This window comes from Pistacia vera, unplaced genomic scaffold (genome assembly GCF_008641045.1).
Source record: "Pistacia vera cultivar Batoury unplaced genomic scaffold, PisVer_v2 Contig671, whole genome shotgun sequence".
NCBI lineage: Eukaryota > Viridiplantae > Streptophyta > Magnoliopsida > Sapindales > Anacardiaceae > Pistacia > Pistacia vera.
Genome location: NW_022196525.1, coordinates 109169 through 167774, shown reverse-complemented (window position 1 = coordinate 167774; position 58606 = coordinate 109169). Strand labels below are relative to the sequence as shown.

General features: G+C 34.0%; 1 protein-coding gene and 1 pseudogene across 1 annotated transcript; both read left to right on the top strand.

The window, feature by feature from the left end:
• Positions 1-18852: 18852 nt before the first annotated feature.
• LOC116112959 (pentatricopeptide repeat-containing protein At4g17616-like) lies at positions 18853-31917 on the top strand. The gene is given in 3 exon segments (XM_031399082.1): positions 18853-19097; positions 29500-31273; positions 31275-31917. Coding segments are annotated over 2 exon segments (2088 nt in total). The 5' UTR covers positions 18853-19097; positions 29500-29699; the 3' UTR covers positions 31789-31917.
• Positions 19861-21998, top strand: LOC116112960 (annotated as a pseudogene).
• Positions 31918-58606: the final 26689 nt, after the last annotated feature.

Below are 58606 nucleotides of genomic sequence, written 5' to 3'. Positions count from 1 at the left end.
TTGGGCAAACGGGACCCATTGTTGGGCAGACAAGACCCATAATGAGTTGACTAATTACTGGTTATCACGTTAGGGTTGTGAGATTGGGTTGTAAGTATAGTATTGTCCTTCCACAAATTTCTTAACCTATTGAGTTGTAGTGTATTGTAACAAAATTAGAGAGTAAAATGAAAGTTTTGACATGATATTCACCACAGTAGGATCAAATTATGGTCCGAGTCCGTCTAATACAAAATTTAGCCAATATGGAGCTCAAGTTGACCCCAACTCAACACCATCTGCTTCTTCTTCTATTTCCTGACCCTATTGAATAAACAAAGAAGCAATAACAGATCGAAGGAAACGAAGACCTAATTGCCTCCATAGAGCATTACATATGATAATTATGAGAAAGGTAAAGAGAACCATTGATGAATGAAAGACCATTGCAGCCAATACTCCAACGGATATTGAGAATGAGAAGTGGTTGGACTTAAATTTTGGTAGATGAACCAAAAGACTGATAGATAGATAAATGAGAATAACAGAAAGGATGACGATAAAAATGAAAGAACTTCAATCCCACACACGGCATCTCCCCTCAATAGGCTATCAAAACACATTTATTTCCTAAGGGGAATATAACACTATATAGGAGTATCTTGTTCCCTTATTTGTCAAGATGTAAATATACGATATTAGTTGATTTGATAGGAGTCAATTGATGGTTTCTATTATTAAATTAATGGACTGTTTTATCCTTAGGACCAAAATATCCTTGAACTTAGAAAAAAATTACACAAGACTGGTGGTCGGATCTGACCAACATCGCCAACGATCAGGCGTCGGCCACCACCACCCGCTGTCGAACACCGATGTCAGAACGACACACGATCGACCGTATTTGGCCAGTCATATACCGATCTAACCGTTTCCGACTAAAACTAATCTGACTATTTTTGGCCAAATTCACGACCATCTGGCCATTTTTTACATAATATATCACTTCATACCAAATTGTCTTTTATACCTATAAACCAAATTCTTTATTTCACACAACTGTTTAAAATCATAGGTATTTTATTTCTATGTCATGCAATACAAGTACGATGCAACTTGGATTATGTTAATGTAAAGACAACTATTATTAAACTAATACAAAATAGACTCCTTTTGTTCAGGTCAAATGCCAAGGGTTGATTTCTAAAATATGATTTAAAAGAGTTGTTAATATTTTATTTCTTATGAATAAATATTTAAAATAACCTTCCATTTTTATTTTATTTTTAATAATAAATAATTAAAACAACAATTTTTTATTTATTTTGATCTTCATAAAAAAATTGTAAATAATAAATTCATTTTTATCTATTATTTTCTATAAATATATAATCAAACATTAATTCCTTTTTTATTCTGATTTTCATAAATAAATTATTAAAAAAATTATTCATTCCCTATTTTCATTTTATATTTATATAAAATTAAATAAGATAATTGATTTAATTATTCTTTTTTTGTTTTATAAATAAAATCAACAGTGATATATTTGTAACAACCAACTCATTATTTCAAGACTCCAATTTTTTAAGTGAAGTTAATTCATTTTCAATGATGAAGTAATATATTCGAACGCATTCTTACTTCTTACCCTCATTATTTGGAGTGGGTAAAAGCTCTGTTTTAAAAATTGGACCGGACCGGTCGGTCCTACTGGTCCGACTGGGACCCGACAGCTTTTCCAGTCCGATTCAGGTCTTAGGGGAATTTTGTAATATTTCAAAATTATAAGGGTTCATTGTAATTTTATAGGGGTGTTTTAGAGATATATCAAAAGTTTAAAGATTAATTGGTAATTTTTTGGGGTATCTTTGAAATCAATAAAAATTTTAGGGACTAATTAAACTCTTTTAGGAGAATTTTTGTAATATATTAAAATTTAAGAGATTAATATGTAATTGTTTAAAAATAAAATTGTTGCTGATGTCATCAGTCCAATCGGTTGGACCGGTTGACCCATGACCTGGGTAGCAAAACAGTTTAAAACAATGGGTAAAAGACAAAAATTCATAAATATCTTGAAAGTGAATTATTCTCAGTAAATTATCATTTCAACTCAATAAGTGAATCAAATGATTTTTTGTTCCTCTTTATATTCTTTGACATTTCCATGAGTTTTTTTTTTTTTTTCAAAAAAAAAAAAAAAGCAAGTTACCTTGAGCTTATTTGTCAAATTCATGGAGTTACATAAGTATTTTTGAACTAAAGTATAAATAATAAAAATTTTGCCAAAACTGAATATTGCCGAAGTAAATTAATTGAGATCATTGCCAAAACTGTTACTAGCATCAATCTACAACAACCGCCACAGCGGCCACTGAAAGAGGAGAAGAAGAAGATGGCGAAAACGTCATCGTACCTCTTCTGCTTCAAGAAGTATCAGACGCCTCTTCTGATATTGAGCTTAGGTTAGCTTGATCTACGTGAAGAGTCTCTATTTAAACTCTGTTTTTTAGATTTTAAGTATCCGTGATTATTATTATTTTTTTTTAATTTTCACTTACTTTCTTGAGAAAAATAATCTGTTGACATGAATTAATTGTGTGGTTTCTTGTAACGATAAATTTAATAGAACTTTTTTTTTAACTGTTTCTAAACATGAGGAGCACTTTGGTTATATTCTATTGGGACTTACATGTTGCTTATGAAATTAACTAGTCACATGATCAAAAGTTTATTATGATTTTTCATTTATCATGCAATGAGTTGCCGATCTTCTTGTGTGATCAGTGATGCATCAACAAAGAATAATAACTAATGAGTTAGCCATGATGTCCGGATAAACATAAGTTAGATCTTGAGTTTATAAAGACAAATAAACATCATTAACTAATTTTGCCATCGCGATTCGTGAGAGAGGCAACCTTAACACCAACGTATAGATCCCTTGTAGGATTGTTTTGTTGTTTAATGTTTTTGTTGCAATATTGGTAACTTGACGTGTGTATCCATGTTTTCAACTAGGGATGAACAAAAACAAGGGACCGGCCCGGGATTCGACTGGCCCAACTCTAGTCGGGACTATTTTTGTTACCTCCCAATTTTTAACCCTAGATTATCAGGTGGTTTATGTGAAATTTAAGAGGTTGCTTTTGTAACTCCAAAATCCACAGTAGTTTATGGAACTTCTAACAACCTGCCACCTGGAGCTTCTTTTTATCCCTTTAAAAATCATGGAGAATTGATGATTGTATTGGTTATAAAGACTTGATGTAAAGCCACTGCTTTTTACTGTAGTGTCCTGCTAGTACTACAATCCAGTCAAACTCCATTTTCTGAATAGTTTATGAAATAGAGGGTTAAAATCTATGAATTCTTTTTTTTTTTTAATTAATTTAAAACTCATCCAATCTTGCTTTACAACAATTTGAATGTAGGCTGGAATCTACAATTTGATTTCAACAAAAAACATTAAACAAAATAAAATGATAATCACTATCAAGAGCTCTGCTCATTGGCATATAAATTTTTAATTTCAAACTCCCTAATTTACAACAATGGTTATTCAGATCCAATTACAAGTCAAAAAGTCATTTTATGGTTAGCAACTAATTCACCGTCTAAATTTAAAAAAAAAATAATGAATTAAAGCATTTCAACCCTTCAACATTATTATTTTCGAAAAAAATAATACTAGGTTTACAGTCCAATCTCACAACCTCCGACGTGACAATTAGTAATTAGTTAACTCACAAACAGGTTCCGTCTACTTGCTATAGGCCCTGCATACCCATTTGTAAACTGATCAATTATGAACTGCACGTCAGAAGTTGTAAAAAAAGACTGTATTGATTGAGTTGTGGACCTGGTATTACTCTTTTCCAAAACTAATAATAACAATGATATCCAAAGAAACAAGTATATTCTTTTAGCAAATCTTTCCAAAACCAACACATGGACAGCTTATTTTGAATCACCATTTAACTCAAAAATAGATATCAAAAGGGCCATCCTCAAGTCATATTTTATTCCAATAACAGCAAAATGCCAAGTTCAATTATCAAATAAAATAGTGACATTTCGACGTTAAACATCAAGTTTTCCAATCGCCTTCAACTTACCCTAACCCTCATTGACTGTTAACAACTACGACAAAATGGTAAATATTTTTCATCACAGTTTCAACTTCACCTTTTACTTCTCTCTCTCTCTCTCTCTCTTGATGAGATCAAAAGAATGCTAGCATTTTTTTTGACAAACACTACAGAAAATATTCTACCTGGAGAGAGAAACCTAAAATCCAAAAGGCCTGTCGGCTGCACAAAAAGCATATACTATCCAAGCATATAATGCTTGAATTTGTATTTATTTTCAATGTTGTTAATTTTCACTTACACGAGAGAAAGGGATCACCCTTTTGCCTTCACAAGCTGGAGCACAAACCACTGCCAACAGTATCAACTAGGGGGCACCCGGTAACTATCTTCTCATTCCGAAGTTCACAATAAAACTTAAAACCCCTTCTGTTCAGTGGGTTTTAGAGTTTTGTGATCTTAATCTTACCCACAGAGCTAGTTATGAGTCGTTTTATCCAACTTCATCACCAAGAAATGATAGACCCATACATTACTTACATAATGGGAAAGTTCAAATTTCCAACAGTGAAACATAATATTCTGGAAATTCAAGGAAACTCTGAGACATAAAAGTAATACTAAAACAGTTGTAATGCATACCTCTCAAACATAATTCAACAAAATCTTCGAAGCAGTTGTTACGTCCATTATAACATTAGAACTGCCAAACTCACTAAAAGAATCAGAAAAATCACACAAGATCATCATACTTTGCCTAGATAAGTTCACTGACCTAGACCAGAACACGTCCATTTCCATCTGCTGCTCAAGCATGATAATCTAGTACTAGTCATGTTGTCTGGTAAAGATACTATGGACGAGAATCCATTGTTATTTTCATGGATGCTCGTCCATTCATAATGAACGGTTGTCCATTAAATATGGACGAATGTCCATAATTGTTGGACGGTCATTCATTCAAGGATGACGTTTGTTGTCTCCAACGTGGCCGCGTCTGAGTGGATGCTACATACATCGGTACAAAAATTCGATGCAAATTATCTGTGTCTATAACATTATTCTAACATTATTATTTTGTTTACCAATATTTAAACCTATACGATATTCATATTGCATAATGTACCCAAATTTTGATGTATACTGGGGATCTAGACACATAGAAGGTAGGTTTTCAAAGGTATTGTCCATACAGTTTTATCTTGAAAATGCGACTTTAGGTAGTGAGGACGTCTTTGTGCTATATAAGCGACCAAAATCCTTGTATTCTAATTAATGTGAGATTTTGACACTAACAAAACCTTTATCAAACCAAATCATAAAAGCATTACCAATAAAGTTTATTTTTAAATTGGTAACAAAAAAATATCAACAACACTAGTATGTACCAAACCCTTTATTTAGGGGAAGAAAAATCCAACTACTCAAGAGAGTTTCGAATGATTAATTAATTGCGAAATCAAAAGTGGCTCTAACCTACAATAATATCAACCAATCTTAGAAGCGTAGCTCCAAGAGTAATAATAATATTTAACTAATATTTTGTGTATAAAATTGAGAATTTAGATGATGAAACATGTGAAATAATTTGTCAAATGTGTCAAATAAATACTTAATATTTAAATTACCTTTTGAGAGTTATTTGTATTTTTGTCCTTGAGGTTTAAATTATATTCAGTTACCTAAAATATTATGGGATACAAACAGTTGAGTCTAGCCTATAAGACTATTTATTAAAAAGTCTATAATACCCATGTTGTCTTATACCATGTAATTAAAATGAATAAAATATTAAAAAAAAGTAAAAATTATTGTATATTTAAAAAAAATTATTTTTTTGTAACAATAATAATTGATATCCAAATATAATATGGACCATATATATATATATATATATATTATTTTTTCATCATTTTGAGTATGAATAAATAAGACCACCAGGGAAAAGTAGACTTTTTTTTTTTTTAAATCTTAACTTATTGGACTAAATCGTTGGTATCCCATAGTATTGGAGGTAAGTGATATGTTTCAAATCCTAAGGATGAAAGTGGAAATAAGCCACTTTTGATGCAAATAACCCACTTCAAAAATAATATTTAGAAGTGGGTATGGCTAAAATTTTCGATTTTTTAATAGTGGTAAAATTATTAAAATAAAATTTTAAAACTATTATACAGTGAAGCTGAGCTGAACTAAAAACTCCCACTTGAACTCGCGCCCAGCTTTTTCTCTTCTCTCAAAAATCGACCTCCGCCGAGTATGGCGGTCAGCCGCCGCTTGAGAAACCAAGGAATCTGTACACTGCTCAATCACGTACCTACGCATAGTGGCCATCGCTTTACTCCGAGCGGCCGTCAACGATGAAAAAATCGGCCACAAACTCAGCCTGGACGCCGGCAATTTTTTATTAGTCAACAGGTTTTATTTTTATATATGTATTTTTTAATTTTCAGTTTCGAATTTATTTATTGATTATAATAAGTAGATAAATAACATATATATTTTAGAGATTCTGGTTTATTTTCTGTAATTGTGCTAGTTCTTTTCAATTATTAAAGCTTCTATTTTGTTTTTTTTTTTTCTTTCCCTACTGCGTCGAAACAATTATTTTTCTTTATTGTTATTATTATTTTCATAATAATCACTCTATGATGTGTAAAAAAGGTAAAATTTTATCTGATTTAATTTGTCATTTTATTCATTATTTCTATAGTTTTTGAGAATATTTCATGTTAATTGTTCATATTAGCATTATCCTTAGCCGTACTCAGATTATGTTTTCTTTTTAACAGATTCTTTGCAGTTTGGACTTCAGAATTTTAGTTCTGGGTATTTTGTTTGATAAAGATATGGAATAATAAGCTTCTGGGTGCTTGATTTTGTCTTGAAAAAGCTAAAAATGAATAAAAATTATAAAATTTTCGTCAATTTTAGATTTGTGTTGGTGGGCTTGATGGGGCTCGTGTTATGATGTAATGATGGTGTGTCTCAATGGCATTAACATTGGCAAGAAAGAAATTGGTGCAAGCCTGCCTTGTTAACAGTAGTGTAATTCCCCCTTTATTACTGATTTTTATATAAATAAACTAAATTTAAAACACATTATTCAGTCTTATTTTGGTTTTATATTTATATAAAATGAAATAATATGATTGATTTATTATTCGTTTTCTTAATTCATAGACTAAAAATCAATGCTTCCAACCAATAATAATATATTTGTGAAAAAAAAAAAACAAAAAAAAAAAAAACAAAAAAAAAAAAAACCAAAAAAAAAAAAACATAAAAAAAAAAAACAAAAAAAAAAAAAAAAAAAAAAAAAAAATAAAAAAAAAAAAAAAAAAAAAAATAAACCAAAAAAAAAAAAAAAAAAAAAAAAACAAAAAAAAAAAAAAAAAAAAAAAAAAAAAAAAAAAAAAAAAAAAAAAACAAAAAAAAAAAGAAAAAAAAAAAAAAAAAAAAAAAACAAAAAAAAAAAAAAAACAAAAACAAAAAAAAAAAAAAAAAAAAAAAAAAAAAAAAAAAAAAAAAAAAAAAAAAAAAAAAGAAAAAAAAAAACAAAAAAAAAAAGAAAAAAAAAATCAAACAAACAATAAAACAAAAAAAAAAAACAATAGCACACAAAAAATTACAAAAGTATACGAAACACAAAAAAAAAAAAATGCAGCCTCGGCGGCTCGCGTGCTTGAAGACTTTATACTTTTAAATGAATGTAATGTCGTTCAAAAAATTCATAAATATCTTGACAATGGATATTCAACGAATATATAATTCCACTCAATGACAATCAAATTTTTTTTCTTCTTTGATATTTCCAGAGTTTTTTTTTTTTTTTTTCATAATTTTATTCTATTTAAAAAAAAAAAAAAAAAGAGCATGTTACCTTAAGATCATTTGTCAAATTCATGGAGTTACACAATAATATTTTGAAATAAAGTTTAAAGTTAGTCAAATTGAAAATTTTTACTAAACTTACTATTGCTAAATACATTTTTGATCGTAGTGATTATTTAATTATTAATATTAGAAATAATATTAACTGTAAAAGTTTAGCGCGTTGTGATTTGTTGCACGTCACGCGGTTACTTGTGGTTCAGGTCACTCACACTTTAGGAAACTTCCTCAGGGTCCTTCCCTTCCCACAGACGCTTCTAAATTCCATATCCATGAGAGTCGCACCCACCCAAAGACTTCTATAAAATTCTATATCACCGAGGGTAGAGGTGGGCAGGGACCTTGGATATAGAATATTAGAAGGCTTTGGGTGAGGGAGGACCTTGGGCTGATGGGACTGGTACCAAATGGGATCAGTCACTCATGGCTTGGGACCGATCCCGGCTTATGAAAAATCAGGACCCAGACAGGCCTTAAGCCTGATCGGGACTGGTCCATAAGCCCAAGACGCCTGGTCGGGACTGGTCCCATGGGCCACAAGATCGGTCCCATGGGGCGTGGATAATTTTATTTTTTTCCCTTCAATTTTTTTTATATTTGAGGCAAAACGAAATTTTTATAAGGGGTTTTTGTACTTTTAGGGGTAAATTTTATAAATTTTTTAGACCTGTAAGATTTTTTTTTTTTTATAATTTTGTAAATTTTTTTTAGCCTCATAATTTATATTATTTTAAAATAACAGGGTTTAGTAATTTGGTAGGGGACTATATGAAAAAAAATATAAAATTTTTTGGGCATAGCCTGGGACCGGTCCAGGCCGGGCCTTGGAGGAGGGCCCAGGCCTTGGAGGAGGGCCCTCCTCCTTAGGCTGGTCCCAAAGGTCGGTCTCTCAAGATCGGTCGTAGGACTGGGTTTTGGAGCTGGGCTTTTGGGCCAGTCCAAATGCCCAGCTTACCGAGGGTCTCACTCAGGGTTCTTCCTTCACCCAAAGACTTAAATAAATTTATAAAGGCCGAACGACATCTCCCACCCAAACTTTGCCTTAAAGACATTTTACTACCCAAAAATTTGAAAATGACCAACAATCCACACTTTAGGTCAGGTTTGTAGTAAATTCCGTCTCCCAACAGATATAGTAAATATGTTGGGGGGTTGAGTTGACACACAAACACGCTGGTTGGGGATTTTCAAACAGTTGGGGACAATGGTTGTGGTGGCGCGAACGGTTGAGGTGGAGGTTGCTCAAATCATTTTGCCACTAGGGCCTATCCTTATTGAGATGTCTTGTCTCAACCCAAACAAGGGATCTCCATTAGAAATTCGTCAGTGAGATTTCGTCGTACCGCTGTTACTTGTCTGAAAACATCAGGAGATGCAACAATACTGTGAACCTATCCCAAATGCAATTCCAATACTATGAACTGCCAACAAATTCTTTACTTAAAGTTGTGCTGAACATTCTACTTGCTGGAATTTGTTGTGCAATTATTTGTCAAAGAAGGGCATAAATCCTTCATTACCCCCGAAAGAATGTTGATGAAAAATAATTGGAGCTGAGTATCTGATGGTTATTTCCCACAAAGTGATTATTTGTGGGGGGCGGTTGTTCGCAGGCAGATGTTGAGAAAGGACGGGGAGAGTGGAAGGGATGGTTGACTAGGAGATGTCGGCTGTGGAAGGCAACGAAATTTTCGACGGAGATGCGGACGACAAGGATGGGGGAGATGAAGAAGAAGAAGGGGAGGAGGAGGGAGATGAGAAGGAGGCTTTTTTTTAAAGATTTTTGACTGATTGAAAATTACCATACTGTCCTTTATAGACAAATTCACTAGCAGAAACTAGGTGGGTCTTTGTCATTTCCAAACTGTTTGGGTAGTAAATGTTGTTGAGCAAGTTTGGGTTGCGAGCAGGTCTTCGGCCATTTATAAATGGTCAAATGCCATGCGTTGATTCCAAAGATGATTTAAGTAGAGACATTTTCAGTTTTTCACATTAAAAGGTTATGAGGTCCTATCACTGTCATTTGCAATTGGGATAATTTTTCAAACTTTATATAAAGGTAAGTGTAATTGAATAATTTAAATTATAATTAATATAAATAATAAAAATTAAAAATGATCAAATTAAACAGAAAAGATATTAGTTTCTTATTTTTTATTTATTCAATTTTCTTTTAATTTTTAATTTTTAATGTTGTTAAACTTTTTTGTTCTTCGATTTCCTTAAAAAATTAGTTTTGTTCTATTAGCCTTTAAAAAGTTTTAAATTGGATTTACAAACTAATTCATTCTGGAAAAAAAAAAAAAAAACCAAGGCATTCAAGTTTTGTATTTTCTATTAAAGTTAACCACAAATATAGTTAGATCTCCCTTAATTGAATAATTATAACTTTATTTTTTTGGGTATGGTAATGATAGGCTTCACTCCTTACCCCGGCAGTTTTCACTCTGCTAATGCATAGTAACTGAGTCCAATTGAAACAATCTGTATGAAATTAAATAATCCTACGTCGTACACCACAAGTTTGTCTCTATATTGTACTTTCCATTTTCAATTGAGTAAAATGTTTAAAGTATGACTCTTTCCTCTATGAGTGACTTAGAGTCTAACATGATATATTTATTGGGAGGCGTAATAAATTAATAATATATAAACAAAAGAAAAGTAGTGTAATGTACATTCAAAACATCAAAAAATATATGAAATGATAAGATTTGACATAAACTGAAATTGAGCGATATAATAAGATATAAAGACAATGTAGTTACAAAGTTTTAGTTATACGTATATTAATAAAATGTTAGGTTAATAACAAGATCCCCTTTATTTATAATGAATAACAAAATACCTCTTGGTTAGAAAAAATAAAAAAATCTCTCTTATTATATTATTTAGTGTAAAAAAAATGGTAAGGGGCATTAAGTAAATATTCATTCACTCATCACATCATAATTCTAAACGGAATTGATAGCTCAGTAATAATCTATTCAATTTTTTTTCATAAACAAATAATTAAAAATAATATTCATTTTTTTCGTATTTTTATGGAAAAATTAATTAAAGTAACCAACATTGTTCATTTTGATAATAAATAAACAATAAATAACCAATCTTTTTTAATAATGAATAATTAACTAGCATCCATTTTTTAATGAAGAATAAATAACCATTATACTTATGTTATTTTTTTTATAGGACATAATTAAAAGAGTTGTTAATTTTTTCTTATCAATAAATATTAAAAAACCTTCCTTTTTTTAATAATAATAATTAAAAAAACAATTTTTTTTTTATTAAAATAAATGTAAATAATAAATTCATTTTTATCTTTTTTTTCTATAAATATAAATTAATCCTTTTTTTCTTCGATTTTTATAAATAATAATTAAAAAATATTTATTCCTAATTTTCATTTATATAAATATAAATGAAAAAGATAATTGATTTAATAACTTTTTTTATAAATAAAATCAAGACAGTAATATATTTGTAACAACTGGCTTATGTTCAAGATTCCATTTTAAGTGAATTAATTCATTTCCAACATAAGTAATCTGACTGATTTTTTTCTCTTCATTATATATTTTGATATTTGATAGTTTTTTTTCTAATTTTTTTTCTATTAAAAAAAAAAAAAAGCAAGTTACCTTAAGTTATGTGCAAATTCATGGAGTTACACAAAAAAATTCATAAATATTTTGACAGTGCATATTCTCTATAAATATCATTTTGACCAATAAATGAATCAAATGGTTTTTTCTTCATTATATATTTGATATTGGATGGGTTTTTTTTTTTTCAAAAATTTCGAACTAAAGTATAAGTAGTAAAATTCTTGCTAAAACTGACTATTGCTAAAAAAATATATTAGTGATTAATTATAGAGTTATTACCTATAAAGCTTGGCACATTTTTCTTTATTATAGGGTTGCAAAACGGTTCCGTGTTGGTGACTTTGTCTTGTGGTTTTTGGCTTTTGGCTTTTGGCTTTGGCTTTTGGCTTTGGCTTTTGGCTTTTGCAAACCCCCATGACATCAGCAATTTCTGTTTTGAGCTTCACAAGAAACGCAAAGGAAACTTCAATTTTATTCTGGACAAATAACACGGCGGAGGGTGGTCTTCCCCAGGCTTCTATAAAACCATCTGCCCACCCATTCACTTCATACCACCATACTTCATTCACTTCCTAACACCAAACTTTTTGTTCTATAAAAGGTGAACCATAATCGCAACCCATAGCCATAACCATGAACTGGAAAATCGATTTACCGCTTTCTTCACTCTCCTCAACCTTCTCCTTATTACTCAGCAACAATTAGCTTACATGATCTATTTCACAAAGAGGCACGATGACGACTCGACTTCTTATTCCTTAGCTGGCCTGTCTCTTCCATCTTCTTTCTACTCACATCATCAAACTCCATATACATGTTGGAATACCCACTTGTTTTTAAGTTCGGGACTTCTCGGGCCACTGCTCTGGCATTACTTGCCTCCTCCTCCTTCGTCCCTTACTCTCTTCATTGCTTACTTAATTTGCATAGCCATTTCTCCTTGGTTTCAAAGCTGGTAGAGATTGTGAAGCGGTTATGGTATGTTTTATCATGATTCTTCAAGCCACTACCTTTGTTTAAATAGCTCACGGCCCTGGTAGGAGATTGTGAGAGCGGTTATGGCTGTTTTCGATGTTTTACTATGAAATAAATATATTTGATATAAATTTAAAAAATAATGTAGCAGAAAATCTCATATAACATTCCACAATGTGAACAAGCAAAAAATAATAATAATAATAATAAAAAGGCTGAACGACTTGCGCATACCCAAGGTTTGCCGAAACGATAAGTTGGTACCCAAAAGGTTTTGAAATAACAAACAGGTACCTTCCGTCATGTGTTGTTAGTGATTTCTGTTTGTTAACAGTGAAAAGACTAAAATGCCCTTGAAGTTTGATATTTTAGTTTTTTAAAAATTTCTAAAAAACTCCCTAGGTTTGCTAATTTAACGAAACACCCCCATATATAAAAAGTTTGTTAAATGACAAAAACACCCCCATCACCTGCGGCCAGATCCCAGCCACCACCGCCGGAATCTTGCCGAAAATTACGTTACGACATAGACCCCGTCGGATCTGTGTCGTAACGCGCCGATCTGGCCTTTTTCAGCCAGATCCGTGGCTGATCTGGTCGGAAAAGGCCAGATCTACGGCTAGATCTGGCCGTCGACGCCGCAGATGGAGTTTTGCAGCCACGACGGCCAGATCTAGCCGTAGATCTGGCATTTTCCGGCCAGATCACCCACGGATCTGGCCGGAAAAGGCCAGATTTGGCCGTCGAGGCCGCAAAACTCCATCTGCTGCCTTGACGGCCAGATCAGCCATGGATCTGGCCGGAAAAGGCCAGATCGGCGCGTTACGACACAGATCCGACGGGGTCTATGTCATAACGCAATTTTCGGCCAGATTCCGACGGTGGTGGCCGGGATCTGGCCGCAGGTGGTAGGGGTGTTTTTGTCATTTAACAAACTTTTTATATATGGGGGTGTTTAGTTAAATTAGCAAACCTAGGGGTTTTTTTATAAATTTTTAAAAAACTAAAATATCAAACTTCAAGGGCATTTTAGTCCTTTCACTGTTAACAAACAGAAATCACTAACAGCACATGACGGAAGGTACTTGTATGTCGTTTCAAAACCTTTTGGGTACCAACTTATCGTTTCGGTAAACCTTGGGTATGCGCAAATCGTTTGGCCTAATAAAAATAATAAATCAACTCTTATAGTAAAATAACCATTCTACTTTTTATTTTGATTTTAATAAATAAACAGCTTTTTCTCTTCTCTCAAAATAGACCTCCGCCGAGTACGGCGGCCAGCCGCCGCTTGAGAAACCAAGGAATTGTTCACTGCTCAATCACGTACCTACGCATAGTGGCCATCGCTTTACGCCGAGCGGCCGTCAACGCGGAAAAAATCTCCACAAAACTCAACCTCGACGCGGCGATTTCTGGCAGTTTTTTAAGGGTTCAACATGTTTATTTTTTATATATATTTTTTAATTCCAGTTTCGAATTTATTTATCGTATAATAGTAGATAAATAACATATATATTTAGAGTTCTGATTTATTTCGTAATTTTGTAGTTCTTTCATTTTAAAGTTCTATGTTGTTTTATTTTTTTTTTTTCCTACTGTGTCGAAACAAATTTTTCTTTATTGTTATTATATTTTCATATAATCACTGTTGATGTGTAAAAAAGGTAAAATTTATGTGATTTAATTTGACATTTTATTCATTATTTCTATGGTTTTGAGAATATTTCATGTTAATTGTTCATATTAGCAATATCCTTGGCCGTACTCAGATTATGTTTTCTTTTAACAGATTATTTGCAGTTGGGACTTCGAATTTTAGTTCTGGGTATGTTTGTTTGATAAGATATAGAAGAATAAGCTTCTGGGTGCTGTTTTGTCTTGAAAAAGCCAAAAATGAATAAAAAAAAATGAATTTCCGTCCATTTTAGATTCGTGTGGTGGGCTTGAGGGGGTCGTGTTATGATGTAATGATGGTGTGTGTCCTGGCATTAACTCTTGGCCAGAAAGAAATTGGTGCAAGCCTGCCTTGTTAACAGTAGGTTCTTAGGATTCATTTCGACATCAACATTCAGACACCGGTGCTTGTTAATAATGGTTTTGGAAGGTCTCTAGTTTGGATAGGATTGTGTAAATATTTTTGGTTTTCAAATCTCAGATGCTTTTGTGCTGGTAGTATGTGCCTGAAAAAATTATGTTGGGAAGGTACGTCTCGTGAAGGTTTACTGAGAAAACTTGAATAACACTGAAGAAACATAAAGTGGATGAAGCATGGGAAACTTTAATGATTTGAAGAGATTCATGGTTTTCCTGACTGTTCAATTGTGAACAAGGTTGTCACGAGTTGTCTTATCTCTGAGTCTCATTGGCTAAAAAAATGTATTTTGGTTCTTATAATCTTGAAAGAGAAACCGAATTTGCTTCAGCTTGACGTTCTAGCGAAGCTGTCCCTCTCTTTAGCAAGAGCTCAGATGCCTATCCCTGCTTCGATGATACTTAGACTGATGTTGGAAAAAAGAATCCTTCCAGCAATGAATGTATTGTGGTTGTTTTTCTGATGGGGAAGAACAACTGGGACGTGTGTTTGCATCAAATTTCTTGATTCAGATGTGTGATGTTCCTACTTTTAAGTGCAGAGGAAAGCAATTGCGCAAAGCTGATCAAACCTGATACAATGATCTTTACCTGTGCTGGATGCTTGTGTGAGATTGGATCACTCTTAAAGGCGAACATATAATGGAACTTATGTCACAGACTGGGGTCATTGCTGATGCTCACACAATTGTTGTTTGGGCGCAGATTCATGAAATGAACAGGAGATGGATGAGCTGAAGAAATTTAAAGATTACATTGTTCGAGTATCAGTTCCATTCTGCAGCCATTACCGGCAGTTTTATGATAGTCTTTTGAGCTTGTATTTTAAGTTTGATGATATTGATGCAGCTTCGAGCTGTATTGGATATGAATAGATATCGAGACTCTTTCCTGATCAAAAATTATGAAAGGCAGTCAAAAGCCTGCCTTGTTCCGATAGGTTCTCCCAATCTGAGGAATGGATGGATGAGATCAGATTATGCCTGAGCTACTAGAGAAGGATTCATCCTCAAATAGAAGGTAAACAGAGCTCATTCTCTTCAGAAATGGGAACACTTCTGCTCGGTAACAGGGCTTAGCCAAGCTTATTAATGGATACAGAGATATGGGAGATTAGTGGGCTGTCAAGCTCTATTAAGCATTCAGAAGGAAAATAATTCATTGGAGGGATTCGCTTTGTGTTCTGATGTGATTGATGCTTTTATTCAATCAGGTTTGCCGGAGACTGCTCACGACATCTTGGATGACAGGAATCAGTGGTTATCCCATGCGCTCTACTACATACATGTCGCTTCTAAGAGCTTTATACAATTAAAAATGTTAGGGAGGCCGAGGCACTGTTAAAAACAAATGAAGAAGGTTGGTTTGGCTGTAATTATCTGATGAGATGGGCATCTCAAGCACAAAACCATCAGTAGGTAGATCACGTCTAGCCAGTCTTAATTCGAGAAATGAAGAGAAGGAAAATGCAGTTCCTTCACAGTCTATGAGTTAAACTCTTCTATCTTCTTTTTGCAAAGGCAAAATGATAGACGATGCTTTGAAGATATACCGAAGAATGCAGGCAATGAAATATCCAACCAACAGTGCAACCTTTGTATTTTGGCATAAGGGTACTCTTCTTTGGAAATGTATCGCGATATTACAATCTTATGGGGCGAAATTAAACGGAACATGGCGACTGGCAATTTAGCGTGAACAGAGATCTGTTTGAGATCATGCTGCTGAACTTTCTTAAAGGTGGTTACTTGAGAGAGTGATGGAGGTCATCAATACATGAAAGAGCATAACATGTACATAGACAAATGATGTATAAGCGAGTTCTTAAAGCACCATAAGAATCTATATCAGAGCTTAAAAGCGGCAAATGTGCGAACTGAGGCTCAGAGCAAGAGGCTTGAACATGTCAAGGCATAGGAAAATTGGTTGACATCGATTGAAATTCAGCCTGATGTGATGGCAATCCGTGGAGATTATTTCTATTCTATTTAAGGGTGAGAAACTAATTAAACTTGAACAATGGTGAAAACCATTGGCACTGTGGCTATTGATTAGGAATTAACTAACATCCTGGTTTTGTACCAATTGTAATCAGAGTATCAAGTTTCATATGTATTGCAATTAACGAAGAACAGAAGACACAGTGGCCATTTATCTATTTATTTGAAAACAACATGTAATCTGTTTGGTCAAGATTTTGAAGAAATTGAGCTTCATTAAGATTTGTTTAGAGTGTAATGTGCAGTCAGCAGATGTCTAACCCAATTTCTGGGAATTTAATTTAATTTAATTTTTTTTTTTTTTTTTTTTTAATGTAATGAAAATTTCATTTAGATGTCAATTGAGAGAGGACGCCAATCATATAGTTGTCCTAACAACAACATCTTGTACCTTATGGCGGCGTTTTTGAAGTTTTTTGGAATGAGAGGTACAAGTGGGAGAAGAGGGTCAAATTAGGGTTTATGTAATTTGTGAAATGCTTTTGATTTTGTACAAATTTGAAGTTACTCAAATGTAATAACACTATTGAGGAATTCAATTTTTGTTGTTTTTAGTTTATTTTTCTAATTTTGTGATAAAATAATGTTAAGTATATGATTTATTTTGGGTAAACATTGTAATTTGCACATGAATAAAGGCTATTTTAATTTTTCTTGAAGATTGTAGGGTTTAGCGAGGTTTTAGTTAGGAATTTGATTTACAGAGCAAGTCTAGAAGATTTTTAAGTTATAAGAGAAAAGGTTCGGATAATCCAACGTACGGTTTGCTATCGAATTGCATAAATTTTGAAGTCATTGAATTATGAGAATCGTGTAATGAATTATAATTTTGTGGGTTTCTAAACTTTGTAAGTGGGAAAAATTATGAGAATCGTGTGATGAATTATGAGAATCCATTGTTATTTTTGTGGACACTCGTCCATCCGTGATGAACGGTTGTCTATCAATATGGACCTTAATTGTTGGACGGTCATTCATTCATGGAAGACTTGTTGTCTCCAACGTAGCTGCGTCTGAGTGGATGTCATGTATGTCGGTACAAAAATTCGATGTAAATTATTGGTGTCCATAGCATTATTCTAACGTTATTATTTTGTTTACCTATATTTAGACCTATACGATATTCATATTACATAATGTACCCAAATTTTGATGTATATTGGAGATCTAGACACATGCAAGGTAGGTTTTCAAAGGTATTGTCCGTACGGTTTTGTTTTGAAAATGCGCCTTTGAGTAGTGAGGGTGTCATACTAGTGTTTCCCTTAAATAAAGGGTTTGGTACATACTAGTGTTGTTGATATTTTTTGTTACCGGTTCAAAAATAAACTTCATTGGTAATGCTTTTATGATTTGGTTTGGTAAAGGTTTTGTTGGTGCCAAAGTCTTACATTGGTTAGAAGACGAGGGTTTTGGTTGCTTATATAGCACTATTCAAGAGAGTTTCGAATAATTAATTAATTGTGTGAAATCAAAAGTGGCTCTAACCTACAATAATATCAACCAATCTTAGGAGCTCCAAGAGTAATAATAATAATTAAATAATATTTTGTGCATAAAACTGAGATTTTAGATGATGAAATAAGTGAAATAATTTGTCAAATGTGTCAAATAATTACTTAATATTTAAATTACCTTTTGAGAGTTATTTGTGTTTTTGTCCTTGAGGTTTGAATTATATTCACTTACCTACAATATTATGGGACACAAAGAGTTGAGTCTAGCCTGAAAAGACTATTTTAATAAAAAAAGTCTAAAATACCGATGTTGTCTTATACCATGTAATTAAAATGAATAAAATATTAAAAAAAGTAAAAATTATTGTATATCTAAAAAAATTTAATTTTTTGTAAGAGTAATAATTGATATCCAAATATAATATGGACCATTTATATATATATTATTATTTTTTCATCATTTCTAGTATGTATAAATAAGACCACCAGGGAAAAATAGACTTTTTATTAAAAATCTTAACTTATTGGACTAAATATAAGTTTCCCATAGTATTGGAGGTAATTATTATGTTTCAAATCCTAAGGATGAAAGAAAAATAAGCCACTTTTGTCTTTTGATGCAAATAACCCACTTCAAAAATAATATTTAGAAGTTAACGTATGGTTAAAATTTTCGATTTTTTTATAGGTATAAAATTATTAAAATAAAATTTTAAAACTATTATACAGTGAAGCTGAACTGAACTGAAAAGGAAAAACAACCGCTTAAAATCGCGCCCAGCTTTTTCTCTTCTCTCAAAAATAGACCTCCGCCGAGTACGGCGGCCAGCCGCCGCTTGAGAAACCAAGGAATCTGTTCACTGCTCAATCACGTACCTACGCATAGTGGCCATCGCTTTACGCCGAGCGGCCGTCAACGCTGAAAAAATCCTCCACAAACTCAACCTCGACGCCGGCGATTTTTCCTGGCAGTTTTTTAAGGGTCAACAGGTTTTATTTTTATATATATTTTTTAATTTCCAGTTTCGAATTTATTTATCGATTATAATAAGTAGATAAATAACATATATATTTTAGAGATTCTGATTTTTTCTGTAATTTTGCTAGTTCTTTTCAATTATAAAGCTTCTATGTTGTTTTATTTTTTTTTTTTCCTACTGTGTCGAAACAATTTTTTTTCTTAGTGTTATTATTATTTTCATAATAATCACTGTATGTGTTAAAAAAGGTAAAATTTATGTGATTTATGACATTTATTCATTATTTCTATGGTTTTGAGAATATTTCATGTTAATTGTTCATATTAGCAATATCCTTGGCCGTACTCAGATTATGTTTTCTTTTTAACAGATTCTTGCAGTTTGGACTCAGAATTTTAGTTCTGGGTATGTTTGTTTGATAAAGATATAGAAGAATAAGCTTCTGGGTGCTTGATTTTGTCTTGAAAAAGCCAAAAATGAATAAAAAAAATGAATTTCCGTCAATTTTAGATTCGTGGTGGTGGGCTTGATGGGCTCGTGTTATGATGTAATGATGGTGTTGTCTCAATGGCATTAACTTGGCAAGAAAGAAATTGGTGCAAGCCTGCCTTGTTAACAGTAGTTCTTTCGGATTCATTTCGACATCAACTATTCAGACACCGGTGCTTGTTAAAATGGTTTTGGAAGGTCTCTAGTATTGGATGGATTGTGTAAATATTTTTGGTTTCAAATCTCAGATGCTTTTGTGCTGGTAGTATTGTGCCTGAAAAATATGTTGGGAAGGTACGTCTCGTGAAGTTTTACTGAGAAAACTTGAATTAACACTGAAGAAACATAAAGTGGATGAAGCATGGAAACTTTTATGATTTGAAGAGATTGCATGGTTTTCCTGACTGTTCAATTGTGAACAAGTTTGTCACGGAGTTGTCTTACTCATCTGAGTCTCATTGGCTAAAAAAAGCTGTATTTTGGTTCTTATATCTTGAAAGAGAAACCGAATTTGCTTCAGCTGACGTTCTAGCGAAGCTGTCCTCTCTTAGCAAGAGCTCAGATGCCTATCCCTGCTTCGATGATACTTAGACTGATGTTGGAGAAAAAGATCTTCCAGCATGAATGTATTGTGGTGTTTTTCTGCATATGGTGAAGACTGAAACTGGGACGTGTGTTGCATCAAATTTCTTGATCAGATGTGTGATTGTTTCCTACTTTTAAGTGGGGCAGAGAAGCAATTGCGCAAAGCTGATCAAACCTGATACAATGATCTTTAACCTGTGCTGGGATGCTTGTGTGAGATTCGGATCACCTCTTAAAGGCCAACATATATGGAACTTATGTCACAGACTGGGTCATTGCTGATGCTCACACAATTGTTGTATGGCTCAGATTCATGAAATGAACAGTCAGATGGATGAGCTGAAGAAATTTAAAGATTACATTGTTCGAGTATCAGTTCCATTTCTGCAGCATTACAGGCAGTTTTATGATAGTCTTTTGAGCTTGTATTTTAAGTTTGATGATATTGATGCAGCTTCTGAGCTTGTATTGGATATGAATAGATATCGAGACTCTCTTCCTGATCAAAAACTTATGAAAGGCAGTCAAAAGCCTTGCCTTGTTCCGATAGGTTCTCCCAATCTGAGGAATGGATTGAAGATACAGATTATGCCTAGCTACTAGAGAAGGATTCCATCCTCAAAATAGAAGGTAAACAGGAGCTCATTCTCTTCAGAAATGGGAAACTTCTGCTCGGTAACAGGGCTCTAGCCAAGCTTATTAATGGATACAAGAGATTGGGAAGATTAGTGGCTGTCAAAGCTCTTATTAAGCATTCAGAAGGAAAATAATTCATTGGAGGGATTCGCTTTGTGTTCTGATGTGATTGATGCTTTTTATCAATCAGGTTTGCCGGAGACTGCTCACGACATCTTGGATGACATGGAATCAGCTGGTTATCCCATGCGCTCTACTACATACATGTCGCTTCTAAGAGCTTATTACAAATTAAAAATGTCTAGGGAGGCCGAGGCCCTGTTAAAACAAATGAAGAAGGTTGGTTTGGCTGTAATATTTTCTGATGAGATGGCATCTCAAGCACAAAACCATCAGTAGGTAGATCACGTCTAGCCCAGTCTTTAATTCGAGAAATGAGAAGAGAAAAGCAGTTCCTTCTACAGTCTATGAGTTAAACTCTCTATCTTCTTTTTCTGCAAAGGCAAAATGATAGACGATGCTTTGAAGATATACCGAAGAATGCAGGCAATGAATATCCAACCAACCGTGCAACCTTTGCTTATTTGGCATACGGGTACTCTTCTTTGGAATGTATCGCGATATTACAATCTTATGGGGCGACATTAAACGGAACATGGCGACTGGCAATTTAGCGGTGAACAGAGATCTGTTTGAGATCATGCTGCTGAACTTTCTTAAAGGTGGTTACTTTGAGAGAGTGATGGAGGTCATCAATTACATGAAAGAGCATAACATGTACAAGACAAATGGATGTATAAAGCGAGTTCTTAAAGCACCATAAGAATCTATATCAGAGCTTAAAAGCGTCAAATGTGCGAACTAGGCTCAGAGCAAGAGGCTTGAACATGTCAAGGCATTTAGGAAATTGGTTGACATCGATTGAAAATTCAGCCTGAAGTTGATGGCAATCCTGGTGGAGATTATTTCTATTCTATTTAAGGGTGAGAAACTAATTAAACTTGAACAATGGTGAAAACCATTGAGCACTGTGGCTATTGATTAGGATTAACTAACATCCTGGTTTTGTACCAATTTGTAATCAGAGTATCAAGTTATCATATTGTATTGCAATTTAACGAAGAACAGAAGACACAGTGCCATTATCTATTAATTTGAAAACAACATGTAATCTGATTTGGGTCAAGATTTTGATAGAAATTGAGCTTCATTAAGATTTGTTTAGAGTGTATGTGCAGTCAGCAGATGTCTAACCCAATTCTGGGAATTTAATTTAATTAATTTTTTTTTTTTTTTTTTTTAATGTAATGAAAATTTCATTTAGATGTCAATTGAGAGAGACGCCAATCATATAGATTGTCCTAACAACAACATCAATAACATTCCACAATGTGAACAAGCAAAAATAATAATAATAATAATAAAAGGCTGAACGACTTGCGCATACCCAAGGTTTGCCGAAACGATAAGTTGGTACCCAAAAGGTTTTGAAATAACAAACAGGTACCTTCCGTCATGTGTTGTTAGTGATTCTGTTTGTTAACAGTGAAAAGACTAAAATGCCCTTGAAGTTTGATATTTTAGTTTTTTAAAATTTCTAAAAAACTCCCTAGGTTTGCTAATTTAACGAAACACCCCCATATATAAGTTTGTAAATGAAAAAAACCCCCATCACCTGCGGCCAGATCCCAGCCACCACCGCCGAATCTTGCCGAAAATTACGTTACGACATAGACCCCGTCGGATCTGTGTCGTAACGCGCCGATCTGGCCTTTTTCAGCCAGATCCGTGGCTGATCTGGTCGGAAAAGCCAGATCTACGGCTAGATCTGGCCGTCGACGCCCAGATGGAGTTTTGCAGCCACGACGGCCAGATCTAGCCGTAGATCTGGCATTTTCCGCCAGATCACCCACAGGATCTGGCCGGAAAAGGCCAGATTTGGCCGTCGAGGCCGCAAAACTCCATCTGCTGCCTTGACGGCCAGATCAGCCATGGATCTGGCCGAAAAGGCCAGATCGGCGCGTTACGACACAGATCCGACGGGGTCTATGTCATAACGCAATTTTCGGCCAGATTCCGACGGTGGTGGCCGGGATCTGCGCAGGTGGTAGGGGGTTTTTGTCATTTAACAAACTTTTATATATGGGGGTGTTTAGTTAAATTAGCAAACCTAGGGGTTTTTTTATAATTTTTAAAAACTAAAATATCAAACTTCAAGGGCATTTTAGTCCTTTCACTGTTAACAAACAAAATCACTAACAGCACATGACGGAAGTACTTGTATGTCGTTTCAAACCTTTTGGGTACCAACTTATCGTTTCGGTAAACCTTGGGTATGCGCAAATCGTTTGGCCTAATAAAAATAATAAATCAACTCTTATAGTAAAATAACCATTCTACTTTTTATTTTGATTTTAATAAATAAACAGTAAATAATAAATTCATTGTTATTTTTTATTTTCTATAAATTTATAATCACATTAATTTCCCCCTTTATTCTGATTTTTATAAATAAATAATTTAAACAATTATTCATTCATTATTTTGGTTTTATATTTATATAAAATGAAATAAGATGATTGATTTATTATTCTTTTTTTAATTCATAGATAAAATCAAATGCCTCCAACAATAATAATATATTTGTAACACCCGCCTCATTGTTCCAAGACTTTATACTTTTAAATGAATTTAATTCGTTTCAAAAAATTCATAAATATCTTGACAATGGATTATTCACTGTAAAATATCATTCCAACTCAATAAGACAATCAAATTATTTTTTTTTTCTTCTTTGATATTTCCATGAGTTTTTTTTTTCTTTTTTCAAATTTTATTTTCTATTAAAAAAAAAAAAAAAAAGAGCATGTTACCTTAAGATCATTTGTCAAATTCATGGAGTTACACAAATATTTTTGAAATAAAGTTTAAAGTAGTCAAATTTGAAATTTTTACTAAAACTTACTATTGCTAAATAAAATTATTTGATCTTAGTGATTATTTAATTATTAATATTAGAAATCTATTTCCATGAGTTTTTTTTTTCTTTTTTCAAATTTTATTTTCTATTAAAAAAAAAAAAAAAAAGAGCATGTTACCTTAAGATCATTTGTCAAATTCATGGAGTTACACAAATATTTTTGAAATAAAGTTTAAAGTAGTCAAATTTGAAATTTTTACTAAAACTTACTATTGCTAAATACAATTATTTGATCGTAGTGATTATTTAATTATTAATATTAGAAATCTATTACTTGTAAAAGTTTAGCCGCTTGTGATTTGTTGCCACGTCACGCGGTTACTTGTGGTTCGAGTCACTCACATTTTAGGAAACTTCCTCAGGGTCCTTCCCTTCCCCACAGACGCTTCTAAATTCCATATCCATGAGAGTCGCACCCACCCAAAGACTTCTATAAAATTCTATATCCACGAGGGTAGAGGTGGGCAGGGACCTTGGATATAGAATTTATAGAAGTCTTTGGGTGAGGGAAGAACCTTGGGCTGATTGGGACTGGTCCCAAATGGGATCAGTCACTCATGGCTTTGGGACCGATCCCAGGCTTATGAGAAAAATCAGGACCCAGACCAGGCCTTAAGCCTGATCGGGACTGGTCCCATAAGCCCAAGACGCCTGGTCGGGACTGGTCCCATGGGCCCAAGATCGGTCCCATGGGGCTTGGATAATTTTATTTTTTCCCTTCAATTTTTTTTATATTTTGAGGCAAAACGAAATTTTATAAGGGGTTTTTAGTACTTTCTAGGGGTAAATTTTATAAATTTTTTAGACCTGTAAGATTTTTTTTTTTTTTATAAATTTTGTAAAATTTTTTTTAGCCCTCATAATTTATATTTATTTTAAAATTAACAGGGGGTTTTAGTAATTTGGTAGGGGACTATATTGAAAAAATATAAAATTTTTTGGGCATAGGCCTGGGACCGGTCCCAGGCCCGGGCCTTGGAGGAGGGCCCAGGCCTTGGAGGAGGGCCCTCCTCCTTAGGCCTGGTCCCAAAAGGTCCGGTCCTCTCAAGGATCGGTCGTAGGACTGGGTTTTGGAGCTGGGCTTTTGGGCCCAGTCCCAAATGCCCAGCTCTACACGAGGGTCTCACTCAGGGTTCTTCCTTCACCCAAAGACTTAAATAAATTTATAAAGGCCGAACGACATCCTCCCACCCAAACTTTGCCTTAAAGACATTTTACTACCCAAAAAGTTTGAAAATGACAAACACCTACCTTCCGTCAGGTTCTGTTAGTAAATTCCGTCTCCCAACAAGATATAGTAAATTACTAGTTTGAGTGGGTTGAGTTGACACAACACAAAACGCTGGTTGGGGCATTTTATCAAACAGTTGGGGACAAGTGGTTGTGGTGGGCGAACGGTGAGGTTGGAGGTTGCTACAAATCATTTTGCCACTATGGCCTATCTTTGATGAGATGTCTTGTACATCAACCCAAACAATGGGATCTCCATTAGAAATTCGTCGATGATATTATCGTCGTACCACTGGTTTACTTTGTCTGAAAACATCAGGGATGCAACAATTACTGCTGAACCTATCCCAAATGCAATTCCAATAACTATGAACTGCCAACAAATTCTTTACTTAAAGTTGGTGCTGAACATTCTAACTTGCTGGAATTTGTTGTGCAATTATTTGTCAAAGAAGGGCCATATAATCCTTCATTACCCACGAAAGATGTTGATGAAAATAATTTGGAGCTGAGTATCTGATGGTATCTTTCCCACAAAGTGATTATTTGGGGGGCGGTTGTTCGCAGGCAGATGGTTAGAAAGGACGGGGAGAGTGGAAGGGCTGTTGACTAGGAGATGTCGGCTGTCGGAAAGGCAACGAAATTTTCGACGGAGATGCGGACGACAAAGGATGGGGGGATGAAGAAGAAGAAGATGGGAGGAGGACGGGAGATGAGAAGGAGGCTTTTTTTTAAAGATTTTTCGACTGATTGGAAAATTACCATACTGTCCTTTATCAGACAGAATTCACTAGCAGAACCTAAGGTGGGTCTTTGTCATTTCCAAACTTTTTGGGTAGTAAACTGTTGTTGAGGCAAAGTTTGGGTGCGAGCAGGTCCTTCGGCCATTTATAAATGGTCAAATGCCATGCGTTGATTTCCAAAGATGATTTAAAGTAGAGACATTTTCAGTTTTTCACACTTAAAAGGTTAGAGGTCCTATCACTGTCATTTGCAATTGGGATAATTTTTTCAAACTTTATATAAAGGTAAAGTTGTAATTGAATAATTTAAATTATAATTAATATAAATAATAAAAATTAAAAATGATCAAAATTAAACAGAAAAAGATATTTAGTTTTCTTATTTTTTATTTTATTCAATTTTCTTTTAATTTTTAATTTTTTAATTTGTTAAACTTTTTTGTTTCTTCGATTTCCTTAAAAAATTAGTTTTGTTCTATTAGCCTTTAAAAAGTTTTTAAATTGGATTTTACAAACTTAATTCATTTCTGGAAAAAAGAAAAAAAACCAAGGGCATTCAAGTTATTTGTTATTTTCTATTAAAGTTAACCACAAATAATAGTTAGATCTCCCTTAATTGAATAATTTATAACTTTTATTTTTTTGGGTATGGTAATTGATAGGCTACCTCCTTACCCGGCAGTTTCCTCTTGCATACATGAGTCAACTGACGTCCAATTGAACAATCTGTATGAAATTAAATAATCCTACGTCGTACACCACAAGTTTGTCTCTATAATTGATACTTTCCATTTTCAATTTGAAGATAAAATGTTTAAGGTATGACTCTAATTTCCTCTATGAGTGAATTAGAGTCATACATGATATATTTATTGGAGAGACTTAAAATTAATATATAATAATTAAACAAAAGAAAATAGTGGTGATAATAATTCAAAACATTCAATAAAAATATAATGACAAATGATAAGATTTGACATAAACTTGAAATTTGAACGATATAATAAAGATATAAAAGACAATGTAGTTTACAAAGTTTTAGTTATACGTATTAATCTAATAAAATGTTAGGTTAATAACAAGATCCCCTTTATTTATAATTGAATAACAAAATACCTCCTATGGTTAGAAAAATAATAAAAATCTCTCTATTATTAATTATTTAGTGTAAAAATAAATGGTAAGGGGCAATTAAGTAAATATTCATTCACTCATCACATCATAAATTCTAAACGGAATTGATAGCTCAGTAATAATCTATTCAATTTTTTTTTCATAAACAAATAATTAAAAATAATATTTCATTTTTTCGTATTTTTTATGGAAAAATTAATTAAAGTAACCAACATTTTTCTATTTTGATTAATAAATAAATCAATAAAATAACCAATCTTTTTTAATAAATGAATAATTAACTAGCCATCCATTTTTTTAATGAAGAATTAAATAACCATTATACTTATTTATTTATCTTTTATAGGACATAATTAAAAGAGTTGTTAATATTTTTTTTCTTATCAATAAATATTAAAATAACCTTCCTTTTTTTTAATAATAAATAATTAAAAGAACAATTTCTTTTTTTATTAAATAAATGTAAATAATAAATTCATTTTTATCTTTTATTTTCTATAAATATATAATTAATTCCTTTTTTATTCTGATTTTTATAAATAAATAATTAAAACAATTATTTATTCCTAATTTTCATTTTATATAAATATAGAATGAAATAAGATAATTGATTTAATAACTTTTTTTAATAAATAAAATCAACTGCCTCTAACAATAATATATTTGTAACACTCGGCTTATTGTTCCAAGATTCCATCCTTTTAAGTGAATTTAATTCATTTCCAACAATAAGTAATCTGATGATTTTTTTCTCTTCATTATATATTTTGATATTCTGATAAGTTTTTTTTCTAATTCTTTTTTTCTATTAAAAAAAAAAAAAAGCAAGTTACCTTAAGATTATTTGTCAAATTCATGGAGTTACACAATAAATTCATAAATATTTTGACAGTGCATTATTCTCTATAAAATATCATTTTGACTCAATAAATGAATCAAATGGTTTTTTTTCTTCATTATATATTTTGATATTCGGATGGTTTTTTTTTTTTCAAATAATTTCGAACTCAAGTATAAGTAGTAAAATTCTTGCTAAAACTGACTATTGCTAAACAAAATCATATTTAGTGATTAATATTATAGAGTTATTACCTATAAAAGCTTGGCCACTTTTTTCTCTTTATTATACGGGTTGCCAAAACGGTTCCGTGTGGTGACTTTGTCTTTTTGGTTTTTGGCTTTTTGGCTTTTGGCTTTTGGCTTTTGGCTTTTGGCTTTTGGCTTTTTGAACACCCCCATGACATCAGCAATTTCATGTTTTGAGCTTCCCACAAGAAACGCAAAGGAAACTTCATATTTTTATTCTGGACAAATAACACGGCGGAGGGTGGTCTTCCCCTCAGGCTTCTATAAAACCATCTGCCACCCCATTCACTTCATAACACCATACTTCCATTCACTTCCTAACACCAAACTTTTTGTTCTATAAAAGGTGAACCATAATCCGCAACCCATAGCCATAACCATGAACTGGAAAATCGATTTACCCTTTGTTCTTCCACCTCTCCTCAACCTTCTCCTTAGTTTACTCAGCAATCAATTAGCTTACATAGATCTATTTCACAAAGAGGACGATGACGATCACTTCTTCTTCTTCATCCTGGCCTTCCACTCTCTTCTTTCTACTCACCTCCATCAAACTCCATATACATGTTTTGACATACTCACTTGTTTTTAAGTTCGGTGACTTCTCAGGGCCACTGGCTCTGGCATTACTTGCCTCTCTCCTCCTTCGTCCCTTACTCTTCTTCATTGCTTACTTAATTTGCATAGCCATTTCTCCTTGGTTTCCAAAGCTGGTAGAGATTGTGAAGCGGTTATGGCTATCGTTTTATCATGACCTTCTTCAAGCCATTCATGTCTTTGTTTTAACTAGCATCACGGCGCCTGGTAGAGATTGTGAAGCGGTTATGGCTGTATTTTCGATTTTTTACTATTGAAATAAATATATTTGATATAAATTTAAAAAATAATTTAAGAGTAAAATCATTAAAATTAAATTTTAAAACTATTATACAGCGAAGCTGAACTGAACTGAAAACTCCCACTAAAAATCGCGCCCAGCTTTCCTCTTCCCGCAAAAATGGACCTCCGCTCCGCTTGAGAAACCAAGGAATCCGTACACTGTTCAGTCCCATACCTACGCAGAGTGGCCATCGCTTTACGCCGAGCGCCGTCAACGATGAAAAAATCCGCCACAAACTCAGCCTTGACGCCGGCGATTTTCCCGGCAGTTTTTTCAAGCGTCAACAGGTGTTATTTTTGTATTTTTTTAAATTTTCGGTTTTCGAATTTATTTATCGATTATAATAAGTAGATAGATAAAATATATAAATTAGAGATTCTAGATTATTTTCTGATTTTTTGCAAGTTCTTTTCAATTATTAAAGCTTCTATTTTTTTCCCCTACTGTGTCGAAACAATTTTTTTTTTCTTTATTGTTATTATTATTATTATTATTTTCATAACAATCACTGTGTGAAAAAGGTAAAATTTTATGTGATTTAATTTGTCATTTTATTCATTATTTCTATGGTTTTTGAGAATATTTCATGTTAATTGTTCATATTAGCAATATCCTTGGCCGTACTCAGATTATGTTTTCTTTTTAACAGATTCTTTGCAGTTTGGACTTCAGAATTTTAGTTCTGGGTATGTTTGTTTGATAAAGATATGGAAGAATAAGCTTCTGGGTGCTTGATTTTGTCTTGAAAAAGCCAAAAATGAATAAAAATTATAAAATTTCCGTCAATTTTAGATTCGTGTTGGTGGGCTTGATGGGGCTCGTGTTATGATGTAATGATGGTGTGTCTCAATGGCATTAACATTGGCAAGAAAGAAATTGGTGCAAGCCTGCCTTGTTAACAGTAGTTCTTTCGGATTCATTTCGACATCAACTATTCAGACACCGGTGCTTGTTAACAATGGTTTTGGAAGGTCTCTAGTATTGGATGGATTGTGTAAATATTTTTGGTTTTCAAATCTGAGATGCTTTTGTACTGGTAGTATTGTGCCTGAAAAATTATGTTGGGAAGGTACGTCTCGTGAAGTTTTACTGAGAAAGCTTGAATTAACACTGAAGAATCATAAAGTGGATGAAGCATGGGAAACTTTTAATGATTTGAAGAGATTGCATGGTTTTCCTGAGTGTTCAATTGTGAACAAGTTTGTCACGGAGTTGTCTTACTCATCTGAGTCTCATTGGCTAAAAAAAGCATCTATTTTGGTTCTTATAATCTTGAAAGAGAAACCGAATTTGCTTCAGCTTGACGTTCTAGCGAAGCTGTCCCTCTCTTTAGCAAGAGCTCAGATGCCTATCCCTGCTTCGATGATACTTAGACTGATGTTGGAGAAAAAAAATCTTCCAGCAATGAATGTATTGTGGTTGGTTTTTCTGCATATGGTGAAGACTGAAACTGGGACGTGTGTTGCATCAAATTTCTTGATTCAGATGTGTGATTGTTTCCTACTTTTAAGTGCAGAGAAAAGCAATTGCGCAAAGCTGATCAAACCTGATACAATGATCTTTAACCTTGTGCTGGATGCTTGTGTGAGATTCGGATCACCTCTTAAAGGCCAACATATAATGGAACTTATGTCACAGACTGGGGTCATTGCTAATGCTCACACAATTGTTGTTATGGCTCAGATTCATGAAATGAACAGTCAGAGGGATGAGCTGAAGAAATTTAAAGATTACATTGATCGAGTATCAGTTCCATTTCTGCAGCATTACAGGCAGTTTTATGATAGTCTTTTGAGCTTGTATTTTAAGTTTGATGATATTGATGCAGCTTCTGAGCTTGTATTGGATATGAATAGATATCGAGACTCTCTTCCTGATCAAAAACTTATGAAAGGCAGTCAAAAGCCTTGCCTTGTTCCGATAGGTTCTCCCAATCTGAGGAATGGATTGAAGATACAGATTATGCCTGAGCTACTAGAGAAGGATTCCATCCTCAAAATAGAAGGTAAACAGGAGCTCATTCTCTTCAGAAATGGGAAACTTCTGCTCGGTAACAGGGCTCTAGCCAAGCTCATTAATGGATACAAGAGATATGGGAAGATTAGTGGGCTGTCAAAGCTCTTATTAAGCATTCAGAAGGAAAATAATTCATTGGAGGAATTCGCTTTGTGTTCTGATGTGATTGATGCTTTTATTCAATCAGGTTTGCCGGAGACTGCTCACGACATCTTGGATGACATGGAATCAGCTGGTTATCCCATGCGCTCTACTACATACATGTCGCTTCTAAGAGCTTATTACAAATTAAAAATGTCTAGGGAGGCCGAGGCACTGTTAAAACAAATGAAGAAGGTTGGTTTGGCTCTAAATTTATCTGATGAGATGGGCATCTCAAGCACAAAACCATCAGTAGGTAGCTCAGTCTTTAATTCGAGAAATGAGAGAGAAGGAAAGGACAGTTCCTTCTGCAGTCTATGAGTTAAACTCTTCTATCTTCTTTTTCTGCAAAGGCAAAATGATAGACGATGCTTTGAAGATATACCGAAGAATGCAGGCAATGAATATCCAACCAACCGTGCAAACCTTTTCTTATTTGGCATACGGGTACTCTTCTTTGGAAATGTATCGTGATATTACAATCTTATGGGGCGACATTAAAAGGAACATGGCAACTGACAATTTAGCGGTGAACAGAGATCTGTTTGAGATCATGCTGCTGAACTTTCTTAAAGGTGGTTACTTTGAGAGAGTGATGGAGGTCATCAATTACATGAAAGAGCAGAGCATGTACATAGACAAATGTATGTATAAAAGCGAGTTCTTAAAGCACCATAAGAATCTATATCAGAGCTTAAAAGGGTCAAATGTGCGAACTGAGGCTCAGAGCAAGAGGCTTGAACATGTCAAGGCATTTAGGAAATTGGTTGACATCGATTGAAAATTCAGCCTGAAGTTGATGGCAATCCTGGTGGAGATTATTTCTATTCTATTTAAGGGTGTAGAAACTAATTAAACTTGAACAATGGTGAAAACCATTGAGCACTGTGGCTATTGATTAGGAAGTTAATTAACATCCTGATTTTGTACCAAATATCTTTGGCCATTTGTAATCACAGTATCAAGATATCATATTGTATTGCAGTTTAATGAAGAATAAGACGAAGAAACAGTGCCATTTATGTATTTAATTTAAGAACAAACATGTGTTTAGATATTAAAAACAATATGTAATTAATCTGATTTGGGTCAAGATTTAGATGGAAATTGAGCTTCTTTCAGATTTGTTTGGGAGAACGGGCGTGGCAATGTTAGTGCTGGGACTAACTGGCAATCATTTACAAAAAAGAAACCAATCCCAGATAGAGTGAAATTATATTTAATTATGCAAAGGTTTAAGGAATAATAGATAATATAAATAAATAAGCATCCATCTAAGTGTTCGTAAAAATGTCTAAACGTATTATTACTCTGACTATAGTATTAAATGTGCATGTGTCTGTCTTCCAATGTATGAATTTGTCAACATTTTTCTTTACGTAATAACATTCACCCAAGGTGTGGTCCATAAATAGCACCATTGTCTCGTATTATAAACAGAATGTGCAGTCCGAATATATATGAACCAATAATGGGTTGGTTGAGTGGTAAAGACTTGGGGTCAAGAGGTTTGCTCTCTCTGTAGTCTTAGATTCGAATCACAATAACAATTGTTAATATTGTTGGTCATAAATCGTAGGACTTGTTCTATTTCAGAAGCTTTGTTTGGGGGTGAGGAACTAGTCGAGGTAGGCGTAAACTGGTCCAGACACTCCCGATAATTAAAAAAAAAAAGTATATGAATATAAATATAAATTTATCAGAAAGAAAGCACCATGTGATCCATGACTCCATGACTCCATGTCAATATAAATATAAATTTATGAAAGCACCATGTGGTCCATGACTCCATGTAAAAATGCCTAAACGTATTATTACTCTTGACTACAGTATTAAATGTGCACGTGTGTGTGTTCCAATGTAATCCGATTTGGGTCAAGATTTAGATAGAAATTGAGCTTCTTTTAGATTTGTTTGAGTTATCGTGAGAAGAGGGTTTCAAATGCCAAAGATGACTGAAATTAGTGACAAGGTCCTCATCACTGCTATTTTCAGTTTTTCACACTTAAGAGGTCCTTATCACCGTCATTTTCAATTGGGATAATTTTTTCAAACTTCAGAAAGGACAGAACTAAGGGTGCTTAACGAGCCCGCTCACGAGCCGGCTTGACTCGGCTTATCAGATAATAAACCAGCTCAGTTCGGTTGATGAGACAGAACGAACCGAGTTTGAGCCATGCTCGGCTCGGCTCGGCTTGCCCTTACAAAACCCAAGACCCCTTGGTCTTTTTAACTCCTCAGTCCATTCTTCCCTATAGTAATAATCTAAAAAGTTTATACCCTAATTGATAATTTCCACTTTCACTTCGCGGCAGTTTCCTCTAATTGCTAAAGCATAGATTTGATCCATAGACTCTTGCATACATGAGTCAACTGATGTCCAAGTAGTAAAATTCTTGCTAAAACTGACTATTACTAAACAAAATCATATTTAGTGATTAATATTAGAGAGTTATTACCTATAAAAGCTTAGCCATAATGATAATTGTCAACTTTTTTCTCTTTATTAAATGGGTTGCTAAAACGGTTCCGTGCGGTGACTTTGCCTTTTGGTTTTTGTCTTTATGAGCACTCTTACACCCCCATACATCAACACTAGGGGTGCTAAACGGGCCGAGCCGCTCGCGGGCCAGCTTGACTCGGCTTGAGTCTGGCTCGTTAACAGCTCGGCTCGGTTGGTGAGACAAAACGAGCCCAGTTTGGCTAAAAAAAAATTGATTTTTTCTTTAAAAACTTGAATTTTTTAGAGTTGGCTCGCGAGCCGACTCGATAAGCCGGCTCGAAATATTACCAACTATTTCCCAAGCCGAGCCATAAAATCTACGGCTCGGCTTGACTCGAGCTTGACTCGATCAATAATCTTCTCTCACGAGCTGAGCTCGTTAAGTCGAAAACTCGGCTCGGCTCGTTAACATTCAACACCCAATTATGTTTTAAGCTACCTGACATGAAACGCAAAGGAAACTTCATATTTTTATTCGGGACAAATAACACGGTGGAGGGTCGTTAACATTCAACACCCAATTATGGTTTTATCATGAGTTTCTTCAAGCCATTCCTGCCTTTGTTTTAACTAGCATCAATTTGCAGCAGCCGCCACCACCGTCCATTGAAAGGAGAGAAGAAGAAGGTGGTGATAACTTCGTCGTTCCTCTTTTGCTCCAAGAAAACTCTTCTGATATTGAGCTTGGGTTAGCTTGAGTTACGTGAAGAGTCTTTCTTTACATTCAGTTTTTTAGATTTTAAGCTATTGGATGGTAGCATTATTTTCGAGCTTCAGCAACTGGTTTGACAACTTTTGTGAATATTTTCTTTCTTATTTAGGCTTCATTTAGGAGCGTTAGTTTTGGGAGTTATTTCCTTGTATAGATTTTTTTAACTTTTATCAGATTTGTTGAGCTGTAAAATCTTGTATATATTCCTGTTGTGATCAGTAATGAAAACAGAAAACGATTTCATCAGTTTTGTTCATAAGCAGATGTGATTCATTTTGTTTTTAAAATTTCCCTTAGTTTCTTAAGAAAAATATAACTGTTGATGTGATTAAATTTTCTTGTAAATTTATTAGAAATATTATTTATTTTATAACTGTTTCTAAACATGAGGAGAACTTTGATCATATATACTTGGGACTTACCTGTTGCTTATAAAATTAATTAGTCACATGATCAAAAGTTTTATTATGAATTTTCATTTATCATGCAATAAGCTGCAGATCTTTTTGTGTGATGCATCAACAAAGAATAATATATTATAATGAGTTAGCCATGATGTCTGGATCTGGATAAACATAACTTGGATCTTGTGTTTATAAATAGGATTGGTGTGTCCATGTTTTCAACTAGGGATGAACATAAAAGGGGCTTTGACAGGCCCAACTCTGGTCCGGAGTATTTATTTACCTCCCAATTTTTAGCCCTAGATTATCAGGAGGTTTATGCGAAATATAAGAGGTAGATTTTGTAACTCCAGAATATATAATAATAATAAATAAATGGGCAGAATGAAAAGTAAGTTATAATAGAGACAAGAGGAGGTTGTTTTTCGTATAGGTGGCGATGGAGGACAAAGACTAGTCCACCTTTGACTTATGCAACGTGACATAACATATCATTTCATTGAACAACCCGTAATCTCATAAAGACAGATAAAATGTGGACAAATGAATATTATTTTTAATTAAAAAAAGATAAAATATTTCTTTAAAGTGTATTATTATATCAACTCTTTAATAAAATTTTATTAACTTTAAAAGAGGATATTTTTTATTATTTTAATATTATATTTAATCAATTAACCGTTTATTGAGTCAAAAGATTAATAACGTAGTATTTTAAAATGATAACACCAATACTGCGTATTTTGAAACATTGTCCTAACTTTCCTTCAACGTAGTAAAAAAAATAACCTGCCCACATACATAACCTAATTAGTTGGCGCTCTTCATATGGATTATATTTTTTATATATACATAATTTTAAATAGGTCTTTTAATTTGTATATTCTATTTATTTTTATAATTTTTTTTTTTAGAAATTTCAAGGCAGTTTTTTCACTTGTAAACTATGTCCTCAAATTTCTAAAGGATGAATTTGATCAATGGACTCTTGCATACATGAGTCAACTAATATTCAATTGAAAAATCTATATGAAATTAGTTATTCCTATACCGCATAACGCAAGTTTTTCAATATAAACATTCTATAATTGATCATTTTCATTTTCAATTTGAAGACAAAAGAAGCCCCTAACTCAAAATTGATAATGTATGACTCTAATTTCCTCTTGAGATTGGAAAACGTTGGTGAATTAGAGTCATACATGATATATTTATTGGAGGGACTTAAAATTAAAAGATATCTACTAACAAATATATAACAATTAAACAAAAGAAAATAGTTATGCTAATAATTCAAAATATTTGATAAAAATATAATAACAAATCGAAGAGGATAAGATTTGACTTAATGAATAAAAATGGTAATTTGAAATTTGAGTGATATTGTAAAGATATAAAACACAATGTAGTTTACGAAGTATTAGTTATGTATTGATCTAATACAATGTTGGGCTAATAACAATGATATCCAAAGAGTAAATCTTTCGAAAAGCAACAGATAGAAAGCTTATTTTGCATCATCATTTAAGTCAAAATAGATATAAAAAAGGCCATCCTCAAGTCATATCTATTCCAATAAGACCAAACTACTAAGTTCAATGATCAAGTAATATAGTGACACTTCGACATTAAACATCAAGTTTCCAAAACAGAATCTGATATGCTGAAAATGGAAAATATCCCTTATTCGAATGCCATAGGTTTTGTGATGTATGATATGATAAGCACTAGACCAGATTTAGCTTATGCAATATCACTATTGAGTAGATTTATGTCAATCCTGGGAATGAGCATTGGAATGCTCTAAAATGGTTGCTTAGATAAATTCATTGCATTGTTCAGATTGATTTAGCTTTCTGTAAAAGAAATGCATCACTTGATCTGGTTGGGTATGTAGATGCTGATTTTGCACGTGATCGAGATTCCAGGAAGTCCACTACTGCATACTACTTCACATTGGAAGGCAACTGTGTTAGCTGAAAAGCACAACTACAACCACTGGTTGCACTATCAACCACGAAAGCATAATACGTAGCAGTTTCAGATGCTTTCAAGGAAGCAAAATGGTTACAGGGAATTCTGAAGGAAGCAGAGTTGTTGAATGACACAACAACAGTCTACTCAGACAACCAGAGTGTCATCCACCTTAGTAAGAACCTAGTGTACCATGAAAGAACAAAACATGTAGATGTCAGACATCATTTCGTCAGAGACCTGATTGCAAAGGGAAAAATTAATCTCCTGAAGGTACCAACTGAAGAAAATCCAACAGACATGGGAACCAAAGTTGTGACCACAGCCAAGTTCAAGCACTGCTTGGACTTACTTCACATCAGTTAGCCAATTTCCAGAGCTAAGAAGAAATATGGAAATAACTTACTGCACTGAAGGAGGTTCAGCAGAAGGGAGGAAGGCAAAATGTTGGCTTCAAGGTGAAGACTGAAAGTTTTATGAAGCCAAACGACGTCCTTCTTATTTAGTTAAGTGAATGAATCCTGAGCGTTGATTCAAGACAGATCCTGCGGCTCACGATCGCTGATTGTCAACGATATAAAAGAGGGCAAAAACGGTGAATGTCATTATTGGGTTTTTAGTATGTTCTTGTTAGGGTTCTATTGAGTGAATGAGCAATAGATTTAGGGTTTTAATTGCTGGGGTAATTCTCTATTGTAATCTGGGCAGAATTCAAAAGGGGTTGCGTTTCCTTTGAGGCTAGGTTAGTTCTCTGAAATTTTGTAGATTATTGGTAGAATAAGAGTGATTAGATTTGAGTTGAGATATTGCTTTGATTCAGTTGTTTGAGTGTGTAATCTTGGTGTAATTGTTGGATAATCCTAGTGCAGTGAGTCTCCATATTTCGGAGCTCAACGTGGATGTAATCTATCCATTATTGGATAGGTGAACCACGGTAAATCTTGGCTTGTGCGTGTGTGTTTGATTCTTGAATCTTGTTTGTGTTTGGTGGATTTGTGTATTGATTAGTTCAGACTCAGGTTACAACAGTGGTATCAGAGCCAAAGTCCTAAGGGAGTATCTAGGTTAAGATCGATCAATTCGCGACAAATTGAAAAGTTAGGGTTTGTCAAAATTTGGGGGTTTTTCGATTTAAAGGTTTCTAGATTATTAGGACTTCAAATCTTGCTGAGTCTTGGGTCAATTCGTGAGTCTAGGTCACAAACACAAGAAATTGATTAATTCGCGACAAAATGGAAATTTAGGGTTTGTCAGAATTTGGGGGTTTTTCGATTTAGAGGTCTTTAGATCATTAGGGCTTCAAATCGTGCTGAGTCTTGAGTGAATTCGTGAGTCTGGGTCACAAACACAATTCATGGAGTAAAATCTTGAAATTTTGTCTAAGGTTACTGTTACAGTTACAAAATTATGAGTGCTACTCATATAGAGATCTCCCAATATGATGGGAAGATCAATTTCAACACATGGAAGAAGAAAATGAAGGCCCTCTTTTCCCACAACTAGACTTGGCAAAATGGGTGGGTGGGTGGGCCAGGTACCGGTACGGGTCTGGTCAAACAGGTCGAAATATACGAGTCCAAAATATTGGACCCGTGCTCTACCCTATACGGGTACAGGTGGACCCGCGGGTGGACCCGTTTTTTCTCTCTCCAAATTTTGCTTTTACGTTTCACCCCTAATAGTTTTCAATTATGATAGTTACACCCCCAAAATTCCTATAGTTTTAATTTTTTACATTTACACCCCCTAGGTCAACTCTTTTAAGTTGACAGCTCCATTGCCTCAATACAAATATACACATGTTGGCATGAGTCTGCCTCGCAGCCAAACGAATTACCAAGGTCATGAACAAAGCCATCAACGGTGTATGCCTTGCCTAGTACACAGTAATTTAATACACTAAATTGTCAACTTTAGAGCAGAGAAACACGTTTTTTCAATACTAATCAGAGTCATCGGCATATAGAATCCTATGATTTACCACCAGTTACACAAAATAAGCAAACAAAAAATATTGTTGCATATGAGAGACAAAAACAATTGCACGAGGATAAGTTTTCAACTCGTTTTATTAGAGTGAACAAGAATATACGAGGCACTTTAATTTTCCCAGATAAAAAACATCTCTCTACTAATTTCAGAGATTGCTTCCTAACAAAACTGTGTCTCATGTTTAAAGTTGAACAAGCTAGTTTTATCATCACACAATCTCAGGATGGTATATCATATCTCAGATCTTGGAATCTCTTCAGTAGGCTTGACTTGTATTTCTAGATTTCAGCCTCAAAGGATTCTAGAGTGGACCCCAAAAATAATATTGCCCCATCAGAGGATCGTGGAGTGGATTTTATTACTAATATTGCCCCAGCACGGTGTAAAGCTCCAACTACTTCATCTGTGTAACAGGATAATGGGAAAACAAATATTTGCAATAATAGGCATCACTTACTCAATTCCACATTTCAAACACAAAAGTCTTATGGATCTCTACATTCAATTTGCCCATTTCAGGGCATAATATAGCTTCTCGTGGGTGATTACTCATGGTTCACTTACCCTACACAAGTTTGCCTCTCAACTATTGTTTGACAGATACAACATATTAGTAAATGTTATCATATTCCCTTTTATATCCATAGATTAACTCATAAGAGCATCTGAAATGCAAACATAACTAACCTGAGCCAGAAAGGGCAGCAAGAGCTTTCAGTGCTCCTATCTATGTATCATAGTCTTCAGTATCCCCCGACATATATACAAGCTCCTGCGCACCACCAATCTCCACTATGTTCATCCTCCTTTCATCTGTGACTAATAGCAAAACAAAATTACAATATCAGATGCAGTCCATAAACAATCTCCAATCTTAACAATAATGTCATTAAAGAAGAAAGAACAAACTTTTACCATCTGTTACAAAACGGGCTACTTTATGAGCTCCCACGGGTTTAACAAAGGGAAAATTGGATTCCAAAAGTAACATAGCATGTCCCAACTTCAAATTATCTCCTAATTTTAGGAAATCATAAGATTAAGTTAAGAACCCTTCAAAGGCAGAAACTTTCAATGACATAAGCTAGTAAAAAACCAAGGCAATTGTTTACCAGGCGACGACGTGAGAGAGAAGAGATGACCAGCCGACGAGGATGACTGACGGCGATCGACGACTGTGGTACTGGCAATGGGAATGATGGACTGGATGAATGACGAGTGACAAACTGACGATTAATCAAAGAGGGAGACACGGAGTTGAACTTGAGGTACGAAGAAGATGTCAAAGACTAAAGAGGGAGGTACTCAGTTGACTGATGAGAGATTGAAAGGCAGGAGAGAATTGAGTTTCTGAGAGTCTGAGAGATGAGATGCGGCCGCGAGAGTTACTGAGAGTGAGAGATGAGAGGCGTGATAAAATTAGGGGTTAGGGATTCTTTGCAAAAACGGGTACCCGCGGGTGCCCGTGGGTTGACCCATTTAACTAGTCAATTATACCGGCCAAGCCGGGTACGGGTCCAAAAAAAAAAGGTTTAATATATTGGACCCATACCTTATATTTTTTACCCGGGTACAGGCCGACCCACAGGTCTGGACCCGTTTTGCCAAGTCTACCCACAACAAGGTAGGGCTTGCCCTGGAGAAAGACACCAAAGTGATCTGAGGAGAAACTGAAGAAAAAAATCTGAAGTTGACGAGGAGGCCTATAATCTAATCATAATGAACCTGTCCGATGCTGTCCTATAGAAGGTAGACGGCATGGAAACACCGCTCACACTTTGGGGTAAACTCGAATCCCTATATTCATTACAGTCTACACCTAATTTAGCCTTTCTTAAAGGTGCTCTGTTTTCATATAAGATGGATGTAACTAAGTCTGTAGAAGAAAATCTTGATGAATTTTTAAAAATGACATTAGTGGTGAAAGATACTGATCAGGATTAGGAGATTCTAGTTTAGCAATGATATTGTTGAATTCTTTGCCTAATGAGCATTTAGTGGTGAAAAATGCTTTACAATACACTGGGACAGTTCCCAGTGTTGACCTGATTATAGCTGGCCTGAAATTCAGAGAATTAGAGTTGAGAATCTAGAAGAGAAACTGGAATAACTTGTTTGTCAAAGGTAGAACAGACTCAGTACAATTAGGAAGAGATAATAGTAAAAACTTCCAACAACACATGAATTCTAAAACTAAGAAAAAAGGGAAGAATAATAAGACTAAGGGAGAAACTAGAAAGTGTTTTCACTGTAATAAGCTTGGCCATCTTAAGAAGAACTGTTATGACTGGATAAAGAAACAAAAACAACATAGTACCGAGAGTAATTTAGCCAGACTGATATTGAAATTTCAGAAGCTCTCACAGTCTCAAACCAAGCTAGTGGTAAGGATTGGGTCCTAGATTCAGGATGCACTTTTCATATGAGCCCAAACATTAAATGGTTCCAAAACCTTAGGAAAGGAGAATTTGAAACTATGTTCATGGGTAACAATCACTCTTGTAAGGTCCAAAGTATAGGAAACATAACTATTAGGTTGAACAATGGTAAAACCATAATGCTAATCAGGATGAGGTACATACCTGATCTTAAACGAAACCTGATTTTGTTAGAAACGTTGGATGAAGCTGGATGTAGTTACAAGGCTTAAAAAAAGTCCATAGTAGTTTATAAAAATAATGAAATATTGCTTGAAGGAGTCAAACAAAATGGACTGTACATTCTGTGTGGCCAACATTTTGCATCTACTGTTAATTCTGCTTTATTGTCTAGTAACCTCTCTACTGTAGAGAAATGGCACTTGGGACTTGGCCACATAGGCCAGAAAGGTACAACAGTTTTAAGCCAGCAAGGCTACTTTGGCAAGGAATCCATATCTGAGTTGAGTTTTTGTGAAACTTGTGTATTGGGTAAATAACACTGAATGAGTTTCCAAAAGGGAACTCATCTTGCTGAAAAATGTTTGAATTATTTGCATGCAGATCTCTGGGGTCCTGAAAGGGTTAGGACACATGGAGGGAATTGCTATTTCCTCTCCATTGTGGACGACCACAATAGGAAGGTATGGGTGTACCTCCTTAAGTCCAAGGATGAAACCTTAACCAAATTTAAAGGCTGGAAAAACCTGATTGAAAACCAAGTTAATAGGAAGGTAAAAGCCCTTAGGACAGACAACATATTAGAATTCTGCAACCTGAAGTTTGATTCTTACTATGTAGGAGAGGGAATTTTAAGGCATAGGACAGTTAGGAGAACCCCTCAGCAAAATGGGGTTGTTGAGAAAATGAATAGCACCCTACTAGAGAGGGTTAGATGCATTTTATTCACTGTTGGTCTACCAAAAACCTTTTGGGGGGGAAGCACTAGGTACAGCAGCCTACCTAATTAATAGAAGCCCTTCCAGCTCCATAGACTTTAAGTGCCCTGAAGAGAGGTGGTCTGGGAGGAGACCATCTCTTGAACCCGTGAGAGTGTTTGGATGTGCTGCATATGCACACACCTGAGATGGAAAGCTAGAGCCAAGATCCCTTAAGTGCATTTTTTTAGGGTACCAAGAAGGAACCAAGGGCTATAGGCTTTGGGAAAGGGCTGCCCTAGGGATTAGAGTAATTGTTAGGCGAGATGTAATTTTCAATGAAGCTGTTTTCCCTTGCAAATCTGGCACTAACAATGTAGATAGCTCACAAGAAGATTCTGATAACCTTGGACAAACTGGGTTAACTCAGTTTGAGGTGGAGCCTGCAACTCACCCTGATCAACATATTCAAACAGATGAGACTGGTCCACTTGAAGACCAGCTACAGCCAACCCAGGGGCAGGAGGATGAAGAGAACCCTCCTATGAATACAACCTGATGATTTGGCCCAATATCAATTAGCTAGAGACAGAGTCAGGAGGGAAATCAGATCTCCCACAAGGTACAGCTATGCTGACCTAATCTATACAACACTCCTGGCCGGTTCAGAGGTACACAGATCTGAACCTGATACTTATGCTGAGGCAATGAGATCAAAGGACAGCAAAGAATGGGTGGCTACAATGAAAGAGGAAATGGATTCACTGCATCTGAACAACACTTGGACACTTGTCCCAAAGCCCAGAGATCAGAAGTTGGTGGAATGTAGGTGGCTCTAAAAATTGAAAGAAGGAATCAACCAATCTGATCCACCAAGATTCAAAGCCAAGTTAGTCGCTAAGGGCTACACACAGAGGGCAGGTATTGATTTCACTGAAATCTTCTCACCAATAGTTAAATATAAACTATTAGACTCATGCTTTCAATTGTTGTACAATATGACTTAGAGATAGAACAATTGGATGTTAAAACTGCTTTTCTACATGGTGAGTTGGATGAAAAAATATTCATGAGTCAACCTATAGGTTTTAAGGATAGACAACTGCCTAATTATGTATGCTTACTTAATAAATCTCTGTATGGACTTAAACAGTCCCCTAGGCAGTGGTATAAGAGGTTTGATGCATTCATAGTAGGAAGTGGATTCACTAGAAGCATGTATGATAATTGTTTCTATTTTGCTTGCATCAATAACATGCCAATATATCTTCTGTTATATGTAAACGACATGTTGCTAATTAGTAAGTCCATGTCTCAGATTAATGAACTAAAAGTCAAATTAAATACTAAGTTTGACATGAAGGACTTAGGGAGAGCAAAGAAAATCCTAGGAATGATGATTGATAGAGATAGAAGTGCGAATACCCTTAAACTTCATCAATTCCCATACCTACAGAAACTGGTTTCTAAATTTGGCATGGCTGACTCCAAAATTGTAACAATGCCTCTTGCAAGTCATTTCATACTCAATAAGCTACAGTCCCCAAAAATAGATTCTGATATGCTAAAAATGGAAAATGTCCCTTATTCGAATGCCATAGGTTCTGTGATGTAAGTTATGATAAACACCAGACCAGATTTAGCTTATGCAATATCACTATTGAGTAGATTTATGTCAAATCCTGGAAATGAGCATTCACTACAAGAAAAACTACATTCTGCAACCAATTTTTTAGCAACTAACCAGAATTAGTTGCAAAAATGCTATATTTACCAACTAAATTGCCATTAGTCGGGCAAAGAGCAACTCAATTTTGAGGTCCACATATTCCAACTTTTGGCGTCTAAAGTTAATGTTCTACGACTATTTTGTTAGTTGCAGAACAAGCTGCTTTAGTGACTAATAAATTTAGTTGCAATTTTTGGTGGGCCATTTTTCCCTCCATAATTTGACAATTTGCATCTAAAATATTTTATTTTGCATCTACGTTTCACGTTATTAAATTTTTTTCTAGTGAATGACCGTTTATCAAATATGGACGACTGTTCACTTACATGGACTCCCGTCCATATTATATGGACAGAGTTCCATTTATTAAGTGAACGATCATCCATATTTGATAAACGACTGTTCACTAGAAAAAAATTTAATAACGTGAAATGTGTTTGGTTTGTTGGTGTGAATCACGGGACACGTAGGCTGGTACAAAATTTTGGTATAAAAATACTTATGTCCGTAGCATTATTGTTTAATTGAGATTATAACCAGTTTAGAGGTGGCTATTTAAGAATTTAATTAAATAAATACAAAGCTTTTATTATTATTTATTTGACACAGTTATATAAAATAATTAAAATAAATAAAATATATTTACAATTAAATAGGATAAAGAGTAAATATTTTCCCAAATTGTAAAAGTAAAACTGGCGGCAACTTTTATCCTTCTATATCTTTCAATGGGGCGCTTTTTTTTTTAGGGTTTTATTTGAAGTTTTTATTTTATCATAAACCTGGGGCATCAAGAACAAGGGGCGGCAACAATTACAACTATCAAGAGGTTCCCAGACAATATTCAGACTTCAAAGGTTAGTTTTTTTTTTTTTTTTGGAACCAATACAACATCATTGAGGTTTTTATTTTCTAGTGTTCTGTGCTTTTTTTTTCTTCTTGCAAATTATTTTACTTGCAGTTTTCTTTCAAGAATCAGTTTTTTGAAGGTAAGTTTTTCTTTACAACTTACTTTATTTTCTTCCGTACATTAGTTTATATTGAGATGAAATCTCATAACTTTTTAGGGTTTTTAAAAATACACTTATTTGATATTTATTAAATTTTTTAATGACAAAATTATTGATAAAAACATAAAATTAAACACACCCAAACACATAATATTACTATGGAGTGAGGCAATCTTTCAAGTAAGCATAGCTATTTAAGTTAGATTTTAGCATAATTACTATGTATTATAAGATATAAATATTATTGTTTATTTTATCATTATACAGGAAAGGCGTAACAAGAATAAACAAATAGATCAAAGCGGTCTATCCTCCTTACACAGAAACTAAAGTTATGCTCGACTCAACGTCAAATGGTATGATTTGCTTTCAAATATTAGATTAAGTTTAATATATCACATTCATTATTTTTAATCAATAGTTCATACATTTTTATTATGACAGCAAAAGAAAAATGGATATATGCTCCTTCTCGTGTTGAAGTTTGGATGAACTCGCAAAAGAAAGAAGATAACAAGTTGATCCATTACAGAAGACATTATTGTAAAGCTTTGTATTCTCTTTAACTACTATTGATTTTTATTACGCACACACATCCAAGCTAATACCATAAATTTGTTTTGTATGTCACAGTTTGATCAATTAAAAAGCACAAGTAGAAGGACAATCTTATTGAATGATGATGAAAATTTGAAGAGGTCCTTGGTCCAGAGAAGAATGGCTATTTGCGTGCTTATGGTCCAGGAAAAAGTATTACCGAATTTTTGGAAGTACCAACTAAAGCACAACTTATGAAACAAGTACAACAACTAGGAAGGAAGCAAAGAAAGGGGAGGAGGCAAAGAGAAAGCAAATAAAATTAGAAGATGTGAAAAAGCAAATGGAGGAGATGAATAGACGATGGGAAGAGAAGTTCAGGACGATGCTTACAACTCAAGGTCAACAATCTTCAATAAATAACCAAATCCCTTTGGATGAAATTGTAATTTATTTTGAAAATTGCATATATACTATGAAAACCATTTTGCTTTTACATTAATCATAAAGTGATATGCAATGATTACATTATCTATATGATTAATCTAAGTTCTTTTTCAAATTTGATATTGCAGGTTGGTGGAAATTCTTAAATGGTCAGGAAAGATTGCTATGACATTGAAATCATATTTTGTAAAAGAAATTAGTTGATACATTTTAAATGACTAGGATGAAGGATTTTATGAGTAGACAATTATTTGGTTGGAAATGACTTTGCTAATGTATAACTTTTTATGTTAGAAATTTTCGTATGACTTCATATTATCTATTTAATATAAAAGATTCCTATAAATTTGTAATTATTATTAAATTTGTTAATTATAGCAATATTTGTACAATTAATTTTAATGAAGCAATAATTTAAATTTTTATATAAATTATTGTTCTATAGCAAATAATTATAATATTTAGCTACAAATTAAAATTATTTATAGCAAGTTATTTTAATATTTAGCTATGAACAAACTATGTCCATAGCAACTGAATTTCACATATAGATATGACTTCAATATGTCCATAGCAAATAATTAATTATTTAGCTAAATCGAAATATTCATAGCAAGTAATTTCAATTTAGCTATTAACACACTATGTCTACAGCATATTTTTTTATATCCAGATTGCCTTTCATATGTTTGTGCAAAAATTAAAATTTAGCTATAAATCACTATATATGTGGCAAATGATATTTTTATTTTAGTAACGATTTTAGCTGTCACGTAGCCAAAAAGTTAATATATTTGCTATGGATATTATTTTTGTAGCGAAATTTTCAAATTTGGTATAATTTATATTTTTTGTAGCTAAATGCAAACTACTACACAGACTATTCCCGTGGCTATAAAGGCAAGTTTTGTTACAAGCTTATTATTGTTATGGCAAAACATTTAAGTTTTTAGTTACATATAATCTCATTTATAGCAAAATATAAATTGTTAGCTACGTAAGCAAAAATTTACATGGCTAATCTATGCTACGCCACTTCTAGCTACGATAAGCTACAAAATTGCATTTGTAGCTAAACCATTTAGCTACGTAAGTTTATACTTTTAGCTACAATGACGTCATGGCTAAAAATGCTAATGTTGTAGTGTACATTATTAGTTACAAAAAAACATTTTTTTTCAACTACCCGTTAGTAGCTAAATTGGTTGCGATTAATTAAGAATGTATTAGTAACTATTATGATTAGTTACAGAAAATTAAATTACCAAAATATCCCATATTTGGACAATAATTACAAGGGCCCCAAGGCATTTTTAGCAACAAATGTTTGTGTTCATATTAACAATGGTTGCAAAAAATTATATACAGCAACTAAATTCGGTTTGGTTGCCAATTTAAGTTGAAAAATTCATCTTCCCCCCAAATTATTGTTCCCGCCAGACTTGCAACTAAACAATTCTTTCCTAACTAAAATTTAGTTGCAATTGATTTGTTTGCAAATATAATTTAATTTAAAAATCAAACAACTAATTAAAAGCCTTATTTTTTAAAGTTATTACATAAAACCCTAACCTATATAAAGCAAGCCTTTCCCCAAATTCCCAATCTTCTCCACAGCAAATCCCTACCTATATCCCCAAATCCCCAATCTCATAACCTTACCTACCTCTTCTCTTCTCCCACCAAATCCCTCCCTGTTTCCCCAAATTCCCAATTTCTTCTCCATGCAAATCCCTGGCGATTCCCCCAATAGAAGAAGTTTGAGTTGGTGCTCATTTTATGGATTGATGGACCACGTCAGACTTGGTATGTATTGTGTTAGGAAACTGGTAATGTACAATTATAGGTGATTTTGAGAAAGATGATGTTTTCCCTTATACCGTTTTCTTGTTTTAGTAATTTGTGGTTGTTGATTAGTAAATTACATTTTCATATTTGATGGAATATATTTGATTTCTGATGGAAACCCCACCCTGTTTTGACAGAATATTTGGAGTTTCTCAATCTATATTGAAGCAGTTGCCATCTTGCCCCATCTGGTATCGCTGCAAAGGTCAAGAAATATTGACAACCTAAGACTTTGTTTTCCTTCTTGGGTAAGCCATTACCTGTTGCCAAAGCTGCGTACTTTCTTTCATCCTATTGATATATTGTTCCATTTGTTCCAATTATTGTTCATGCCTCAAAATTGTATTTAGATGAATGTTTCTGTGAAACTGCTCTGGTTGTAAGTTGATAAGCTCAAAGAGTTAAAACAGGTTTTCCATTCAGAAAATCATTTCTTTGTGGTTTGTTGCAGTTTGTAATTGAAGAGTGTCATATCTCATCACAGGTTTTACTTACAAGCATCTTAAATTTCTGTTTGTTTCCACAATTGCGTAGTTGGGATGAATAGTTTAGATAGGTGCCAAATCTGAAGAATGGTTTGTGTTTCATTTTTTAGTTGTTCCTCTTTAGGTTTGAAGGTTTTCTGCATACATGCAAATAGTTTCAGTTAACATTAACAGATTTTTGAGTGTATATGGGAAAGGGAAAATTATTTTATTATATACCGGAAGATGGAAAAAATGATCAGATTAAGTTGATTTCATTACATTTTCTTGCAGTATGGTTCTATTGGCATTTGTTTTTGTTTGTAACAGAAGTGAGAAATTCTGTCCATTGGAGCACTGTACTTGCAAATAGTTAATGAATACGGTGACTTAAATTGGAGTTTTGTGGTTCTCATTTTAATTATAGTTTACAATTTTGCACCCATTTGGTTTTTAAACTACTTAAGGGAAAACGTTGGCATGCTCCCCTGGGGTTCAACAACAAAAGCAAACTGAAGGTATTTCTATTTAGTTAGAAACACATGAAATATTTTTAGAAGATTTAATTTTGAGCCTGCAGCTTAAGTTGAGCATTATAACCATAATTGTCTCTTTTCTTTATGTAACAAACAGAGAACACTTAAAAGAGTTGGAGGCCCTAAATTGTGATAACATATTCAAAACACAAGAACTGTTATTTCCTAAATGTTTTGCAGATCGTGTAAGTATGCCTAAATCGTTTATAAACATACAAACAAGGTTTATATATTTTAGGTTATGCTTAATGATTTGGAATTGATGTTTTTGTGTAGATAAACACCTTGCATTTTGACAGGTGCAATGATACAACTAAGGACTGTACTTCTTATCTTGTGGTCCTGATTTTCGTGTTAAATGTTATCAACATTGTATTGTCAATGGAGTGCGTTTCCATAACAATGATCAATCACTTGTTGATTTACACAAAATTGTGGAGTGATGGTGCCAGGGGAGCATGATGGTGATCCAATTGATTTTATGGTGATTAAGTGGTGTGTTAGACTAAATTATGTAATGGGTTTCAGGTTATGTTATTCAGTGTAACTGGTTTGACACTGATGCAAAAAAAAAAGAGGATACAAAAAGATTATCATCTCACTTGTATTAATGTTGGGAAATTGTGGTATGAAATTGGTCCTTATACTTGCCATTCAAGCTTAACAAGTATTCTATGTTGATGATTACAACTCGAGACTATTGGAAAGTGGTTCGAAAAGCTCAACATAGAAACCTATGGGATGTACCAGAGATGGATACACAAATGAGAAGAGGAGGATATTGTTCCTGCTCAGGAAGATGAGTTTGACAGGGGACATTTCATTAGACATGATATTGATCTTGACTTGGTTGATGCAACAATTACACATGTTGGAGCTGAAGTAGTGGGAGATGATGCCAATGCTGATGTTGAAGAAGAAGATGATACATTGATTGATTATTGTACTGATAATGAATATGATTTAATGAGTGATTCTGATAACAACTTCTGATGGTATGCTTGTTGATTATATTTACTCTTTACTATTTTATAATGTGTAAATATAGTTAATGATCTAATGTCGTGAGATTAATTGTATAATTGACTATATACTTACTGGTACATTTTCTCTTATGTTGATGTTTACGATTCCGAAGATAGCTCCTGGTAGAAAAGACCCTAGCTAACGTGCAAATGTTGTTCAAGAGAATCATGTCTTGTATCGACACCTGAAATTGCACAATCACTAGTAAAGTTGATATTGGTCCATATAAGCATACTGAAATATATACTTGGATTTTAGATATCGAGTACAATGTTTGTTTAAAATTTAAGAATACATTTTATTTAACCAACATGTAAACCGTCCTTGTTAACATAGTATTAACTGTTGATGCATTATTTTGATTTTGTAGAGAATATAGTGGCGAAGACATAAGGGAAGAGTAGAGGAGTTGATGTGAAAGACTCCTACAACAGCGCAGTCAAAGTTGCATGTAGACTTTCAGAAAGAAGATGGAGTAACTACTGGAGTAAATGCATCAAAGTTGAGTACTGAGGTAGGAATACTTACGAGGAACTATGCCCCCGTAAGAGTGCTTACTTGGAAGAAAGTTCCCTACGATGTCGAAAAACAAATGATTGCTCGATCACGGTAATGTAGTTTAATATCATTATCCTATTGTCATACTTCCTTACGAAAATATATATAATACCCATATAAGTTTAATGCAAGTAATTATTGATGAAATTAGACCAAGTTTGACATTGATGTCACGGAGCCCCTGTACTGAAATGACTGAAGCACAAATTGTGTAAGAGATTCAACAGCTTCCGGAGTGCCCTACACAAGAAATTCAAAGCATATGCTACTACGGAGGAAGCATTACAGAATAGACTAGAAGAATTAAAGATCCTGATGATTGGATATATCTTTGTGACCTTTTTTCGAGTGAAAAGTTTCAGTAAGGTCAACATGGCTTTTAATGTTGTTATATATGTATTGTATTTTGATTTCCTGATTTTGTGTGTGGGCACGGTCAAAAACTTACACTAAGAACGGTCGAAGATTAGGTTTTACCACCGCGGTGGTTCCAAGAACTTTATCCAGCATAAAAGGAAAAGGTATTTAATATGATTCACCTATACAAATATACAACATTGTTGTCCTATTTACTAAATTTATTTCAATTTATGGTCAATGACATATGAACTGTTAAGCGCAACAAGTTGGGGAATCTGTCGGTCCTATACAATTATTTCATGACACTCGTTGGAGCGGGAGAAAGGGTGGATTAATGAACAAGCAAGAGAGCTATATGTAAGTTGATCATTTTTCGTAACTGTTCCATATTGCCATGCTGGATTTGTTTTAATTTGAGTCTCATTGCATTTCTCTGTCATCTTTTGATCACCTGTAATTATGTTTTTGCTTCTACATTTGTTTGATATTGGCATTTAGTTTTCCTGAGTGTTACCAAACTTTTATAACTTTGCTGTGGTTGGCTAGTAGGAAAAACCTGTTTCATGGTTAATCTTTGGATTGAACTTAACAGTCTAGATTTAATGATATAGATAAATTAGAGCAAAAAATAATTAAATAAGTTTCAGAGTAGACTGTTTTTCTAATAAATCATTTGGGTGAAATTTTGAATTTTCTAGACTTGAAAGATGATGAAGATAGTTAACATCCCTTCTGCCTCAAATAGAGAACATCATCTAGATGATATGAAAGAGGAACATAAAGCATGAAATCTAGAACCATCAGGGTATTTTACTTTGAACATACTTTATTTGGTCAATCAATGATGCTCTTGCTATAATTTCCACTTTTAGAGCTTGAAGGAAGGCAAAAGTTTCATCTAAAGTTACCTTCTATCTTGGCTATTACTCATGAGAAGCTCATACAATAGATGTGATTCAATCAAGATGGCTTCTGATTTATATATCTTTCTCAAACTAAAGTGTTTAAGTGTAGGAAGGAAGTAGGAAACTATGATCTTTGTTTCTTCAATATTCTTGTACAAATTGAAACTCCTATCCTATGTGGTTATAAAAATCATTTCTTGGCACTTTATGTGCATATGTACAGATTATAATTATGTACAAATTTATACATTGTGAGTAGTACATATTTAAAACACTTTGAAAATGGGAAATGCATATGTACAAATTTAACATATGGCTTTGTTTCGCCTCTTGCGAATTAAAACACAGATTTATAAATATGCCTCTTGCAGAATTATGTGTTAGAGAAAATGCAACAGCCCTTATCTTTCCAATTACTAGCATGTTTATGCATAGATATTGTAATGTAAATCTGTTGCTTATATGTGTATAAGAAAAACTTTATGTAGAAATTTCTTTTTAGTATTAGATTGATAATGTTTGAGATACTTGCTTCTCTACTCCATCAGACTTATTTTTCTTTGCTGCTGTAGTATTCTTTTATGTTGCTATTTAGTTTTGTTGTTGACTTATTGACTATGCATTCAATTGATGGTAGGAAAAAATGATAGAGCTGCAAGAGGAAACCAAGCAGGGAAAGTGAAAAACGAAGCTGAGATATGTGAAGTTCTGGTAAAGCTTCCGGATTTAACAAGAATTTTGCATTTTCACAGATTGAGCATCATCCACTGCAGCAGAAGCTAAGTTAAGGTGCATTGTGCAACAACAAGAAAAAAGATTAAACAGTTGGAACCTTAATCTTATTTGATCAACAAAAAGAAAATAAAAGCCTTGAACACCAACAATTGGTCATGTTAGAGATGATAGCAGACTAACTATAGCCCTTGAACTAGAGAAATCTGATAAAGCTCCAACTCGACAGCACTGCCTTCTCGAACTGATGAAGACTCGTCCTCATCAGCTACACGCTATTTCAAATACTGGAACTGGTGACACTTGACATGCTAACGGTATTGATGGTTATTTTGTTGTATGGACAAAAGATATTTTGACATGGGGGTAGAACCATCTTTTTAGGATTGTTTGCATATATGTGTTAGATGGTGTACATGGTGAGCATTTTTTTGTTAGTTATGCACAGATAGATAGGTAGAGAAGGAAAATGTGGGTGCATGCTGTTCTTTTGGGTTATCACATGTGATAGTGCATTTGGATTTTTATTGCTCATCATGCATAAAAATCCATGTATGGCTATATTATATGTAGTGAAAATGATTTTTGATTTAGTGATCAGATTTTTATATTGTGTCCATTATTTTGTTCATGTTGAATGTATAATGTAGGTCAATATAAATGCTCTAAAAAAAAAACACATTCTGCAACTAATTTTTTAGTAGCAAAAAGTCATTTAGCATAATTGCATTCCGTTAGAGGTCAATATGAATGCCCTAAGAAAACACATTCTGCAACTAGTTTTAGTCAAAAAGTAATTTAGTATAATGATTCCATATTTAGCGTCTAAAAAATAGTCGTGAAAACATTTTGGATTTCACGTTCAGCGTCTAAAATGATAACAATTAACCACTAAATTTTTGTCACTAAAAGATACATTCGCACTAATAAATAGTCACAAATTTATTGGATTCCACATTCAGCGTCTAAAATGACTATAATTAACTCCCAATTTTAGTCACCAAAAGATACATTCGGCAACTAATAAAATGTCGCGAAAACCTATTGGATTCCACATCACAGCATCTAAATTACTATAATTACTACTAAATTTTAGTCACCAAAAGATACATTCGGCCACTAATAAAATAGTTGCTAAACCGTTTGGATTCTACATTCAGCATCTAAAAGAGTTACAATTAGCCACTAAAGTTTGGTCACAAAAAGATACATTCGTCGACTAATAAAATAGTTGCGAAAGCCTTTGACGAAATTACCCTTACACCTTTAGCGTCTAATTTGTGTGGGATTCGCGACAAATTATTAGACACTAAAACTGACATTTTGCAACTAATTGATTAGTCGCTATACAATTTTACCAAATTACCCCTCAACTTTTAGCGTCTAAGTTGGGGGACTATTTTGAACAACATTTGTCGACTATTTTGATAGTCGCAAAAAAAAAAAAAAAAACTTTTTGCGTCTAAACCACAATATAGACACCTATGAATCTGCGACCAGCCTACTGTAACTAAGGGGGCGACAACCGAATTTAGACACTAAAAATGGCTTAGCATCTAAATGTGACTTTCTGCATCTAATTTTGCTAGACGCAGAATGCCAGTTTTCTTATAGTGATTGGAATGTTCTAAAATGGTTGCTTAGATACATTAATTGCATTGTTCAGATTGGTTTAGTTTTCTATAAAAGAAATGCATCACTTGATCTGGTTGGGTATGTAGATGCTGATTTTGCATGTGATCGAGATTCTAGGAAGTCCACTACTGCATACTACTTCACATTGGGAGGCAACTGTGTTAGCTGAAAAGCACAACTGCAACCACAGGTTGCACTATCAACCACGAAAGCAGAATACGTAGCAGTTTCAGATGCTTTCAAGGAAGCAACATGGTTATAGGGAATTCTGAAGGAAGCAGAGTTGTTGAATGGCACAACAACAATCTACTCAGACAACCAGAGTGTCATCCACCTTAGTAAGAACCCAGTGTATCATGAAAGAACAAAACATATAGATGTCAGACATCATTTCGTCAGAGACCTGATTGCAAAGGGAAAAATTAATCTCCTGAAGGTACCAACTGAAGAAAATCCAACAGACATGGGAACCAGAGTTGTGACCACAGCCAAGTTCAAGCACTGCTTGGACTTCCTTCACATCAGTTAGCCAATTTCCAGAGCTAAGAAGAAATATGGAAATAACTTACTGCACTAAAGGAGGTTCAGTAGAAGGGAGGAAGGCAGAATGTTGGCTTCAAGGTGAAGACTGAAAGTTTTATGAAGCCAAACGACGTCGTTCTTATTTAGTTAAGTGAATGAATCATGAGCGTTGATTCAAGACAGATCCTGCGGCTCACAATCACTGATTGTCAACGATATAAAAGAGGACAAAAACAGTGAATGTCATTATCGGGTTTTTAGTCTGTTCTTGTTAAGGTTCTATTGAGTGGATGAGCAATAGGTTTAGGGTTTTAATTGTTGGGGTAATTCTCTGTTGTAATCTAGGCAGAATTCAAAAGGGGTTGCGTTTCCTTTGAGGCTAGGTTAGTTCTCTGAAATTTTGCAGGTTATTGGTAGAATAAGAGTGATTAGATTTGAGTTGAGATATTGCTTTGATTCAGTCGTTTGAGTGTGTAATCTTGGTGTAATTGTTGGATAATCCTAGTGCAGTGAGTATCCATATTTCGAAGCTCAACGTGGATGTAATCTATCCATTATTGGATAGGTGAACCACAGTAAATCTTGGCTTGTGCGTGTGTGTTTGATTCTTGAATCTTGTTTGTGTTTGGTGGATTTGTGTATTGATTAGTTTAGACTCAGGTTACAACAAACGCCAAACATCATGAAGGATGGTAAGAATCTAAATATGAAGGGAAGCAAGCACCTACGGCAATCATAATCTCTTGAACGTTACTTTGACCGAGAGTGTGACTTCTGCCAACTTCTTGAATAATAACAGCAGTGACGATCCAAATCCTAGTCACGCTCTCGATAATATCCACAGTCTCGTTCATAATACCTATCATGATTTTGACTACTACGGTCATAATCCCTTCCCCGGTCATGGTTGTCTCCTCGATCACGATCACAACTCACACTCTTCCCTTTCATAATCCTTACTTGCTTTCCTATCGCAATCTCTACTTCATTCTTTTGATGTATACAAAAAAAGCAGCATTTTAAGGACAGGTTAAGAAAATTAAATAATAAAAAAACAATAATAATGCCTACAGGTTACCTTCTATCATCATATCGATCTTTGCGACTCTTGTTTCTCTCTTCCTGACAAAATAATTACCCATAAAGTACCACTGAAAACTCCTTATATGAACATGAGACACCACTTAATATAACCTAGCGATGATAGCAACTTTTTCTTTATAGGAAACTGAACTGTGATAATATCTCGTAAGTACAATCAGGAAACTTATCAAAATACACAACCAGAAGGTGAAAAGCTATTGAACCTATTGTGCAGGTAGTTTGAAGAGCATAGTAGTTATACACATTGCAAATATTCCTGACATTAAGCCTATAAGCAATTATCGTCCAACAGTGCCCTCTTCAAAACATGCAAACAAAGGCACTCTTATAAAAGGACTACCAGAACAAGAACCTTAAACCATACCACCCGTGCACACAAAGACAGGAGCTCGCATCACTAAATCTCAAAGATAGGAGCTTACATCAATAACTAACTAAATGTTGACAAAATTCCAAGTTCAAGATGCATGAGGCACATTTCTGATACATATCAGACCAAGAAATGCTATGCATCTTTCAAGTTCAATATATATCTATGATAAACACATTTTCTACATAGACTTGTCCAGACTTGAGAGCCTATTTACAGGAGAGTCAAGAGAATTAAAAAAAAAAAAAAATCATTCCCCAAGATAAGGAAAACTCACAGATGGTATACTAATTTGAGAATCTCAATAGAAGAATTTGAAACATTGTACCAGCACTTGAACCAACATATTCACAATAACAGCTTAAGGACATCCCAAAGACATGATACATAAAACATCCCACTAAACACATTGTCAATAATTTGACTTGAGTTTGTTATGTCCAATTTGCAGGAAAATTTGAATAACTGAACAAAAGGAATAACCAACAATGGATCAAAAACAGTTAAGATGAAATTTAATTTCCCTACTAACTCCTCATATAACACCTTCAACTCATTTAATATGTATAGTTGGGAAATTTAAGTAATAAATTATATCAGCTTCCAAATGATAACAATGTGAACTGATATTTAAAAAAAAATGTCATACAAAAAGTATGTAACTATGATCTACCCAATTGTTAAAAAAATTTCAAACAAAGAATATAACACTGTACCAAGCATAAACATAAAGAAAAATGCTAGCCTTACAAAGAGAAATACAAAGAGGGGCTACAAAGTGACGTGACAGCTGATGTGGTATCACTCACTTGCCACACAATCATTTTTTTTCCTTTCTAAATTCTCTTCTTCAGTTCTTCTTTCTCTCTCACCTTCTTCTTCTTCTTCGTCTCTCTCTCTCTCTCTTTTTCCCTTCTTTCTTTGATTTTTTCTTCTCCTTCCTCTCTTCCATCTCTCTTTTATTTCTCTCTTTACCAATTAAATAAAACACTATAGCAATGACTGTATTTGTCTATTTGAGCAAGGGCGAGCATGGGTCGCTGCCATGGAAGGTCGCCAACGAATGGCAACCCATCACGGCTTGACCCAAGCTCAAGCTTTCAAGTTGTGACTATACTTCTCTTCTAAGCCGCCACACTCAGGCCTTGTGATTTTTATTTGAAAAAAAAATTAAGAGATTTTGAAAAGAATTTGTTGACTTTGTTAGATTTATTTGTTGATTTAATTCCATGTGAAATTTAAATTAGAGTTGGGTGATTTTGTGCAGGTAATGTTGAGTGTTTTGTTGGCTGGTAGTGTTGGGTGTTTGGAGTTGCAGTGGTGAGTGTTTGTGGTGGTTGTCTAGTTTTTTTTTAAAGTGATGATGTTGGTGGTAGCGGCCGCAGATGGAGAACTGAGTTGGCAAGTGAGTTGGCTGCAGTGTTTTCTTTAATTGGTAAAGAGAGAGGGAAGAGAGGAAAGAGAAGAAAAAAATCAAAGAAAGAGGGGAAAAAGAGAGTGAAAGTGTAATATCCCACTTGAGGTACGTATTTAAGATTTGCTGTATTAGTTAAAAGTTTATTGTTTCAACTTTAATTGAGTTTGTATGTTGAGTTGGTTGAATTGTTGCCTTGAAATTGGTTGAGTTTTGGTGAAGTTGGAAATCCAATCTTCGCCGGGGCGAAGAAGAAGCTTCGCCGCGGCGAGGAGGAGGAGTTGCACACGTTAGGTTCGCCCCTGTTTCGCCAAGGCGACGAAAAGTGTTTCGCCACGGCGACGAGCCTAAACAGTTTCTTGAGTTTTCTAGATAATTCTTCTTTTGGGGCACAATGACCATTCTACCCCTAATTAGTAGGAAAAGTGGGGAGTAAAATGAAAGGAATTTAGTAGAGATTGTGTTTGGATGGGGGTGTATTTGTAAAATCAAAGGATATAGATGGAATTTCCAAGGAAGAGCAGGGCAAAATGGGAAAGGATGCTTATATTATGAACTAAAAAAGGGTTAAGTGTAGAGAAACCCTTTATTTCTTCATTCCACCGCCTCTTCCATTTGCCCACTTTCTCCAATTTCTCCATCCAATCTTCCAAGATTTCTAAGGATCTAAGAAAGTTTTTGAGTAGAGATTTCATCTAAAGCATCCTAATGTAAGGATTCATGCTTTAGATGTGAGTTTTCTTATAATTGTAGTGAAGTCTTATTTGGTTGTTGCTATCCTTTGGTTGTTTTGATTTGTAGAGAGAGACAAACCCAAAGGGAAAGAAAAGTGCTAAGAAGTAATCTTTGCACAAGGTAAGTAAATCCTACCAACTTGAGTTTTGTATAAGTTTTTGAGTAGAGATGTATGCATGTATCAGTATGTAGTATGCTTGATGAGAAATTGAGTTTAGATGAGTAGCTATTTTGTATTTGTTGGATAGATTCCATGTATGAGAAGTGTTTAATGTGTATTGAGAAATGGATTGAGATGAAGTTTAAGATGTTGTGTGAAGCTTTTTGAAGTGCTTTTCTTGACAGGGATTATGAGTATTTGAGGGAGTTTCTCCCCATTTTGGATGGCTAGAGAATGAAGTGTGTAGTATATAGTAGAGTATTTATATGCACATGGTTGTTTATGAAATGCCTAAGTGAAATCTGCCCTGTCCACTGCCGTAACTTTCTAAGTAATTTTGGACATCTTACGGTTTGAACTGGGCTGAGACCAAACAATCAAAGATGTAGCCCTGTTTCTAAGCTTTAAAACGCACAAAAACGGTAGTAATCAGAGGTGTATAACGAAGATATGGTCTTTTTAGTGTGACCTATGTAGAATGATAGTTTTGAGAAATCTTGTAGTTGGCATTTCATTAGTGCATTAGGGAGCATGAGCTAGCTCTACACCTTTGTTTGTACACTTGAGAAGTAGCTTGAACATAGTAAAGAATTTGAGTATAAGCTACTTTAAAGTTAGAGAAAGAGA